Source organism: Apium graveolens, unplaced genomic scaffold (genome assembly GCF_009905375.1).
Source record: "Apium graveolens cultivar Ventura unplaced genomic scaffold, ASM990537v1 ctg7107, whole genome shotgun sequence".
Classification (NCBI taxonomy): domain Eukaryota; kingdom Viridiplantae; phylum Streptophyta; class Magnoliopsida; order Apiales; family Apiaceae; genus Apium; species Apium graveolens.
Window position 1 is genome coordinate 55,522 of NW_027420045.1, and position 71,805 is coordinate 127,326.

Consider the following 71,805-nt stretch of genomic DNA (forward strand, 5'->3'; position numbering starts at 1 on the left):
CCTTCCAAGGAGATACTTTTAAGAACACCTTTTCACCAACCTGATACTTCATTTCTCGTCTGTGTTGATCAACATAACTCTTTTGACGATCCTGAACTGCCTTCAATATTTCCTTCACGATGTTAACCTTATCAAGCGTATTTTGAACAATGTCAGGTCCCTCTAAGATTGTCGTACCTTCTTTATCCCAATACAATGGACTTCTGCACTTTCTTCCGTATAATGCTTCATAAGGTTGCATGCCAATACTACTATGAAACTGATTATTGTATGCAAACTCCATTAAAGCGATATATTCATCCCAAAAACCTCTAAATTCAAGTACACAGCTCTCAACATACCTTTTAAAGTTTGGATTGTCCTTTCTGATTGACCATCAGTTTGAGGATGAAACGATGTACTAAAATTTAATCTTGTACCTAAGGCATCTTGAAATTTTTTCCAAAATCGTGATGTAAATCTAGGATCCCTGTCAGAAATAATAGATATAGGTACCTTGTATAGTCTCACAATCTCATTGACATACCTCTTTGCTAGATGATCAAGTGTACAACCCCAACGAATAGGTAGAAAATGAGCAAACTTTGTGAAACGATCAACAATAACCCATATAGCATCATTTTCCTTCTGAGTCTTAGGTAAAACACATGCACCTTGTAGTTGGTCAAACAAATCATCTGCTCTTGGTAGTGGGTATTTGTTCTTTACTGTAACCTGATTCAGCTTGCGGTAGTCTATGCATAATCTCATGGTACCATCTTTCTTTTTAACAAACAATACTGGTGCACCCCAAGGTGAAACACTTGGACGAATATAACCTTTCTCCAGTAGCTCTATCAATTATTTCTTTAATTCTCTCAATTCTACTGGTGCCATTCGATATGGAGAATTGAAAATTGGTGTTATACCTGGAAGAAGCTCAAAAGAAAATTATGTATCTCTATCTGGTGGCATTCCTGGAAATTCTTCTGGAAATACCTCAGAAAATTCCTTAACCACGGGAATATCTTCAAGTTTACTTATAGTGGCATTAGTATCAACTACATGTGCTAAATAAGCATCACAACCATTCCTAATCATCTTAAAAGCTTTCAAAGCAGAAACTAAACAACTTGGTATCATTTGATGATCACCACAAAATAATACTCTATTCTGACCAAGAGAATCAATCATAACTTCCTTGGTATAACAATCTACATTTGCACGATGTCTAGATAACCAATCCATACCAAATATTATATCAAACTCACGGAATGATAAAACTATTAAATCTGCATATAACTTTGCCTCACTTATCTGAATAAAACCATCTTTATATATTTTATCTACAACTACTACCTCACCCAGTGGAGTGTAAACATTCACTTTAGAATCCAACGTGTCAGGATTCTTGTGCATATATAATGTCATTTTAGATGATATGAATGAATGTGTAGATCCAGGATCAATAAGAACACAAACTTCTATATTATTGAAAAGAACTTTATCGATGATTACTTCAGGTGCTACCACGGCTTCGTCTTTGGTTAACGCAAAAACTTGTGCATGTGTAGGTGCCCTAGAGCTCTGTGCGTCAGACTGACCAATACCACCACCGGCACTAGTAACTTTTCCTCGACCTCTACCAAAAGATGTTCTAGTTCCCCTGTTCTGAACAGTTGTCTCTAATGCAGCTTGCCCACTATTTACTCTTGTGGGACACTCTCTCACAAAATATCCTTGTTCACCATAAAAATAGCACCCTCCAAAAACTCCTCGACATTCCCCAAGATGTTGTCTACCACAGTGTGGACATGTGGTTTTTGTTTGCATTGTTGCTGGTTGATTTCTGTTAGCATTCCCAAAAAAATAGGACCTCCCACCCCTAGATACGAAAGTACTTCCTCTTGTAAATGATTGTGCGGGTAAACTAAAATTCTGACATTTTCTTGGTCTTCCACCAAATCCACCTGAAAATCCGGATCCTTCTCTTTTGGGCCTTTGAAAGAAAGTTGGTTTTTCCTTGATTAAACGTTCAGCCCTAATGGCTGCAACTCGCAAGTCAGTGTAACTACGAAGATCTCTAGGAGTAATCTTGCTTCGAATATCATATTTGAGACCTTCTTCAAAATGCCTACATCGATCCCTTTCAGTTGAGACAATAACCATTACATAATGAGATAACTGTGTAAACTTTACCTCATATTCAGCTACGCTCATAATCCCTTGTTTCAAAGTCAAAAACTCCCTTTGCTTTTCATCCTTATATATCTCAGGCATATACTTGTCTCTGAACTCACGTAGAAAATCATCCCAAGTTAATATTGGTGGTTGTACAGTTGAGTCCGGAACGGTCTCCCACCAATCATATGCATCTTCTTGCAGCAATGACACTGCATAATCAAACTTCTCCTCTGGAACACAACGTATCATAATGAATACTCTTTCAGTTCTTTTCAACCATTTTTCTGCTTCAGTAGGATCTACAATGCCAGAGAAGTCAATTGCCCCTAACTTCCTGAGTTCTTTATAGTCACGTTTTACATGTTCATCTTTAGGAACAATCCTAGGTCCTTCCATTTCTTGTTCTATATCTACATTGTGTGCATGTAAGTGTACTTGTGGAGCATGTGATCCACTTCTAGACTGTTGGCCAGCTACTCCTCCACTCCCTTGTACAATAGGGACGTGAATATCTTGATTCATATCCATTAACCTATAAATATATGCATATAGGTTAAAACTATATAATTATAACTTATTATATGCACATGAATATATATATGTCCTAAGAATCATATCCCTGCTTTGATACCAACTAAATGTGACACCCTTATACCTTAGTTTATTTATAAACTTTAATCTAATTGAACATATACTCATAAAAACTAAATAGGTTCAAGCGCTCAAATTTTAAATTCACAAAAACATATATATTAATATTACAAACCCACATTCTGCCTTAAGTTATACAAACGGAGTTTGACGCAACACATTAAAAATAACTTCCCAAAAGACTTAGCTACATATGGCTATATATACGAGTGCGGAAGAGTGGGGAGTCTGGAGCATTAGCTGGCCGACCTGTGACTTAAGCATGTATTTACTACTCCAAACTTGATATCACGCAAAGGTCTAGTTTTTAGGATAACCTGAAAGGTATTTGCATTTGATATGAGTTGCAACTCAATGAGCATAAATCATTATAACTTTTACTCCAACGGATTTAACAATATAAAATAACAATAAAATACTTGTGCCATGTACATGAATACATATGCGCTAATATTCCCTTGACTTTTATTATTGTGACCAATCAATCTTTTAGTATTATTCCAGAATTCACATTTGTTTCACGTTATTTGCCTCAAAGGCTCATAATTCACATTGATAGCCAAAAAGGCTAGAAATTCACATTGATAGCCACAAAGGCTACTGATTCACGTTAAAGGCTAGCTAGGTCTATCTTTGATACTAAAATATTGATGGTCACAATGCCTTTAATTAATCCAAGTGCTTATTCATCTTTATAGTATGTTAAAAAGAATTCAAGTAGCAGGTTATACGATTATAACTACTTTACAGCGAGCACAACACAGTAAGTATACAATCACATAATGTAAATAGGTCCCAACATTCACAGGTAATAAAAAAATGTATTTAACTTATATTATCATGGTCAAGTAATTAAAATGAACTTGTAAAGATAATTATACTAGAACAAGGTTCCGATTTATACTCACCTTATACTATTTAAATGGTGATTATTTTACTCAGTTTGTCTGTGATATCACCCCTATAATCGATGTACTTTATTCACCAGACGGCCGCTATGAAGGAAAGAGATGAATAAATTCTTCTAATATATTCTTTATTTGTTGCTGGCTTCCTGTCTCGCTTCTTGTCGCTCAAGCAGTACTCTCTTCTCTTTTTTTAAAGTTTTGCTATCTCCTTTTTTTAAAATGAGTGATGTGCTAAGTTTTTACATCAATAGCACTGTGGTCTGTGTCTCTTCCTTTTTTTATTTGGACACTAATCCATCTGCAGGGTACTCCACGTGGATGTCTATCTTTATTAATTTATATTTTTTTTTATGAAACAAGCTCTCCCATTTGTTTTTTAAGTAATAATTCTACATTAGCTGCTTGGTGATATTTCTCTTGGTTAATAACAATTAAATTATATTACAAACATAGCTAAACAAATGTTTATTCACCTAACGTGGTTGACTTGAAATGGTGTAAATTCTTTTTCTTTCTTTTTCCTTTTTTATACCCATACTTCCAACTATTTAAATAAAGAAAATTATATAACCATTTTGTCATACACTAAATCCAATATATTTAGCTAATATTGTACTAAAATAAAATATGGCTAGTCAACTATCCAACAAATTTGTATTTCGTTAGTCACTGACTGTGAGGTGGTTACTCTTTACTAAAAGCAAAAACTAAGTCTTGTCATCTGACATGGTTTGAATGTGGTGTCTTTTGGCACGTTTGTTTTAGTATTTCATCTTATTATGTTTAGATCTGTCATTCAGTCGCTTGTTTTCTTTCTTTTCAAAGCATTGTCATGGACTCGTTGAGGGAAATGGAGGAGAAGTTCGCCACTATCACTCTGGAGGAGGAAGATCAGGGGAAAATTTCTTATGAAGGAGATACAGGGGAGTTGTCAGACATAGATACCAGATGGTGCTTAGTGGGTCAGTTCTTAAAGGACTCTTCAATTGATTTTCAAGCTATGCAACATAAAATGTCGTCCCTTTGGCGGCCAGGGAGGGGTTTGTATGTGAAGGATCTAGGAGGAGGACGCTACTTATTTCAGTTTTACCACGAACTTGATATCAAACGGGTTTTGGAGGGAATTCCATGGACCTTTGGGAGGTTCCATTTTATATTGGAGAGATTGAGAGAAGGAGGAAATCCACGAGAATTGGAGTTAAATAAAATCATGTTATGGGTTCAAATTTATGGTATGGCTACAGGCTTTATATTGGAAAGAGTAGTGAGAGATATTGGGAATTACATAGGCACTTTTGTAGAATCTGATGCAAATAAATTTGTGGGAGTGTGGAGAGATTATCTTCGCATTCGGGTGAAGATACCGATACAGCTTCCCTTGAAAAGAAGGATAAAGTTCAAGCAAAATGAAATTGTTTGGTGTTGGGCCAATTTTAAATATGAAGCAGTCCCCACCTTCTGTTTTATCTGTGGTTTGATCAGGCATGGAGAGAAATTCCGTGAGAGGTTATTTGACACACCAGAGGAGGTAATAGAGAAACCATAGGGGGCATGGATGAAAGCATATCTCCGACGTAAATCACTCTCACAGGGCTCTAAATGGTTACGCCAAGGTGGAGGAGGAGTACCAGTTCAGGCACCGGAATTTCCAGTTGGAGGGGCCAGAGATGATGTGCACAGGAAAGATCCTGCTGGGGATAGCAACAACGTGATTACAGGAGAGAAAGGGGGTAAGGATGGGCGTATTATTAGGGATATAGTTATGAAAGAGAAAGGAAATATCAACATTAATGGGCGGGAGAATCAGGATAACATAATTCAAAATAATAGAGATAATCAGGAGGAGATTTTTCAGGAGGGTAATATAACTGAAGATATGCAGATTATTGACCCAAAAAGGCGCCATACAAGTGACCCCAATGGAGAGAAGCCCAAAGCCCATATAACCAATGACGACCAAATGGAGTGTGCACATAAGGAACTGGGCCAAAAAAACTTGGAGGAGGCGGGTCTTGCTTTGCAGGCCTGCCAAGCATTATGAGTGTTTTGAGCTGGAACTGCCGGGGTGTTTGGCTACCTTGGAATTTTCAGTTCCTTACGGACGTGATCCGTAATAAAAAGCCCACGTTTATTTTCTTATGTAAAACAATTAGTAGTAAAAATAAGATGGAGTGGATTAGTCGAAAGCTGGGTATGAGGGTTTATTTGTGGTGGAGCCTATTGGGCGCAATGGTGGCTTAGCTTTGTTGTGGAAGGAGAAGGACCAGGCGAAACTGCATAGCTATTCTAAGAATCATATCGATATTCAGGTTTGTTTTGAGGGTATGAATGAGTGGAGATTAACGTATTTTTATGGCGAACCAAATAGGGCTCACAAAAAACAAACTTGGGAGTTGCTTCATAATCTGTCAAGAGATGCCAATCTACCTTGGTGTGTCATTGTTGATCTGAATAATGTAGTCGCACATGAAGATAAAAAGGGAGGTGCAGCGTACCCTAACTGGTTGATTGACGGCTTTAATCAAGTTTTACAAGACACGAGGCTGAACGATCTAGAGTTAACGGGTCATCAGTATACGTGGGAGAGAGGTCGTGGTACAGCCAATTGGATAGAGGTTCGCATTGATAGAGCCATGGTATCACAAAGGTGGTTAGATAGTTTTAGGATGGCAAAACTATACAACATGGAGGATTCAACTACTTCGTTGGACCACAACCCCATTTTCTTATAATCAGAGCCTGTAATGTATACGAGGAGGAAACTGTCTTTTCGCTTTGAAAACGCATGGTTTTCAGAACCGATGTGTGCACAGATTATCAAGGACAGTTGGGAAGGCTATTGTGATATGAATATCCGGGAGAAGATTCAGATTTACGGAGTTAAGCTTGGGGAATGGGGAAAAGAAATCACAGGAAAGTTTGGTAGACGCATAAATGGAACGTTTCAAGGACATCAGAAAGCAGTTGTTTAAAATTTTTAGCAGCAAGAAATCTTCTGGCGTCAACGCTAGAAATAGCTTTGGCTCAAGGCTGGAGATCGTAATAGTAAGTTCTTCCATACTATGTCTAGTGCACGGAAGAGAACGAACCATATTCAAAGACTTCAAGATGATAATGGTGAATGGGTAGAATGGAATAAGGGTTTGGAAGAGTTAATCTTGAATTACTATCAGCAGGTATACACTTTAGATGGTCCTAAGTGGAGTGATGTTATTGAGAATATTCCTACTACTATTTCTGAAGTCCAGAACAAGGAGCTAGTGAAGGATGTATCGAAAGAAGAGGTTAGGAAGGTGCTTTTCCAGATGCACCCAAATAAAGCACTGGGGCCTGACGGAATGACTCCCGCGTTCTTTCAGAAACACTGGACTATGGTGGGGAATGATGTGTTTGAGGTGGTTAGAGAATTTTTCAGGGAAGGTACTGGTTTGCAGGAGCTAAATTGCACTAATGTGGTCCTGATTCCAAAGAAAAAAGATCTGATAAAGGTAACTAATATGCGGCCGATTTCTCTTTGTAATGTGCTAAGTAAGGTGGTTACAAAAGTTATGGCCAACAGGTTGAAGAATGTATTGGGTAATGTTATTAGTGATACCCAAAGCGCTTTTATACCGGGGTGACTCATTACGGATAATATTATGGTATCCTATGAGGTGATGCACGACTTAAAAAGGAAAAGGCGTGGGAAAGAGGGTTTCATGGCGCTAAAGCTCGATATGAGCAAGGCCTATGATAGAGTGGAATGGGGGTATTTGAGGGAGATTATGTGTAGAATGGGTTTTAATTCATGGTGGGTTGAGCTTATGATGAGGTGTGTGAATCAGTAACATACGACATAAATCATGGAGGTTTCGATATGGAGACGATTTTGCCTGGTCGGGGCCTTTGACAAGGGGACCCTTTGTCCTCACATTTGTTCATAATGTATGTTGAAGGCTTGTCTGCTTTAATTCAGAAATATGAAGATAACAAATGGATTCATGGGGTTAGTGTGGGTCGTAGGGCTCCTAATATTACCCATATGTTATTTGCAGATGATAGCTATATCTATGTTAAAGCAAACCTGGGGGAAACGGAGAGAGTTCTGGAGTTGCTGGGAATATTTGAGAGAGCCTCGGGTCAGAAAGTAAATTTGTTGAAGTCCACAGTGTTTTTTAGTTCGAACATGATCACGTATAACCGAGAGGGGATATGTGGTATTTTGCAGATGAGTGAAGCTACGGGAAAGAGTACTTATCTTGGTCTTCCGAATATTGTTGGTCGGAACAAGTCATCTGTATTGGGTTTTATTAAAGGAAAGGTGCGTCAGAGTATTCAAAGTTGGAATGGTTTAATGTTGTCAAGGGGAGGGAAGGAAGTCTTGCTGAAAACAGTGGTACAGGCTATCCCATCTTTTGCTATGAGTATTTTTTATTCCCTGAGGGACTTATAAAAGAGTTAGAGAGTCTGATGAATCGCTTCTGGTGGCAGGCCTCAAATAAACAGAAGAAAGGAATTCATTGGATGGAGTGGAAACGTTTAGCTGTGCACAAGTCGGTCGGAGGCTTAGGTTTTAAAGATATACGGGATTTTAATCTGAGTATGATGGGGAAACAAGGGTGGCGTCTTATGCGAAACCAATCTAGTTTGGCGAGCCGGGTGTTTAAAGCTAGATATTTCCCGAAGTGTGATTTTTTAAATGCTCCGCTTGGAAACAATCCCAGCTTTATGTGGAGAAGTATTTGGAAAGCGAAGGACTTGCTTAAAGTAGGGGCTAGATGGAGCGTGGGCACAGGTAGGAATATTGATGTTTTAAATCAACCTTGGTTAGTTGATGACAATAACCCGGATGTCACGAGCAGGTTACCAGTTCTGGCTGAGGCCACAGTAGATGCTATTATACAAGAGGACAAAAGGCAGTGGGATGAAGATATAGTAACGGATTTATTCAATGATAGAGACATAGTTTGTATTCTGCAGGTGCCTCTAAATGAAGGTAATAATGAGGATCAGTTATATTGGAAGGAGGAGATTAGTGGAGAATATTCAGTCCGGTCAGCGTATAAAGCTCTGCAGGTTCGGAAGGGTAATTGGTGTACAGCAGATCAAACGGGTATGTGGAGTAAGTTTTGGAAGATCAAGGTGTCGTCCAAGGTTGCCCATGTCACTTGGAGGGCTATTACAGGTTGTTTACCCACCTTGGTCCAGTTATACTCTCGTTATATTCCTGTCCAGATTACCTGTCCAGTATGCAACTTTGGGGAAGAAACTCATGCACTGGTTTCGTGTGGCTTTGCGCAGTCATGTTGGCAACAAATGCTAGGTACTAATTTTTTTGCACACCTGTCGAACTTTAAGGAATGGTTTGAGTGTATGATTTCGACATTCAGCAGGGATAGATGGGCTGAGATTCTTATGTTGTGCTGGGCGATCTGGAATACTCGTAATGAGTTGGTTTGGCAGCAGAAGCGTCCTCGTTTTGATAATGTAGTTAAGTCAGCTAGCAGTTACTTTGTACAATGGAAAAATGCCCAATCAGTTAGTTACATTGCTTTGTTCCCAGATGGTGATGAAAGGGACGGAGTGACGCGTTGGGTTAAGCCTCCAAGTGATATAATCAAAGTATCAGTTGACGCAGCCATATTTTCAGAGCATGGGGCGTTTGGTATCGGTATGATTGCCAGGAATTCAGATGGTGTTCTGGTGCATGCTCAGACTTGGCGAGTGTGGAGCTCCAGGATGGCGGATTTTGCAGAGGCGATGGCTATAAAGGAAGCGTTGAGCTGGTGTAAGGCACGAGGGGATCAGAAATTTGAGATTGAGTCTGATTGTTTGGTGGTGATCAAGGCAATCGGAAGCAGAGTGCCAATGGTGTCACCGGTTGGCAGAATCATCGAGGAGTGCCGGGAGTTACTTCTTGCTCTAAACAATGTTAGTTTGTTTTTTGTTAAACGATCAGCTAATATGGTTGCCCATAGCTTGGCTAGGGCGTCGTATTCTTTTCCGGATCGCACCTATGAGGAGTGTTGTTCCTGTGGAGGTTAAGAATTATATTTCATATGATTTAAGTATCAATTGAATCTTTGATTTTGAGTCAAAAAAAATCTAATATATTTATTATTCTAATTATACATTCTCTACAATCTCACATTCTAATATTTCACCATCTCAATTGTCTATTTAATATATTAATCTTGTTATTGATGTAACTAATCACCCTTTTTAATTTAAATATTATACTTGATCTTAAATTCTATTATTATTATTATTATTATTATTATTATTATTATTATTATTATTATTTCAACTAAAACTCTAAATTTAATTTAAATTAAAATTTATTCTATCTAGAATAAATTCTTGAATGCAAAGTTTTACATTTTCTACAATCCATCTCATTTTTTTATTATTATTTTTTTTCCAAATATCCCCTCTAATAACAAAATTTTATATAAATTTAATTTCTTATTTAAATGCATTCTAATCAAATACTATTAATCAGTGAACCATGCATATCATACACAAATGATTCAAGTGACCTTAAACTTGGTCACTAGCTCACACTATACTCATAATCTTTTATTATTATTATTTTACTATTATTAAATATAACTAATTAACAAGACTACGGGTGAATGGATATGGAAACATAAATACTGTGATGCTTTCTCATTCATGGCCACCTTTTGTCTAGTTTCATTATTATTATTATAAAATAACTACTTTACACATCTATTCTTTACTTTCTCTTCATTTCAATCAACTTAAAATCTCAAGAATTGCTCTAGTAGTTATTTTAACAATTAACTCACAATTCAGTAACTCAGATTTTATCTATAAATTAAATAATGAAAAAAACTATTTTTATGAAATAAAATATAATAATTACTTTCTTGATAATATTAAGCTATCACATAAACGTCTAATCACTAAATGCATACATTTTGTGATATATAAATATTTTGCAAATTTAATACTAAATTCCATCTACTCATTATTAACAATAACAAGTAACACAATTAAAATTTTTAATAAAATATAAATGACTTATTATTAAATAATAAATGCATGCTCGTGTGTACTTCTCAGACAGAGATGTGATAGTAAGAAGTCACAACATGAGGTTTTATCCAGCAAAATGCTCATTCGCTCTTTGTAGAGGTCGATTCCTAGGGTATCTCTTAACTCAAAGAGGTATTGAAGCTGATCCCAACCAGATATCAGCCATTCAAAACATGACAGCTCCAAAATACATCAAAGAACTCCAAGTCCTCGCAGGCTCCATTGCAGCTCTAAGACGTTTCATACCTCAGTCATCAAAGAAATGCCTCCCAATGTGCGAAGCCATTAAGCAGGCATAAAAAAGCAATCCCTTCAAATGGACGAAAGAATGTGAGGAAAGCCTACAACAAATAAAACAATTCCTCACCTCACCACCCATAATGGCAAAACCAAATCCATGTGAACCCCTGAAACTATACCTATCTGCGGCCGATTCAACAGTAGCAGCAGTATCATCAAGGAGGAAAATTCTAATCAAAAACCTGTATATTATGTAAGCCACACACTAAAATAAGCAGAAACTCGTTATTCAAATATCGAGAAACTTGCGTATGCACTTATAATTGCGAGTAGGAAATTAAGGCAATACTTCCAAGGACGGCTGATAATAGTCATGACAAATGAACCATTACGAAGAATTTTGCATAAGCCATATATGACAGGAAGATTAACATCATGGACGGTTGAGCTAAGTCAATTCCACCTCGAATTCCAACCAAAAACATCTATGAGATCTCAGGCCTTAGTTGACTTCATCACGGAGTGTAGCTTCTCAAATCTTGAACCAGGAAAAGTAATTCCCACATCTGAAAACAATGCATGGATACTCTTCACAGACGGGTCATCCACCTCACAAGTAGGAGGTGCATGAATGGTCCTCACTAGCCCAAAAGGTTTTGTGGCCAAGCAGGCTGTGAAGTTCAAATTCCCTGTCACCAACAACGAAGCTGAATACGAAGGTCTAATAGCTGGTCTCAAACTAGCCCTCAAGCTAGAAGCAGGCGTAATCGACATATTCAGTGATTCACAATTGGTAGTCAAACAAGTCCTAGGGGAGTTCAAAGCAATTAATGACAGGATGTCCACATACATGCAACTCACTCTTAAACTCCTACAAAAGTTCACCTCATGGACCATCAGCAACATTGGTAGGTCAACAAACCAGTGGGAAGACACCCTCTCTAAAATGGCTACTTCAAACATCCATCAGGTCACGGACCCCACATATTTCACAGAGTTGTCACACCCGTCAATTGAAGTTCGCGAAGTCAACTGCATATCAAATGAAGAAGATTGGAGAACTCCAATAATCAAGTTCATTCAAGGAAATATCACAAAAAGTAACAGACAACAACTGAGGAAAATAGAAATGAAAGCCAAGCTATTCAGACGAGCTTTGGTCGAACCATTGCTTAGATGTGTTAACAAAGATGAGTCACAAATTGTAATAGAAGAAATATATTCGGGCATATGTGGAGACCACCTTGCAGGAAAAAACGTGGCCCTAAAGATTATAAGACATGGCATTTTTTGGCCCACCATATGTCAAGACTGTGAAAAGTACATGAAACAGTGCAAACCCTGTCAGCTGTATAGCTCGAAGAACCACAAGCCCTCTGTGCCCTTCAATCCTACCACCTCACCTTGCCCATTCTACATGTGGGGCATAGACCTAGTGGGACTGCTTCCAAAGAGCTCCAAGCAGTGTCAATACATCATTGTAGCGGTAGATTACTTCACCAAATGGATGGAAGCATAACCCCTCGCCCGAATCAGAGAAATGGATGTAATTCATTTCTTATGAAAAACATAGTATTCCAATTCGGAGTACCCATAATCATCATTACAGATAATGGCACCCAGTTCACAGGCGAGAGTTGGAAGATTGCTCTCGAAGAGCTCGAGGTCCAGCATCTCAAAGCCTCAGTGGCATATCCACAGGCCAATGGCCAGGTTGAAATCACTAACAAAGCATTTCTACAAGGCCTCAAGAAGAGACTGATGGATGCCAATAGAAACTGGGTAGATGAGCTTCCAGATGTACTGTAGAGTCTACGAACTACCCCAAAGGCCGCAACAGGTCAAACACCCTTCAGGATGGCATATGGGACTGAAGCCATATTACCAATGGAAATTGGGTCTAAATCCTTGCGCATCAAAAAATTCAATCCCGAAACTTCAGAAGAGGGACTACGACTAAATAATGATCTTTTAGAAGAAGTCAGAGAGTCCGCACAGTTCAAAATCTCTAAATACCAAGAAAAGGTCGCAGAGCTGTACAATACAAAAATCAAGCACAGGGGCTTCAAAGTCAATGATTTGGTGTTAAGAGAAGTGGCAACCTCAATGCCCTTAAAAATGAATAAAATGTCTCCACCATGGGAAGGCCTATACAGGGTAATCAAAGTCACCAACTCAGGTTCATATCACCTCGCACAGCTCAATGGAACTCCAATACCAAATGCATGGAACACCGTACACCTCAAGAAGTTCTACCCCTAAGAAAAGAAGAAATCGAAGAAAAATCTCTTAAGTTTAAATTATTAAGTTATTTAAGGTAAATCTCCAAAACAAAGTCAAGTTGTGTTCGAAAGCCATGATGTAAGATAATATATGCTTGATGATGTTTATCTGAAAAAGTTTTATAAAATATTCATCTTTCAACTTAATTTTGCATTCATATCTTTACCTCAGCACATACACACACGATTTTAAATCTTCACCCAAGCTTTTTTATTCAAGTCTTAACCTCCACTCAACGAGAAACAAATGACTTACAGTAAGTACTTACTGTTGCAACACAAACAACAAAAATAAAGATAACTCCAAAGGAGAAAAGAGAGGGAAAAACAAGATGCATGGCAAAATTCTCCATAATTACGAGCAATCAATGCTCAAAATACAAGTTGAAATGCCAACACAACCAGAAGATCAGATTCGAAGTTCAAAAAGCCCCGTAGGGTCCAACAAAGTTCAATACCAAAACAAGACAAGAAAATAACGTAAGTCAAATTACATAAACCTCTCGGGGCATCCCCCAGGTACAGAATATAAAGTTAAGCTCCACCGGGAAGAGTAGACGAGCCAGCTTTACCATCTTCAGCTTTCCCTTTGAGACAAGCAAGGTAACACTCAAAGCTGTGTCCGCTAACTTCAAGCCCAGCCTCAACAAGACGCTTCACGCACTCACCATAGCCCTCTTCGAAAGAGCAAGAGCCTCAGTTTCACAACGCGCTAGCTGGGCCGCCATACCATCTAACTTGCTGATCAGTTCGGATTTATCAATAACCCACTGGTTCTCCTTCTCAATAAGCCCGTATTTAGAAGCACTAAGAGCGGCCTCAAGTCCACGAACCTCATTCTCCAAGTCAGCTACCTTCAAACTTGATGAACCACACTTAGTAATCAGTTCAGACTTTTCAGTCAAAAGGGAAAACACCCTATCAGCAGAGGCATTGTTATCCTTAGTCAAAGCATCAGATTTCTTTTCAAGGGCCAAATTCTCATATCTCAAAGACCGAATCTCCTCACGAAGCTTATTCACTTTAGCAGCATCAGCAACCTCACCCAGAGTCAGCAACTTACCAAGGTCTGTCGCCACCTAACAAACGAAAACAGGAGAGGCATGAGAAAAGAAAAGAAAAAAAGAGATAAACAAAGGGATATGTTACACACAAAAAAGAGAGAAAAAAAAAGACTAGAAGTACCTTTTCGGTATAAGCCTTGCACCTATGCAAGCCATTCTTTAGGGAATCCACAGAACCACCAACCGAAGAGGCATCACAAACCACGAAACCTGGACCATCTTGACCAACAGAGGCCGCAACAGACGCCCTACAGGCCACATAATCCTTTAGTTCTTGGAGTGGTGACTTCGGGAAGAATGTCCTTCACGATGACATTTCTTATCCTTGTCTTTCAAAAGAACAGCTATAGGCATGGGGTCAGACGCATTATCAAGCTCAGCCACAGGAACAGCCTTCGAGTCAACTTCAGGTCCCCTCTCCTCAGGAGCCACAACAACAACAGAAGCTCCAGACGCCTTGCTTTTTACAAGTCGAGCAAGACACTCCTCAGTAGGCATCTTAACAAACCAGTCAAACAACCGACGGAGGCTCCATCTAACAACTGAAATAAAAAAAGGCAAAGTCAGAAAATAGCAATTATAAGAATGTACAAATCAAGTATGATCAAGCAAAGGCAACAAATCTTACAACAGTGACTAGTCAAAAAATTAGGATCAATAAACTCATCAGGATGGTACCTAACAGAAGAACCAAGAAAATGGGACAAGTCTTTAGGCGTCTTCGACCCCAAACGGTTCAAGGACCTTACACGGGCCAGACACAAGGACTGCCAGGGTCCTACACGACTCAATCCGGGTCTCTCATACCAGGACCATTTATCAAGCCAACCAGAATTAGATCCAGGGGCCTCAGCAAGCTTTTTACAACCCTCTTTCTTATCAAAATAAAGCTGAACCCCAATACTTTTCACACGAAAGATAAAAAATAACAAATCGAGAGTAGGAAAATACCCAACCTCATGACAACGAGCTATAACCCCATTAATCTGAAGAACATTATTGGGTACTAACTGACCTAGACCACAACCGAGAGCCTCAAAAATAAAAAAATAAAAAGGATGTGGGGGAGGTTTAAACCCAAACTCAAAATACAAGTCAGGTATGGCATGACGTCCAAGGATTGAAGAAGTCCACATACACTCACGAGGCAGGGGTAAAAAAGCAATATAGCCTTCAGAAAAAGAATAATGCCTGAACAACCTATAAAAGTCCAAAGGGGACTTAGAATGCAAACTAGGGAGATTAAAGGACTTATTAGACTCAAACTTAGCACCATGGCGAGGCTCCGACACCTCATACACAGAAGGAGTATGCGAAGAAGAACCAACATTCAAAGTGTCTTTCCCGATAGACAAACCACCTCCCTTAACAGGTGAAGAAGAAACACTCTTATAAACACCGACATTACGATGAGAAATACAGTCCAAAACAGGAGTCTTGTAGGAGACAGTATCTCCAAACTCATCCACACTCTCCCCGGTACTATCACTCACAGTACCGAAAGAAGTCCGACGAGAAAGATCCATGACCCACGAATAAATACAACGAGAAGAATAGAAGATAAAAAAAAGAAAACAAAAACAACAAAAGAAGTACCTAAACCAGAAGGAGAAGCAAGACAGCCAAGGAAAAGACAAGAAGAAAAAAAGAAAGGAAGAAGAGATTATAAACATTGGAAACTAAAAACTGTACCTTTTGAAGTCCCAACTGCTCAAATTCCAAGAAAGAAGCCCAAGCAACCAACCAATGAATGAAGAAGTGACCCTTCACCTCTCTGCCATGACCGGAAGAAAAAATATGAAAATAATTTGCATGCAAAATTTTTTCTCTTTCATTCTTGTTACCCCAATGTAAAACCCATAATTAAAAGATCTAAAAGATCTTTTTGGAATAAATGGGGGACTGAATGTTGGGCCGCAGCCCACATAGTAAAGAGCCCACTAAAAAGGCCCACCTAGATAGTATAAAAGGACTTATAAACATACATGAAAAGGGATTTGATATTACACTTTAACAGGAAGCATTCACAATTGCACTTTGAGAGCTTGCAACAGAAAAGCAAAGACTCTGCATCACTGCGTTAACTTCCGAAACTGGTGGGATGATGTCTACCTCTTCCATGGACAAAGGAAGCAGAAGGGATTCAAGGGCGTCTTGAAAAAAATCCAGTACAAAATTATTCTCATTAAATTCTGAAAGCGAGGAAGGAGATCCTCGGGGGGAAAGGTTAAGGATTTCTCTCTGTTGCTGGTCTGGGATGAGAGGAGCTAGCCCTTGGCCAAAAAGAGGGAAAGGAAGCAAGACACCCATATCAGAATCAAGGAACTTTTGTAGGTTCCCGAAGTTACCTGGGATCTTTGTGAAGACGTTGAGGTTCTCCAACCCATATGATGATATATATTGAGCAGTTCAGTTCATACTCAAAGGTACACGAGAAACTAACCTTTGAGTTTCATCCTCCACGAAGTGATTGGTATGGAAAAAGTTGATTTGAGAAACAACCTGAATAAGGTTATCTGGAATATGGGCAAATTCATGAAATCTGAGCACATTGAAAGCCCCCTCATTATCTAGCTCTACATGGGTGCGATCAAACCCTAGTCGATGTGCTTGTATCATGCTAGCGTGGGCAGGCTAAAGAGTGGCCTCATCAGCTTTCATGCGATGCATAGGTCCGTCTGCACTCCAAAGATTAACACCAATAGAGTTCCTGATGATTGCTCCTACGACATTCGATTTACCGTTGGGTAATGGCAGTTCAATAACAATGAAGTAAATATTAATCTTTGCGAAATCCTCCCCAGAAACTACCCATCCTTCCCCCATTGATGGTGAAGAGCAAACGAGATTAGAGAAGAAGAGAAGGAGTAAGCCAAGATAGAGATGAGAAGGGTTTACTGGGGAGCACACTTCATATATAGATGAGTCTGAATGGGAACTGATGATAATTGTTCGTCTTCCCAGACAAAATACGGCTGATGGACAGTAGCATGCATGCTTTTCTATAAACCCAAGGATCATCTCGGGACTAAACGATAAATTGGGGAATAAAAGAGAAGCCCAAGAAAGGATTTTGTAATAATTAAGCTAAAACTCCCCTGCGATACGAAGCATTAAGAGAAATATTAAAGGGAGAAATGAAATAAATTACATCAATATATTTATATAAAGTAAGATCCCAGCTGGCTGACGTGGCGTGCTTAAACTTCTTCTAACTCAGTTTCTCTCATTTTCAGCTTTCTTATATTTTGGACAATTTTGTTTATTTTAAAGTACATTGATACATTAAAGTCGATCGATTGTAGGACTTTTCATCTGTCAAATCCAATCATCCAATTTTTGGCTTTCTATCTTCCATATCCAATCAGTTTTAGGCTTCCTCATATCAATCAAATTCTATCAATCAGTTTTATATGTTTATCTTTTCATTTATAGTCGTGCAACTATAGAAGCTATGTTAGAAGAGAGAGGGAAGTTACCGGAATTTTTCATCTAATCAAGTTTGTTTCTACGCAATTTCGATTTATAATTTAGTTATTACCTTTGAATTTGATCGCATGCCTAAAAACTACATAATGGGGTATATACTGCAACACAATATATTTTACATAAATCAGAATTTTAGTTATAAGTCTTGCCAAAAGCTGCACTAACGGCCTCTTCCAAAGCATTAGTGCCTCCTACCAAGGGTGCTTCAGGAGTGAATGGTGACTCAAGTGGCGAAGGTAGTTTGAGTTGTTCAATGAAATTTATGCCTTATAATAATATTTGACTTAGTATTTGCTCCTAATACCTTTCATTGTATATGAAGCGCCCACGAGGATTCATATCAAAGATTTGGCTTCTGATGTCACACAAGATTCCCTATTGAGAGTGGTCCAGAAAATGATATTGTCAAACCAAGGAGTGTCCAAATCAGTGACTATCCAGAGGTATGATGGGTTCACGTTACATGTTAATAAATATGATTATAGGATTAAAGGATTGGTTAGTTTTGTAGTATATTTAGTGGTCGTAATCTTCTTGACTATGTACTACTACTACCAGGATATTAAAGTAGGCAGATTATCTTGTACCCTTCCCATGTCCACATTATTATCATTCTTCCACTATTTTTATAAAAGATATATACTTCTATATAGCGAAACAATTGTATGTGAGCCTTTTAAATGAAAACTAGCATAATAAATTAGCAGCCTTTTAACTGTAATTTTTAACTTTTTGTTAAGCCTTAATGTTCTTAAAATTGGGTGTACATTGTCTGTGAGCCTTCTGAATAAAAAATAGCAGGATACATGATGCTACATTGTACATTCCCTGACTTTTAGTTTTGGTTCCTTCTAATTTTGGTGGTTGTTACTTGAATTTTAGAGTCCCGAGAATATAACCAGTAGTCTTTTATACACTCTCTAAATGGGTAAAATTCTGTAGTATAAGAGAAGATTCGCTTGGTTCTTTTTATAAGTACGGATAGTTACATTGTTTTGTGTACCAATGTCGAGGTTTCATTGCACTATGCAGGTTGCCTTTAAAATAGGTGACTATAAACAAGTGATATTTATTTTGACTATTGAGTATGTTAAATGTTGATTGTTCAATTTATATTCTTCCTAGATGATTTAAACCTTTACTTTCTAGCACAATATATATTTTCAAGTAACTGCTTTCTCCTTAGAAATGGTCAGATATCATTTGAACACTTCATTTTGGTAAAGCAGCTACAAAAACTATATGTTGAAAGGAGAAAGAATCGGCGATACCGGGGAAAATTACATTCAATCTGGTACCATTCAATCAGGTTTGTCTTGGCTCATCTTTCTCAATTTTTTTTTATTTTTAAAGTTATATATATACATATATATATATATATTCATCTGGAATACAATGATTCGAGATTGTTACTTTGTTGTTAAAGATTCAATTTGATTGGGAGTTATTTCATGTGATAATTAGTGAAAGATTATGTGGACTTTACAGTAGTTTGAAGCCTTCTTAGTTTGAAGTTTTGCTTCCTTCCTGTTTACTACTTTTTCCCTCTTTTAACCTACCATTTTTATATTGTTTTCCTCTTGATAAAAAAATAAATAATATATTAAAAATCACTGCAAGATATTTTATTTGGATGACGGAGTTAGATTTTGGATTCCGATGTTGCTTAGCTACATTCTCATAGTAATGGTGAAAAAATGGAGCACACAATAGTTTATACTCATACAAATATCTTAAATTTGGCAACCTCTTTTTAGCAGGACTAGGCTTGTCACGGTTTCTAACGGGTTCTTACAGTTGGTTAATTTTTCCCTATAAAGTAGGCGATTGCATTTTCCCTATGCACTCAAACAACGAAGACTGGTGCACAATTATCTTGAGGTTGAGGGAACTATTTGCATAGACTAGACTCAAACTGATATCTTCTACAAACCATATGTAAACTTCTTAATTAGTGTGATTCACGGAACCATAAATTTTCTTATTTAGTTATATTTTTTGTATTTACTTTGCTAATAGTGGCAGACATGGCACATCCCGAATGTGTGTAAAATATTTCTTCTAAATTTTCAAGCCCCATCATTTTCCCTGTTTCCCCTCATCATCTCTTGGTAACTCTTTGTAATTGCACTACAATTGATGCAAAGAATCAACAAACAATCCCTAATGTACAAAAATAACTAGCAGGGACATCAATAGCCAATCCAGATGATTCAGTTTGGACTCATTATATCCCTCAATTATGGCCGAGCATGTCTATATAAGGAGGGTCGAGCACCTCCTTTATCCTTCAAGGTTTTTACTTCTCCTCACCAGATTACAGGCAAATATTTCAGGTATCCATGGTGAACATATTATTTTATTCTATTTTTCTGATTTAATTTGTAAATTTTCCATTTTTCTAATGCTAATTATATTTTTAGCATCTAATGTTTAATTTGTTGTCATTTGGTCTTAAGAGTCCTATGCTTATTGACGTCCCAAACCAACTAAGTCCTTCAAATAGACGGGGGTTTCAGGGACATTGATATATGATTTATAATTTTGAGGTCACAGTATAGCCACAAATTCAAGTTCTTAGTTTAGACTTTGTTCAATATTTTATCTCGCCTTTACACTTGCATGATAAGGTTTGCCATTTTGTGTTTAATTGGTCTGTTAATATAGTGCTACGCATTGCATTATTATAACATTATTATTCAAATCGTGCTCCATATATGAGCCTTATTGAGTATATATGTAAATAATAGGTTTACCAGGTCTTAGAATTCCTAATTTTTAAATGATAAAGTTCTTTATAAACATCTTTTCGATAATTTACTTCCCTTATCTAATCCAATTCAAATTGGTGCTCTTCACCAGTACAAATTTCAAATGAGTAACGAGAAGGTTGGATCTGGTCGGATGATTCCCCTGCCAACAAGCTTAGGACACCCGGCTACTGAACGTATTATTTTACGTGTGGCTACAGTAAGTGTGCTCTAAGTCAAGGTTTGCAATCTTGCGCATGTATTGTAGAAAAAGAAAAGTGTGAAAAATAAATGGAAAATAATATTTTCTCCAGCTGTTAGGATATAATTATATGAATGTATTTATTATGTACCTCCTATTTGGTTTTGTTAGTATTTTTAAATAATATTTGTTTATCTTGAATTTCATTCTCTAATCTATCAAAGCAAGTATCTAATAGATTAATACTAAAATGCTAGATATAATTGTAAGATGTGATCAAATATTACTTTGGATTATAATGTTTTTTATACTATATGTTGGCGACGTGGTGTTCTTGATATCATAGGAGTTTTGTATTTTTCTTAGCCCATATGAGGATGGAACAGAGATTCATTCACTGCCTTGCAACCATTAATTTGTGAAGTGGCTCAAAATGAATACCACTTTTCAGCTCTGCAAGTATCCGCAAGAGTGATGAGCCGGTTTAAACTTTGAAGCATGCGAATGGCTAAGAAACATGTAGATTCAGGTTTTTAAATCTAAATACAAATTGTGAATGTACATCGGAGGTGAAGGTCAGATAATATCCTAGAAATTCACCAATTAGGTTATTCAAACCATTTTGTTTAGCGTTTCTATAATAACTTGACCTCTTTGAGATGTTATATTATCGTCAGACTTATGCTGACATACATCTAATCTGTTATTAATTTTGTATATTCACTATTCATACGATTGTTCTTCGGTTTTTGGTAGTAATATGTATATGAATTATGTGTATAATTTTACATGTTTGTCGATCCATTTTTGCATCATGGACTTTAGCAGATGAATTTTTCCAATTGGCTTTGAAACCGGATGTAAAAGAATTATTTACCAAGTTGGCTTTGAATTATGTGAATGTACAAAAAATTATGAATGATCTTGAGAATGGATCAAAGTTTTTTATTAACTACGGTCCCGTTAGGCTATGTCATTTCTAACTTGCAAGTAAATTTTATAGCAAATGTCTGCAATTAGTATACGGTCATAATTCCTATTAAAGTCAACGAAACAAATATGAGAAAATCTGATATTAAAGCTCAATCTGGAGCCATTAGAGATCAACAATGGCTAATTATCAATAAGCTAGTATAGATATAGATTGTATGTATGTATATCTACAACAATTGTATTGATTAGAAAGAAGAAGATTGGATGTTCTTTTTACATCTGTTTCTTATATACAGGCTGAGAGAAATGTAAAGTCTCTAACAAACTTTCCCGCCTAAACCTAACTAAGCATTTCTATTTTTAATTTAAATACTGGAATATGCCAATACCCCCCTTCAAGCTGGACTTTATAGAGGTTCAAATAGAAGACCAAGCTTGAGAGATAGTTCTTTGTATTGACCAGCGACAAAGGTTTTGTCATGATATCTGCAAGTTGCAGAAAAGTTCTAATATGAAAGATCTTGATGAAGCCAGAATTAACAAAATCTCGAACGAAATGGCAATCCTTACGAAAATGTTTAGTGCGTTCTTGAAAGATCTGATGCTCAGCAATATATTTAGCAGCAATGTTGTCACAATAGAGATTAATAGGTGTTGGAATATAAATCTAAAGATCAATGAAAAGGCCTTCTAACCAAACAAGTTCACTAGTAGTATAACTCATATTACGGTATTCCGCTTCAGCAGTACTCTTAGAAACTGTCTTTTGCTTCTTAATTTTCCAAGAAATCAAAGAGGAACCAAGAAAAATAGCATAACCAGATAGTGACCGAGCAGAAAAGGGACAAGTACCCCAATCAACATCACAGTATGCTATTAATTCTAGAGAAATGTTTGCCTTGTAAATCAAACCAACATTTAAAGTGCCTTTCAGATAGCGTAACACATGTTGTGCAGCATTCAAATGAGATTGTGTAGGTGCAGACAGAAACTGAGATAATTGTTGAACAGCATAGAAGATATCAGGTCTGGTGAGATTCAAGTAAAGTAACTTGCCAACTAACCTTCTGTAAATTTTAAGATCAGAAAGTGTTGGAGTATCATCAATGCTTAACTGCAAACCTTTTTGATAAAGGAAACACAGCAGGAGTACAATTGAGCATATTAGTATCCTTAAGTAAATCAAGGATGTATTTGCGTTGATTAAGTCTGATGCCAGAAGCAGCCCTAGAAACTTCAACCCCAAAAAAATATTTAAGATCACCTAAATCCTTGATAGTAAAAGCCTTATGTAAATCAGATTTGATACTCTGAATTGCATCAAAATCATTTCCAGTAAGAAGTAAATCATCCACATAACAAATAATGGTTGTAAAAGAAGTGTCTTGTTGTTTGACAAATAAAGAATAATCTTGAGTAGATTGACTGTAACCCATGTCAATTAAGAATTTAGTCAGCTCAATATTCCATTGCCTGGAAGCCTGTCTTAAGCCATAAATGGATCTTTTTAATTTACAAACGAAGTCTGGAGGAACATCATAGCCAGGAGGAGGTGCCATGAAGATATGCTCGTCAATAAAACCATGAAGAAACGCATTGTTTATATCTAATTATTGAAGGTGCCAATTATTTGCAGCAGCTAATGCAATTAAACATCTAACAGTTGTAAACTTGGCCATAAGACTAAAAGTATGCTTGAAATCATTTCCCTTAATCTGTTTATCCCCTCTTGCCACTAATCTAGCTTTACATCTTTCCACAGAACCATCAGGGTTAAACTTAGTTTTTAAAAACCCATTTTGAACCAATAACATGACCACCAGGAGGTAAAGGTGTCAGATCCCAAGTCTCATTTGCCTCAAGAGCGGCTATCTCTTTTTGCATAGCTTCAACCCATCTAGGGTCCTCTTTGGCTTGCTTATAAGATGTAGCTTCAGAGGTATTTAAAAAAGAATTAAGACTTGTCAAATTGTGATGGTCAAGATGAGACAGTGATGGTTCAGAAAACACATTAAAAATGTCTGATGTAACAGGAGAAGCAAGAGAAGTAGACTTGCCATTGGGAAGAACAAAATCATCAAACTTCTTAGGTAACTGAGAAACTCTAGAAGTTCTTCTAAGTGTGTTAGGAATATGTGTATTAGTTTGATGATAAGTTAAACAAAATACTTAAGTAGAAATCTAGTATTTGTAGCCTCAACGGATAAGACCATCTTGGCTATCCGTTGAAGGAGTAGCTTTACTTAAAAATAAGTTTAGTATCGTAGCACATTTCATTCTCTGGATTCAAGTTGTAACTCTTAGATGTTGTAGGAAATTATCAGTCATGTTGACTACTAGTGGATATGCAAATAGGAGGGCTAATTGTAAATATTTCATGCCTTGTAATTTTGTATAAGTGAAGAAGTATCAACTGATATTGAAGACCTTCAACGGATAAGAAACAAAGCTTCAACGGATAATATCCATCAACGGATAAGTGCTTCAACGGATAAGACTTCAACTGCTAATGCATCAACGGATAAAGCTTCAACGGATAAAGCCTCAACGGATAAGGCATCAATGGATGAAAGCTTCAATGGATGCTTAGTTCAATAGCAGTTGATAGTGATAATTCATAAGCTGTCAGAGGCACATGGGTTGACAGAGACAAACTGGAATGTGGCAGCCTCTAGGAGGAATCAAGAAAATGCAGTATTTCCATTCTGGTGCAAATAAGGGAGTATTCAAAGATCAACAGCTAAACCCAAATTGCATTGGATAGAGAAATGAAGAAGAAACATGTGAAGAGCCTCTTTAATTGTATTTTACAATTTTGTCTTCACTTGTAAACTTGGTGATATATAAACCAAGTAGCAGCTAGTAATTAGGTGTGAATTTTCAAGAGCTGTTTAGAAAAATCCAGAGAGAAAATCATCTAGTTTGTACTAGGAAGCAGCTGTGATTTAATTCTTTGAATCACAGATTTTCTGAAATAACACATCTCTGGTGGAACAACAAATCCACCAGAAAAGTTTTTAAGTTCTTTGTGTTCTTTACATTTATGTTTAAATATATATCTGTATGTATCAGCTTCAAGCCATTCACACACATTTGCTCATTAAAACACTTAGCCTTAGAAACTACTCAAAATTTGAAAAAGTTTTGAGATTTACATTTAACCCCCCTTCTGTAAATCTCATTTTTAGTCCACTGGGAATAACAATTGGTATCAGAGCAAGCTCTTAACATACAAAGAGTTTAAAGATCTATTTTGCTAACATCATGAGTGCACAGAAGAATCCTCCTGCTAGGAAGGATATTGGAATAAAGATTCCAGTCCTGGAAAAAGATAACTATCATCACTGGAAAGTGAAGATGCATTTACATCTTCTTTCTCAAGATGAAAGCTACATCAACTGTATTGAAAATGGTCCTCACATCCCTCACAAAGTGGCCACAGCTGCTACTGCAACAGTTGCTGTTGGACAGTCCATCCCAAGCCAAAAGCAGAATGGACTATTGAAGACATAGAAGAAATCCGCAAGGACAAGAAAGCCATGAACATTTTGTTTAATGGCTTAGATCAAGATATGTTTGACAATGTCATCAATAGTCAAACTGTAAAGGAAGTTTGGGATACTGTACAAATCATCTGTGAAGGTACTGAGCAGGTTAGAGAGAACAAGATGCAGCTTCTTATTCAACAGTATGAATATTTTCACTTTGAAGAAGGAGAATCATTAAATGATACCTTCAACAGATTTCAGAAACTGTTAAATGGATTGAAGCTGTATGGTAGAGTGTACCAAGTCAAGGATTCCAACTTAAAATTTCTGAGGTTGCTACCAAAGGAATGGAAGCCTATGACTGTAACACCCCCAAATCCGGGGTCGGGGATCCGGGTTGTCACGAGTTTCATTTCCCTTAATAACACCCACTCTTAATAAATAATCAACTACTCTGTACTGTGACCCCACAATAAACACACACACCACAAGTTATAGTCTCAGAGATGAATATCCAAAAATAATCACAAGTCGTTTTATTCCACAATTATATGCCAATACACCTTAAACAGGTTTCTGAATAAATTTACATTTCTTTGTCATTATTACAATTCATAAATATACATAATCTGATACATCAAAAGTTGAAAGCCTAGCCTATTGGTAGTTCCTACCTCAGCTACAGCGACATCAACGCCTATAGGAAGCTGCGGAATATTTCCTATCCGCTCGCGAATTGGGAGCTTGGTCCTGTTCATCTTGTCTATCTGATGTTGTGTGATGAAAGAAGAAAGCAAGGGTGAGCAGCAAGCCCACCAAAATAATATGTATAATGATTAACAATATATGAGCCTTCTCATAGTACTCATGAAGGTCTTGGTCAAAAGAAATGAACCAAGATGATATCTTAATGCGATGAAGTCGCAAAATATTCAGTATATATATACATATATACTTTTCAAAATATTGGAAGTCCTCTTCCATGCATAATACACACAGAGTTCCAGTGTATAACTGTATAAAAATATCGTTGCAAGGTGATCTCATATATCTAACCTTGTCTCAACATTTTTCTGAAAATCTTTGTCATGCATAAGATAATCATTTACTAGATATAAGTTTAAAAGATGAAGTTACAAGATACTCCAATATACTTATATCTTTTCCAAATACTACTTGAACTACCACCATTCAAGTTATAATTAGTTTCCAAAGTTCATCACATAGATGAGACTACAAGACCAGATTTGAATAGATTAAATCTTTAAAATATCATCAAAATAAAATGAAGTTACGAGATACTTCATTTGATGCAAACATCATTTTGAAAACTTGACCCTGCCAACACTCAACAATCGCCCAACCGTAGCCTTTCTATCGAAGTGCTCTGGGTAGTGTTGCAGAAATATCCAATTGGATGACGAACTCATTACGGGAGTTTGCCGCACCAGGAAGACCACTTACGATGATCAGTCGTAGTAGTGCAACCCCACCATTTTCTACATGTAGAGGAGAACCTGTCGGATTTACTTGTCAACCGAACACTGAACTCCTAAGGAATGGACCGCCTTAGCGGAACTTCCAGGCCATTTGGGCCAATATAATAAGGCTGGGCCGGCGCTACTCGACCACTTACGCCACTCCTAGTTCAGATGAAATCCATGACTCTGAAACGTAAAGCTCGTCCCCACTTTCCCCAAGTAGAAACTTGTTGATACGGCTCCACCAAGAAGTCATATCTAGTTGGAAAGGAAAACTCACCGATATTTCCCAGGCGATGCCTGTTAATGGATTAACTTGTTCCACGAATTTTACTTCCCGAGTATTGGGTAAGTAATCAAAAACTCTTTTATCAAAACAGCAACCTTGTTGCGAATATAAAACACACCACAGAGCCGGATCCCTCAGGTTTTGAGCGAGTATTTAAATCCCCTTCGAAAGGAGGATCTTAAATATAAAAAAATGAGTTTTGGGATCCGCTCTAACTTTTAAAATCATTTTGAAGACTCGCAAAATATTTTTAAGAATGTTTGGAGTGATGCTGATTTAACAAAATAAATCAGTCTCAATATATTAGAAAATATCTGAATATTATTATTTAAATAATATTCTCATAAAGAATAATCTTTATAAAAATAATTGAAGTAGAAGTTTTAAAACTTATACTTGAAATGAATATTAAATAACCAAAGATATACCTATATGAAAGTACTATCTTTATTTGAATAATCAAAAGTGAGTTTGATTATCGACACCTTATTCTTTAATAAAATAAAGAATATATCTCAGCAAATAATCGGAGTCATAGATCCTCAAATGAATATTCAAATAATATTCAATAAATAAAATAATTTGAGTCATAAGCCCTCGAATGAATATTCGAAATAATATTCAATAAATAAATAAGCTGAGTCATAAGCCCTCGAATGAATATTCGAAATAATATTCAATAAATAAATAAGCTGAGTCATAAGCCCTCGAATGAATATTATAAATAATATTCATTAAATAAAATCAAGTTATCGAATAAACCTTATTCGATTAATAGTTTTGAAAACTATAAACATATATATATATAAATATATATATATATATAAAATCTACTCGGGATCCTCGACTCCCGGTTTTAGAAAATGTTTTCACCTTTGGGTCCCTATACTAAGGGTATATGCAAATTACTGCTATTCTCTAGCATAGGTATTATCAACTGAACCAACAGATATATTTGGCAAGAATACGAAACAGGCATGCATATATATACCATATCAGCATGCTTCAATATATCGCAACATTTGCTAATTAACCAACATGCATCTATCGCAAGATAATGCATATACATATATACATCACAACAACAGTATAACGGATAGAAAACTTGCCTGAGCGACTTGGGGTGAAAAAAAGCTCGGAACGAGTCTGGTAACCTATAAACAACAAGTAAGTTGGAATTAAACCAAAGTCACTTGTAAATCTATACTTTAACTAACTTAGACTCTAACGCTTGTTTTGCGCTTACTGATTTGCTTAAGTCACTCGGGTACCCTCGGCTCCACCATTTTTAATAATTTAACCTTTACGAGTTTTAAGGCGATTCCTTCGCGAGTGTCTTACCAACTGCCTAACACACTTACCATAAATGTTTCATACATTAATTAACCCTTTTTGGTCTTTAACCTATGTTTCAAAGTAAAGCGAGGGGAAAAGTTTCGTTCACGAAACGCCGTTACTTGAAACGGTCGTTTCTCCTAAACCGTACATCGGAATCAAACGAACTACATATCAAAACGAAGCTCGTAACATGAACTATCTAAACATGGCAATGGTCAAAATCTATCAGGGTGTTCTCGGGTCCAAATATTATGAACAAAAGCAGTCTAAAGTAAATCGGACATTACGACGGCTATGTTTACGCGATTACCAATGTTTAAACTACTCCAATTAACCACCAACCAACTCATAACCATCAATACAACAAAACTTTACCTAAACCATACCACATCAGTCCATAATCTCCAAGGTTTTCAACTCAAACAACCACAATCAAGACCTATGAACTATAATCAAGCTTCAATTACCAAAACACTTCCAAATCAAACCAAACTACTAATAATCACAATCCATGCTTCTCATTTCATAAAACCAACCATTAAGCTTACTAACAAATAAAGTAAAGGCTAGGGTTTGAAGTTTATACCTTCCTTGGGAGGTGTTAAGTTGCTAGAAAGCCTTAGGGAGCCTCCTACAAGCTTGATCTTTCCAAAGAAATCAAGAACACAAAGTTAGGCTTTGAAGTTTCTAAAAGTCCGATTTAAAGAACTGTAAAAATGAGGGTCTTACCATGATTATTTGGACGAGACTTGTGAACAAGAGTTGTAGGCCATCTCAATACCTTTCCAATGAGCTATAGAACACAATATTTGAGTGAGAAATGAAGGAGATACAGCAGTTTTAGTGTGCTGGTTCTGTTTTGACCGAGAGCATGAAGAACAATGCCTTGGTTTCTTTTTGATTTTGATGAAAAATGATTTGCTTGGCTTGGTTGGTTTGATTTTTGTGTTGTTTTTAGTTAATTACCTTGTTGCCCTTGATTTTGTGTGGTTCTCATTCAACCACACCTCCTTCCTTCCCATGTCATGCCTATGTCATGTTGTGATGTCATCTTTCCCTCCTTGTCCTCCTCTCATTGGTTGGGTGATATCACTCCCTCTAATTCCTTTGCTTAACTTCCTAATCGTTTGCCTAATGACCGCTGATCTGTTATACGGTTCGCTTAACTTTCGTTCTCGTTTATCGTTTGAAGGATCATACCCGGGATCTTATTACTTAGGTTCCCTTAACCTTTCTCAGTACATTATATTCCTTTTTATGATCCTCTATTATAATCCTTTAATTTAAATCCTTTTTATCCTGTTACCTTATACTCAATTCTTTCCGCATCTAGGGTATTTCCGGGAAAAACCAAAGTGTTCGGAATTGGATTCTGACGATCTTTACATACACTTATATACTACATAGAGTACTAATAATATCCCAGAATATCCATATCAGAACCCCTACATAGTGTGGCGTGAAAAGTTTTTCTCATTTAGCAAAAACACTATTCATAAGGGTTTCAAAATTTCCCAAAAATTGGGGTTATTACAGTCTCCCCTCCTTAAAAGGATTCCGTCCCGGAATCAAATAGAAAATGAATAGGGATACTCTCTTAGCATTGCACTTTCTAACTCTCGAGTAAATTTTCCCACATTGTGGTTCTACCATCAAACTCTGACTAGTTTGATAACCCTTTTCCTAAGCAATTGTTCATTTTTCAATCTATAACCCTTCCTGGTTGCTCCATATAGGTTACATCGGGTTGCATGTCTATGCGCTCATATGCCCTTATTTATCTGGCATCCGAATTACACTTTCTTAACATTGATACGTGGAACACGTTATGAACTTGCTACATGTTCGGGGGTAGGGCTAGCTCATATGCTAACTTCCCAAAACGTCTTAATATATCCAAGGGTCCAACAAATTGTAGACTTAGCTTCCCTTTCTTTCCGAACCTCATCCTTCCTTTCCAAGGGAATACCTATAACAATACTAGGTCCCCCACTTCCTATTCCTTGTCCTTTCATGTCAAATCAACATACTTCATGTTCCCATCTTGGGCTACTACCAGCCGTCCTCTGATTAAAATCTATTATATCCTTGATCCTTTGGACTACTGCGGGTCCGAACATCTTGCGCTCTACAACTTCATCCTAACATAAGGGAGATCGACATTGTCTTCCCTCAAGGATCTCATAAGGCGATATCTCAATACGGACATGTGATCTATTATCGTAAGAAAACTCAATCCGTGTTAAGTGATCATTCCAAATTCTTTCAAGTCTATCGCATGGAATTTTATCACAGCTTCTAGCACTATAGCTTTGGCGTCTCAATACCCATTCTTTTCCAGTTCGTAATCGCTACTACCTTCCGTTCCTAATATTATACTGGTTATACTTTTGCTCGTTAGCGTTCTATAACCTTTTAATAACCACGTCAACCTTAGTATCACGAATGTATTTCCATTCCGAATATTACCACAACTTTATTACTCCTTTTTCAGCTGTTTCTATTTCCCAAAGTTTGATCAATCATATAGAAGTAAATGAATTTGTTGAGAGATCAATATGATCATGAACACTTGTTATATCGCTTAGTTAGTACAGAAGGTGGCCAGCCTTTAGTACTTGACAAGCAATTTAAACAATAGATGGTATCCTACTAGGCTTCTATCACACAGATAGATAGTCATTCGGCAATACCTCCCCTTTCTGGAAGGGTTGTTCTTCTCAGCTTACATGAAATGAAAAGAAGAGAAAAGAACGAATTGAAGAGAATTGTATATATGAAAAATATACTGCCACAAAATATCTGGCTTGGAACCTACCTCTGAACTATAGAGGTTTGTCATAGGAGAACAAAACATATATGTATTTATATCAGCATCAAGTATTATAGCATCGTATTTCCCATGCCTAAATATTTCTATTCCGTCCATCATTCTATGGACCCATGCTCTTCCTCGAGCTTATACACAATCACCTTTGAAACTCCCTCGATATCGAAAATCAAATCTGGGATCTCATTCTAGACATCATCGTTACTAGAATTCTATGCTTGCACCGTAACCTTCCTCGTATAATAATATGACTCTCTATTGATAAGAAAGAATAAATATTCAATAGGTAGATACTCTACTTAATTAGTCTATCAATGATAACTTATACACTACCACGACCCGATTAGTGGTACTCAATCTCAACACCCATTCCAATACAACTCTCATGGTTGTAATCAGCTCATTACTCGCAGAATCATTGTTGCCTTACTATGGTCCACCACTGACCTACTGTAGTCATTCATTTTCCATGAAGTCTTAATAGCTAACCATACGGAGTCCATACATCTCGTATCTAATTCTTCTAAGGAGGTAACATGATCACCGTTCATGATTCATGAAGAACACTCCTGAACTTGACGTACTTTCATGACATGAAGTAGATAAAATTGCAGAAGAGTTTCAGTCAAAGCAACGATAGCAGGTTAATACAATTCTTAATCGTATGCCTTCAATTGAAGACTTAACTCAAAGGTTCGTCTAGTCCTTTTTGAAACATGGTCCTGGCTTATCTCAAGATAGGACCTTCTAAGATAGATAGCCCGTTCATGGCGATTACACGAATTAAACCTTTACCAACTACTATTACGGTTGGGTATTGCACAGTCGTCAGGAGGAATGTCAATCTTCCAAACCATAATACAACCTTCACAGTTTTAACCATCATCACTGTATTCTTTTGGCACAAGCGCCTATAATTATCCTCTTACCTTTAAAGTGTCGGCCACCTCTTTAGCCTTTCCTGATAGTAAAATTTCCTTACAGTCAATGTCATTTTAACCACCTCCAAATAAATTTTCTACCTTATTTCAATCACAGCTTATGTGAAAATGCTTTCCTTAAAATCTGATGAGTAAAAAAAAAATCACCATTTTTTTTCCATAAGTTATTGCCTCAGTCTTTAGAGGTTAATCACTGTCATGACTGACTCTCAATCATAATTAGAACATCTTTTATCTAAAGTCCTAATTGCCCTGAACAATTTCGACCATTACTGGTTCGATCCATACTTTCTCGTGGTTTAACACGTGCCCCACTTGGCAACATTATAATTATGTCATATTTCCTTTATCAACATTTTTATTCTTGAGAATTTCGAATATTTCCTTTCTCCTTGTAAAACCTCTAAGGTTATCCTTTAATCGTTCCTCCTGTATTCCCTATATACAGGGCATATCAAAATACCACTTACTAATACTAGAACCATTGTCTATATACTTCTGAAGAATTTCTCCACTGATCCTTAAAGGTTATTATTACCTTAATCCTTTCCAATTCATACTGTCAAAACTCATACTATCCCTATTAAGGGTGAAATTCCAACCTTTATGCATTCCCCGAGGATTCATTTTAAGTTACCGATGTTCTATCCTTAATTCCACCTTTAAAAGGTACATGTATCCTTCCATGGATAAATCAAGTCATATATCCCTGATAAGGGTATCTTATTCAATCATTCCCACCTCGATAGTATATGCCTAATTTTCACAATAACATCTGTATTCAAAATGAGGTCAATCAATATGGCCTCCAAAAGATAACAACGGTTATCCGCTTTTCTTCCCTAATTTGGTAACGATAACAAGGATGTTCTGGAAGATATTGGTCGTGTTCAACGTGAACTTCTTTTTAATAATTCCTTATTTACTTTTGTTGTTTATCTCAACAGTCATCTCAATGTTGGGATATCTTTCATACCTGGCGTCTCCCTTTCTGGGTATCATGCCCCTGGTCTTACACTTCACATTCTTGAAGGTCACTTCCTTCATCCAATTTTCCTAATTTCTTACTTCCTTGTCTCCTCAGTCTATCTGCGTCTCATTATTTATCCTTCGAACTATCTCAAGGTTTCCTCGAATCCTCCCAACTTACAGGGGATAAAATATATGTATCTCTTATACCTTCAACCATCAATTTAACTCATGGTGAATCACCCTCATCCTGACGATTACATACTTTTCTATTTCTATTACTACGAGTCTTTAGGGTTTCCTCATACCCAATTCCTTTATCATTCCTCAAACTCTATTGCCTTTACATTCCTTTCCACTTCAGTTTCTTTTTATTTCCCTTTCTCTTATCATTATTTCATGAACCAACACAACATAAGCATTGATTTCAAACATCCCGTCATTCTGGATTCGTGTCCTTAGAACGAATCTTGACAACTTTTACATTTTAGATTCATAATTCATCATACTCGTCTGCCTTTGTTCTGGCTCTAAAGCTTTTACACTATCTCCTTATCTTTGGGAATTACTTTCCCGAAAACAATTGACTGAACTTAAATCAGTTTATTATAATCTCTTGCTCCGTGCCTTCCTTGGTCTTTCACCAGCGGGTGGTCTCTCTCTTAGGAGGGTAAGTGACAAAAACAGTCTTTTGTGGTTCGTCAATCATTCAGAATCTCAAATGATTCCTCTATTTCCTTTAGCCAGGCTTTTGCCTCGACTAGGTCAACCTGTTCCTTGGAACTCTGAGAGCTTAGAGACTTAAAGGTCCTGAAAGAATTTCCTATCGCATTGTTTCCTCAAGGTGGTGGTTGGGGATAATAGTCTAAGTTCTGTCTAGACAGGTCCATGAATTGCCGTATAGGAGTACCGTCTCGGGTCTCCTTTCCTTACTCGACTTTCTGTTTCCTTTGTATGAAATGTTTCATCCTACTCCCCATAATTGGGGTCATTTTTTTTCCTCATTTTCCACTCCATTATGTCATGGGTTCCTTCTATCTTGATGGCGACCTCCCTGACTATCACGTTCAGGGTTTGCTCTAAATCTTATTCCTCCAACTATGGCTCTCATCTAAGTTCTCATCCTTACGCTCTTGAACTTTTCGGAACCCAAATTCTATAGGAATACCTCATTATTCCCTTATCATCTTTCTCGGTATTAATCTCATATTTATTTGTTGGCTCTCTGCCTTCATTCATCACCTTTCTCTGGCACCGTATGCTCTTTTCCAATAATTCGGTCTCTATTGCAATCTCAAACAGCTTTTCGGTACCGGCTCCGGTTACCTTCACTACTATTTCCAAAATCTCTTATAAACTCTCCCAAAGACATTATCATCTTGAGTCTCTCCTTTTTTACTAAGGGCATCAGCCACCACATTGGCTTTCCCCGAATGATAAAGAATCTCATAATCGTAATCCTTGATTAGCTCTAACCACCTCATTTGGCACATGTTGAGCTCTCTCTACGGGAAAATGTACTAGAGTACTTATGGCTTAGGTAAATCTCGCACTTCTCTCCATACAAGTAGTGCCTCCAATCTTTAGGGCAAAACTATTGCCACGAGCCCAAGCTGATGGGTGGGGATATCGAATTTCATATTACCTTAATTGTCTTGACATGTACGCGATTACCTTACCATGCTGCATAAGCACGCACCCTAAGCCCTTGTGCGAAGCGTCACTACACTTCACAAAATCTCCTTTTCCATCCGGCAACGCCAGCATAGGGGCCGTCACCAACCTTTGCTTCAGTTCTTGAAAGCTGTTCTCGCATTTCTCAGTCCATTCGAACTTCTCAGTCTTACGAGTAAGCCGCGTTAAAGGGGCTACTATCTTTACAAACTTGAACGAACCTCCGGTAGTGACCGGCCAATCCTACCTCTGGTAGTCGACCAAACCATGGTCATCAATTCATCAGTGGTCCTTTATCCAATCCTGTCAGGATCCTCCATGGGATCCTCCTCAACAACTATCCCTTCTAGGACAACATCCTCAACCGCTACATCCTCAATACCAACATCATCCGGTCCTACATTCAACCCCCCTTCTGTAAATCTCATTGTTAGTCCACTGGGAATAACAAAGTGAAATAATATCAGATGTAGTATGTGGAATGAATATATCAGAAGAAGTAGATGTAGGAGAGTCTGCAGAAGTATTATCAATGACAGGTGGAAGATTAGAAGAAATAGGTGTTATCATTTCGGAATCAAATTCAGAAACAACTGGATTGACCTGAGGTAGAGTAGGGACAATAGGAGAAGAAACAGAAGTTTTGAATGGAAAATAATCTTCCTTAAAAACAACATCTCTACTAAGAAAAACTTGATGAGTTGCAAGATCATATAATTTGTATCCTTTCTGAGCATAAGGATAGCCAAGTAAAATGCATCTTCTAGCTCTAGGAGCTAATTTATCTGTTGTTTTGATAGCAGCAAAACATAAGCAACCTATGGTTCTTAGATTCTCATAAGAAACAGATTTCTTCATTAAAACCTCATAAGGTATTTTTCAGCCTAAAACAGAACTAGGCATCAAATTAATAAGGTAAGTAGCACCCAAAATACAATCACCCTAGAATTTCGTTGGAAGATTAGCATGAATCCTTATGGCTCTAGCTATATCCAATAAATGCCTATATTTTCTCTCTACCCTACCATTCGGTTGAGGATTCCCAACAATACCACTATCCCTATGGAAGCAAAAAGATTGGCACAATTCTGTTGTACAATTTCTGTTCCATTATCAGACCTAACAAACTTAACAGAAGTTTGATTATGATTATCAATATAAACTAAGAAGGCCTGAATAATACTAAAAACTTGATCCTTGGTTGTAAGTAAATGAGTCCAAGTGACTCTCGAAAAATCATCCAAGATAGTCAGAAAATATCGACCTCCAGTCAAATTTGGAGTCTGATATGGGCCCCACAAATCTATATGCAATAAATGAAATGATGCAGGAGCAATAAACGGTGAATCATTGAATGGTAATTTGTGATGTTTAGCAAGAATACAAGAATCACAACTGAATTTATCATGAAATTTGTTACAAGAAAACAGATTGGACAAGTGTTTCATTTTCCCTATAGAAGCATGTCCTAATCTTGCATGAAACACATCCAAAGCAGGAATAACATTGGCATTCAAATATTGTTGAGAAATGAGATTACAAGATTGAATTTCAGGAGAAAGAAACTTGTAAAGGTCATTTGATCTTGTACCAACAGCGTTGACAGTATTAGTTGAAAGGTCCTGAAATAGACAGGAATCTTTATCAAATTTAGTAATTAAATTGTTGTTATCCAACAACTTGCCAGCTGATAAAAGATTATGATGAAAATCTGGAACATACAAAACATTGGTAAGTCGAATGTGAGAAAACAAAGATACTGTTCCAGATTGAGAAACTAGTTTACAAGAACCATATGGTAAAGCATTTTAATAGGTTCTTGAAGAATTTGTAAATCATCAAATAAAGACAAGGAAAAAACCATACGATCACTAGCTCCTGTATCAATTATTCATAATGCAAAATTTGCAGAAGAACTAACAGTGGATGCAGAGACAATACCTGTAAAGTTGACAGAACTGGAATCATGTTCAGAAATAGACAATCCTGCATTTTGTTGCATCATCTTCATGATTTCTTTGTAGACATGTGAAACCAGCTGATGATCCATAGATTGAGCAGCGAGAGAAAGATGTGAATCAAATGATATATCCAGAGGAGATGCTCCAAGAAGACCAGAAGTATCAGCAACATTAGCTGCAAATTTGGTAGAAACACCAGAATTCTTTCCTTTAAGATTCATATACCATTCTGGAACTCCAGTCAGTTTGAAACATTGATCCACAGTATGTCCTTTTTTCTTGCAATGATCACATGTCAAATCAAACTTAGACCTCTTAAAATCATTCTTATTCTGAAAAGACCTTGGAACAGAAAATGAAGGCTTATTGTTATAAAATGCACTAACATCAGGAACCTTAGACATGTTAATAGTCATACTCTGTTGTTTCTCAATCTGTTGTAAGATATAGTATGCCTTCAAAACAGTTGGTAATGGTTCCATGCTCAACAGATTAGTCTTAACATTATCATAGTTCTTATTAAGACCACAAATTAATTGAATAAGCTTCTTAGTCTCTGCTGCTTCATTAGCTTTCTTCAACAAGTCACAAGTACATTTTGCTAAAGCACCACAATTACAATTAAATTGTCCTTCAAGTACTTGTAACTTGTCCCACACATTCTTAAGTTTTCCATAATATTCAGCAATCGACAGATTATTTTCTTCAATCTTAGACAGACTAGTCTGAAGTTCATACAGCAATGGAGCATTTGATTTACCAAAACGCTCAGAAACATCAAGCCAAACATCACGAGCAGTAGAAGCAAAGATAAAGCTGTCAGATATTACCTGTTCCATAGAAAACGTAAGCCATGACATCACCATATAATCATTTCTAGTCCATTTGTTGAAATCTGATGATGTAGAATCAGGCATCGATAATGTTCCATCAATAAAACCGAGTTTATTTTTCGCACCAAGTGCCAATTTCACTCCACGACTCCAGTTTATGAAGTTATCACCATTAAGCAACAAATTCCCCAATTGTTGTCTCGGATTATCACCGGAAGAAAGAAAATATGGATCGTTATAGTTGATTGCAGCATTTTGCAAATTAGTGTTTGTATTCTGATTTTCGGTTTCAGTCATATCTATTTCGTAATCAAGAATGAAATAGAGATTAGAATCAGGAGAATAATCGAATTCAGAGAGAGATCCGAGAGAAAGAGAGATAAGGAGAGAGATTCAAGAGAGATAAGAGAGATCGTAATTGCTAATCGAAGAAATTAGGGTTTCGATTGATTCGATATCAAAATCAATCAAGAACTCCACAAATCATCAGAGGATAGCTCTGGTACCATGAGAGAATCTGATATTAAAGCTCAATATGGAGCCATTAGAGATCAACAATGGCTAATTATCAATAAGCAAGTATAGAGATAGATTGTATGTATGTATATCTACAACAATTGTATTGATTAGAAAGAAGAAGATTGGATGTTCTTTTTACATATGTTTCTTATATACAGACTGGGAGAAATGTAAAGTCTCTAACAAACTTTCCCGCCTAAACCTAACTAAGCATTTCTATTTTTAATTTAAATACTGGAATATGTCAATAAAATAGCTTACAAATTTTTGTACTATTAACAAGTGTTTGTGTTGGCAATTATATAGTATAGTTTTTATCTATCAAATATAACAAGATGCAATTCTGTAAACTAAAATCTCTATGAACATGCAAATTTGACATTAAAAGGTGGATAGTTTTATTTGGCCATTAAATTTGATGCAATACTAATATCCATTCAATATAATGTAAGATAATTTTATTTGGCTAATAAATTTTAAGTTCCAGATTACCAAAAAATTAACTTTAAAACATTATTCCCATTTTACAAAATATATCTGTATTACCCATTTTCTTGAACCGCGCGAAGTGCGGTTTTACTACCTTTTTTTTGACAAATATGGCTTATAACCTTATAAATGAGTATCTGTTCTCAGAAATCTCGGGTTAAGCGAGGATCGAACCCAGTACCTGGGACGACAGAGGGTAAACTCTTAAGACTTTACTACCTAGTTAAAATAATAAAACTGAAGGGAAAATGGAAGATAAGAATATTGCAAAATATCTTGAGCATATTTGTATTATGATATCTATATTTGATATTGAATCTCTAATATGAACAACAAATATCACAATAAATAAAGATGAATTTTGTTGGTTATACAATATAGTTTTATTTTAAGGCCTTTTTTTTTAACAAAATAGGACATTATTACATACAAATCGTATAAGTAAATTAATGAAAATTAAAATGAAAGGAAAATGTTAAGTTTTTGATGAATTATCATTATTATTGTATTCTAATATTTAGGATAGATTAATAATAGTATTCAAATTTTTATGATTTCGTTATGTAATCACCTTTAATATAAAGTTTTTTAAAGAAAAAGATTAACGATAAATTATATATTTTGAATTAAAAAAAAAACAAATTAATAATTTTCAAATATTTCCTAATTTTTTGCAATAAAAATATATATTTATCTTTCGAAATTTTTCGGTATTTTATATTTAAAATATGTAGTATCACTACATGACTCCTACTTTATTTTATTTTATTACTTTTTTTAATTTTGATAATTATTAGTGGAAAGATAAAATACAACATATTTATATATTCTCTTTGGTAAGTAATACATATTTTCAGTAGTAGTCTGTACTTCAAACCGAATGCTAAAGCAATATTATGTAATTTTGCAAAATTATAAAGAATTGTTATGGAGCTGTGTTGACAAAAAATATGTTTTATTTTATAATGTTTAAACAACTAGACGTCAACCTAAGACGGAGCCGAGTAATATTAAAATAGATTTTTCTCTAAGTTGAATAATTGACTGTTGTTTCAATACTTTATTTTTATATTTTGCAGATTTTATATATTAAGGTGTAACATTGTAATTTTCAATTAACAGATTTTAAAATAACTTATGTTGAGAATTTATATTTTTAACTTTTTGAAAGTTTAACATGTGTCGCCATGACGCCGAGTAATATTGAGTTCAAGTTCATATGTATAATGTGTTAAATATATTATTGCAATATATGTAAAAAACACATAAAAAAGGTTTATAAACTGAAAAAATCACGTAAATAATATTATCAACAAATAAACAATACAACATGGAACACAAAGAAAATATCAATACCTTGCATAATTTTAAAAATTAAAATTTTATTGAGCGCGGCATTAATATAGGAAAGAATGCCCAAAATACCACTTTCCAGCTTCAAGTGCCCAAAATACTCACCGGCGGGAAAACTGCCCAAAATAACCACTGAATACGTATTTTAAAGATGCGTATTCTATTTTTAAAAAAAATACAAAGAATACGCATGTGAGACATGTAAATACGCATGTCTCACATGCGTATTCTTTGTATTCTTTAAAAAAAATAGAATACGCATGATGGTAATGCATATTCCGTGGGTATTTTGGGCGGTTTTTCCGCCGGTGGGTATTTTGGGCAAATCTCCCCAAATGGTGGGTATTTTGGTTTTTCACCTGTGAGTTTAGGGGTCTATTTATTTTAATTTATTTTTAGGGATCTATCTTTTGCCTTAATTTATTTTTTTGGGTCTGTAATTATATAAAAATGGACAGAATTATATTTGTGTGATGGTCTCCGGCCAAAATAAAATAATATATATTATTTATGTGGAAAAAATATTATATTTAACATAAAATATTCAGAATAATAGATTAATATTCAAAATATAATACTATATTATAATATACGAAATATTAAAAATTTGATTGGTATTGTTCTTATTTAGTTTACATAATTAACCCTGCTAAATGATTACATTATTTTACTTAATTACTCATTCTTAATTTAATTTGTATATAAATCAATTAAAATAAAATACGTTAACTACTTTATTTTCTCCAACTAAAATTAACTCTTTTCCAAAAATATAACGGGCAATCGAACTACGCAACCTTTTCTTAAAATAACTATACTCAATATATTTAGTTGGATTTATTGCATCGAGCCAAAACAAAATAACAAATTGTGCGGTTAAAAAAAAAAAATTAAACCGGACTAAAACAAAATTAGAATTGGAATACAATTCGTTTGTCGATAACTTATGTTAACAAACTAACGTTACTACTCATTCGGATTAAAATAAAATAATATTCAACACCAACTAAAATAAAATAAAAAATAAATTAAATATAATTATTTGAATTTTATTAATATAGCGGGAATATATTATTATGGATTTCTTCTATATTTAATAATATATACATTATTTAAAATAAAATAAAATTTATTTAAAACAATTGTGCATCGCACGGGTTATAGGATAGTATTATATTATAATTGATGAAACATTAAAAGATTGGTTTGTACGGTCTTTCATTAAATTACTTAGTTATCCTTAATTATTTTAATTATAAATGAAATTTAATTTCTTTAATAATTCTAATTATATCCTTTATATATAATATGTCTCACGAATTTCTAATTCAAAACTTTAGTCATGTATCTCCAAAATAATATCAATCGTTGATCTCATATAATCAAAAATGAACAAATAAGATTATATTTTATTAGAATAAGTTTGATATTAATATAAATATAAATTGAAAATAATTATATTATTCTATTATTATTATTCAATTACCAATTGTGATATAATATTTTAATATAATCATAGATATAATATGATTAAAGATTTAAAAAATCATAAATATAAATATATATTACATTGTTCTACATTTTTACTGCTATTCAAACACAAAATATGATAAAATGATATAAATATGATTAAATATTCTATTATATACGGTTGTAATAATTTAATTTTGTATCCATATATTACTCAATATTATACATTCGTTGAAATAATATTATAACAAGTATCAAAATAAAAATAACATTGAAACATTATCATAAATAACAATACATATACATTAAATAATTATATAAATAAATTTTAAAAATTTAAAATTTAAAAAATTAAATTAAAAAAAACCCGTATAACAATCAAATAAACAAGCCAGTATGATCGAAATACATGTGCAGCTCCTAAATTATCTTGTTCATCTGCAGATCCAAATTGACTGATTCAAAAATACAAACAATGAGTTCCAAAACAAGATCAGTGAGGCTAAGAAGATTATTATCACTCCCCATACTATCAGTTTTTGTGTTAGTGGGTTTCATATATTACATAACTATATTCATATTTCTTGAAGATTGGTTGAGTTTACATTCTTCAGCTGGTTCTTTAAACACTCTAATCTTCTCTGTTTTGTCTTCTTTCACTCTCTTTTCTTTCTTGGTTTGTGCTACTACTGATCCGGGTCGGGTCCCTTCTGAGTATGTGCCTGATATTGAACATAGTGATGCTTCTGATCAAGAATCTAAGAAGAATGTGAGTCTTTTGTTGTTTGGCTTAAAGGAATGATTTTTATTTGACCCTTTTGTTTGTTTTGTTATATCTGATGGTTGAGTGTTTGATTGTGTGATTTTTGGTTTGATTTTGAGTTTAAATTTTGATATTGAGTTTTTAATTGTTTCTAAAAAGAATGTGATTTTTTTTGTTGTTGTTTGGCTTAAAGGAACGATTTTTATCTGACCCTTTTGTTTTTTTTGTTATATGTGATGTTGGTTTGATATTGGGATTAAATTGTGTGATTTCTTTTAATTTTTGTGGACTATTTGGTAATGTAGGAGGTTGTGTAAGTAAATGGAATTTTATGTTGGTTGAGGTGAAACCGTTGCTTAATTATGTTGTCCTAATAGTGATGCTTCTGATCAAGAATCTAAAAAGAATGCGAGTTTTGTGTCTTTGGCTTAAAGGAATGATTTTTTATGTGACCCTTTTGTTTGTTTTGTTGTATGTGATGTTGGTTTGATATTGGGATTAAATTATGTGATTTCTTGAATTTTTTCTATATGGACTAGTTGTTAAAGTGGGATGTTGTGTAAGTGAATGGAATTTATGTTGGTTGAGATGAAATTATTGCGTAATAATGTTGTCCTAATAGTTTTCTATATTTGCTTTTGTTAATTGTGAGGAACAACCAAAAACCACCTTATAATTTTGAAAAATTGAGGTGTTTATTGTTTGTGTGAAGGTTTTTTTGTCAGTATTCACTTAGGATGTATGGGATGTTTGTAAGGATTCAGATGCTGTTTGACTAGTAGTGGACGAGAGTCAGTTCTGATTCTATATGTGTATTACGTAAAGGATTAGCCTTTCATCTATTAATAGGGAATATGTTACTACCGTATTTAGTGTTAATATATCTACACAGCTCCCTGCGTACCTCAGACTAGTATTGGATGGAGACATGGAGGTTGTGAAAGTTAGAAGAAGTGATAACTGATAAGAGATGTTAGATGACTCATTTTACTTCATTCTCTATTTGAATCATTTTAATACATTCTTTTCTTGAATCATCTTGTCCTGTAGATAACTTGAACATTTTTTTAACTGTAATATGTCGAAGGGTCAGACTCGGCAACATTATTAAAATTTTACTTTTTTTGGCCTAAAGTAACTGCCTGAGGTTAGAGTGTCTGCCATCGGCAATTAAGGAAAAATAAAGACTCGGAGTAACAATCACAACAGCTCTCCTTTTCATCGATGCTCAGTACGAGTTATCTTTCCATATAATATATCTGGGTTTTGATCTTTGTCATCTCAGACATGAGCTCAGTACGAGTTTCTAGATGTTGATGGAACATATGTGGTGATTAAGGATCAACGGGCTAAGGTTAGTGGTGGGTGTCTTCTGTTGGTTTCTCGTTACGAGGGATTATAATATTTCAATGACTTCCTAGAGCAAATCTTTCTTTCTTCCATTCCCCTTCTACAACAAATGTTGGTAAACTGGTATTTTTGGATATGATTATTCTCAACCCTTAAAAATTGAAAGAAAGTAGGCCGTAGGTGGTAGTCTCTGAAGGAAGATTTAAGTAAGATGCCAGTGAAAATAGTGATGCATTACAGTAGTAATCAACTAATTTCCTATATTACCTAGGCAAAGTATAAGGGTGAACGGCCTCCATATAAAGTAAATATTTAAATCTTCTTATTCGTTCTTTCCAAAAAAATTGCTGGGTAGAGTTTTTTAAGTTAGAGTTTCATTTATTCTTGTAAATGGTGATGCATATAAAAATTTCAATGTATGAGGAAGGATTTCACTTTTAAACTGTTTTCGTTATTTCATTGTCTATACTTTTTTGTTTCTAATAATCTGTTACTTCTTACTATCTTCAAAAGTTTTTTTAGGTTTGATCAGTCTTGCAAACTAGTATTGTTGAATTCTATAATTCTGAGCATGTGAAACATCTTCTATCTTGGTATATGTATTTTTATAAAAATATTCAAGCTTGTCCAGGATGTACAATTGAGGCGATGTGACAAGTGCTCTGCATTTAAGCCTCCTAGAGCCCATCATTGCCGTGTCTGCAAAAGGTGTGTCTTACGAATGGTAGGTCACTATTCATTTTCATATTCTTTTATGAACCAAGTATTTGAAGGTCATCAAAATTAAATGCTAATTGTTAAACTTGTAATGCAGGATCACCACTGCTTGTGGATTAATAATTGTGTTGGACACAGGAACTATAAAGCCTATGTTATTCTTGTTTTTTATTCAACAGTGACAAACATTCATTCTTCGGTATGCATATTGTATGGCATCTCTTCAAATTAACGTGCTAAACAGCATGAGTGACTGATTGTTGTGTCATGCGTAGGTTATTATCGTTTGCTCTGCGATTCTGAAGGACTGGGCTTTTAGTGGAACAATTTCCCTCAAGATATTTTATGTGAGTTTCTGAATATGGTTAATTCGTTACAAGGATAACTTATCTGTTGACCGAGTAGCTTAGTGGTGTATTATAAAGAAAGATCCCTGTAAGTAATTATGCTTTTGTCTTTTCTTGCACGTTAGGTTTTGCATTTATGGGTAAAGGGTTGTCCTGACACTATTTAGACAGGCCGTTGCCAACTTTCTGCTTTAAACTTTGTATTATATTACACTGGAGTGGAAAAAACTTGCTAAGCTATTTGGTCAAGAAAAATTAAAAAAAAAACCATAATTTTCTTATGGGTAATGCGGGACTTCAGTCTCAAAAAAATTTTTGAAATAAAATTAAAAGGATCATTGACCTTTTATTTCTTCTGTAAACTTTTTAAAAACTTCCAAATTTCTTTTTTGAATGGGTGTAATATATATCTAAGAGCTATTGAGGTATCATGTAGGTATATAAAGGACAAAATAATTTTTATCATACAGCTTGCTCAGATTTAGTGGATGATTTTGTTTTTGCCATAAATAGACTCAGCAGACATTGTTTAAGGAACTTTGGGCGAGGATTGTGTCTTAGGGACTGTGTAATTCTTACCTATTACCCTTGGAAGCTGATCCATGTGTATTGTTAGCTTTTCTATAGTTGGATTTGACCAGGCTTGTCTCTTTTCTTTCAATATAGGAAATAAACCCACTTAAAGTAAGAGTTTTCCCTGTTCTAATGATTTGAAAGTCTAGATGAATGAAGTTTATTTATTCTTGGGGTAAAAGAGCTGCATGTATTTAGCAAAAAAGAAGACAAATGGAATGAGCTGAAAGTCCAATTGAGTTGGCACTTAATTTGTGGATCTTCTATAAGATGCTGCTCGAGATGGGTAGCTGCATTCACCACTTTAACACTCCCCCCCTCCCAATAACCTCGTAGATTCTGTATTTTTGACACTTTTTCTATATATCATCTCGGTTCGACTCAGGAAAAGCTAACAGAACTTTGTCTTCAGATTTGCAGTGCAATTATGACAATGGGATTTAGCTTTACACTAGGCACTCTCTTGGGCTGGCATTTATATCTCATCACCCGGAATAAGACAACTATAGAGGTACAGTGTCTATATTACAATCTGATGTGCCAAGTTCATATATTATTGTTATTTTGGATTACGCTCATAACTTTGGATTCTTTCCAGTATTACGAATCAGTACGAGCAGAATGGTTGGCCAGGAAATCTGGGCAGAGCTATCATCATCCTTTCGATGTTGGTTTTTACAAGAATATTACCCTGGTCTATTCTCTCGCTCCCTTTCCTCTCCCTCTCTATTTAGTCGTAGATATTTAATCCCTTCCTATTCAGCATTAAATTATATATAGTCTATACCCTATTTAAATTATATAGTCTATACCCTATACTCACCATCATGACACGTCATATTCATGTTTGTCAGATATTGGGACCAAACATGTTGAATTGGTTATTCCCAACTGCAGTGAGTCATTTAAAAGATGGTATCCAGTTTCCTACTGCCCGAGATAGCTTATAGCATTCTCAAGCATTATCAATGCAAATTTCAAGGTTTCTCATGTGAGATACAAGTACAGTTCATTCGTGCTGCTTAATGTTAGTGTGATAAGCGACGAGGTTATAGGCGTACATTACGTGAACGAGATTATTTTGCTTCCCTGTCAAAGGATCTCTATTGTAAATGAGATAGTTTTTTGTAATGATGGATCACCTTTGATGCTTGTAAAGTAATCTATCCTTTGATACATATACTTCACCGTTATTAAGCAATTTGTATTAGCAATTAGCACCACATTTATTGATTTATCGACAAAATTATGTGCTCGGCAGGATTATAAGTTATTAAAGGCGGGCTTGTTTGGCAATTCCGATAAGCCAACTTATTGGCTTATAAGCCCGTAACAGCTTATTGATGAGTGTTTGTCGATTCAACTTATAAATTGAATTTATAACTTATAAGTTGATAAGTTGAATGTTAGTAATGATGTACTTTTTCTCAACTTATTTTTTATTTTTCATTTTTTTATCAAATTTAGTTTAAAAATATACTTTTAAAATGTTAATGACACTTTAATTTATATAAATTAAGATAATTATATTTAAAAATTATTTATTTTAGTTCATTTAAATAAAAAAAATTGTGACTTATAACTTAAATTATCCAAACGCATATATAACTTATAAGCATTTATTAACTTATCACTTATCAGTCACTTATTCGATTTTTCGATTTAAGTTATAAGTTACTTATTTTAAAATTTTCCAAACGGACACTTAGTATTTTGTACTGTGAATATGTATTTCATGGTAGCTTTTCAATTTAAAGTATAATGTATGAGAACTCTTGGTTTTTTAACCACAAGATCACGACACAGCCTATGTTTCTGCACAGATCAGCTGTTATATGGCGATTTTATGTCTACTTTTTCAAAATTTGACCGCATAAAAAAACAGTTTTCTAGCCAAAGCAAGTTGATATACATAATTTGTGATCTAAAGTAGACATCACAGCCTTAAAAAGTCTCAAGATCAAAAGTTTGGCCTGAGACGTAACAGTTAGATGATAACGAGGTCAAAAAAGTATCATGATTACTTAGTTTGATTGTTAATTTGCATCAAAATCAAGATTAAATGAATAAGCCTTTATGGAAATTCATGTACCAAGTAATAAGTCGAGTAGAAGATATGTACAGGCAGAGAAGCGGATCCTCTAAGGGGCAAGGGCAAGGGGTCATCAGACCTCCTTAAATTCTTAATTTAGTTAAATATGTATAATCAAATTATATAAAAACTAAAAATGACTCCCTTAACTTTTTGTAAAAGAAAGATTGCCCCTTATTTCAAGTTTTTTGATGTAAAAAATCTTTTTATCGGGGCAACATTTATAAGTGAATAGTTATACATTTTTTGTTTTAAAAAATTATGAGTTCCAAAAGAAAGTTGAAGCTAGGATTAAATGACAAAAAATGATAGCAATAGATATTAAACGAGCATTTATAGTTAAACCATTTTAACACCATTAATTTTGATTTTGATAGAATTATAATGAAATTAATATGAAGTTGATATTTTGTCTATCATACATCAATCCACATAATTTTTTATCAGCTTTTCATTAAAATTCTATCGTTCAGAATTTGATCAAATACGTCTTCTAATCACTTGTAAATCGGCTTTTTAACTATATAGTTGATACAAGAACCAAAGTTGATTTTTAAAATTTGAATTGTATTTTTGACCTCGTTCAAAAGATGGTTGAAAAACACAAAGATAAGGGTGTAATTCGGTCTGGGCTAGCCGGGTATAATTCGAGCCAGATTTAATTGAGTCGAGTCGGCTCATTTACTTAAACTAGCCTAAACCTCTGTCCGAACCCGACTCGTTAATTTTCACGAGTTAAGTCGAACTGGCTCATTTAGCTAAACGGGTCGGTTTAACGAGCCGGGTAAGTCGGCTCGATCAATTTTACAGTAAATCGAGCCTAAAATGTTATCCGAATTCGTTATCCGAATTCGGCTCATTTAATTTCACGAGTCGAGTTGAGCCGACTCGTTTAACTAAACGAACCGAAATCTCTACCCTAACTCGAGCTCGTTTACGAAATGAGCCGAGCCGAGCCTAGTAAAACGAGTTCGAACCGGGCGAACTCGCGAGCTGCTTAGATCGTATTACAGCCTTACACAAAAATATTGAATATCCTTGAATTTATATATTGGGTTTATATTTTTTTTGAGCCGAGCTCGAACTTATTTTAAGTCGAACTCGAGCAGAACATGTCAAATGCTCGGCTCGAACTCGTTAAAAAAAAATTCCGACCCCCTTATATTGGAAGCTGGATCCGCCACTGTGTACCGGGATACTTTAATTTGTACGAAACAAAAGATCGCAATGCAATGAGCTTGATGAGATAACTCCAGGGTTTAAGAGCTTATTTCTTGTCATCCTACATGATTATCGGTATGTAGTCGCTGTTAATGGTATAGGTGAAACTAGTTTCGGTAAGAACTACAGCGAACAACTGCATAATGAAGAAAGTATGTCTGAAACCCCGTATGGACAGAAGTTCTAGCTTCTGCATAGACTCTCCCTCTTGCCATCTTTGAGTACGCCTGGTTTTAGTAGTTCTCATCTTACTCCAGTTTTAAATGAATCATATGAAGCCATTGGATCTCTCAATCAGTCTACGTCTTATTCTCCCAAGAAATCCTGACAATGAGATAGATATGGTGAGATGCAGAAGTGTGGAAATCTCGGCTCATGGTATTACTGAAAAAACCAAGGCTTGCGTTACTGGTCGATTTCTTCCTGAAAAACCCAGAACTGATTTTACTTTTCCACAATTAGCTGTGGATTTAAAGAGTTGTAATCATCCCAGTGAACATTTTGAGGTGCATTCTCATATCCGCACTCCCAGCAGCAGCGGTCTAGCAACCAGGCAATCATATAAGTTCTCCTTTGGCATCTAATGGGCCAACAAGGTCTCATCCTGTGCTGTTACATGCATTTTCTGATTCCTTTCTGCCGGAACATGGAGGAAGCTCTGCATTCTATTTCGAAAAAGGAACAAGTAAATCATCCTCGTTAAAAGTTGCAACCCCACTGCTGCCTTCAGAAGGAGTTTATGCTGCTTTGGCCAAAAAGCCTGCACGGATACAGGATAATGGTAATCTCATTGCTTCAGAAGTTCAAATCAAGTTACTGTTCTAATGACTGTAACTATCATAGAATATCTCTTTTTAAAACGTCATGGGGATACAGCATTCGGGAAAGACCAACATATCAAGCACCCAAGAGCCAAGCAATTGCCTGAGAAGTAACAAAGAGAAGTAGTATTAAGTATTAACTACTTTCCTGTGAAGAAATAGAGGAGCAGAATCACAAGGATATAAGTTTCAGAGGGATAAAGCACTTTACATAGCTGAGAAGAAGTATGTAAGTGTTTATCTGCCCCAGGCAACCTTTACGAATGCCCTCAACTGTTTAAGAAGAGTGTCATTTTTAGGAGTGTGATTAATTACTGTGAACAGCAGGCTATTGGGAAATATAACAAAATGATAGCACTAACAGAGCTCAAGATATATAAATGATTACTGATGTCTTAAAGCAGAAATTATTTTTCAGAGGCATTTAGCTTAAAGAGTGTTGCTCTCAACCACAAATTAATTAATCTCCTATGGAAAAATACAACAAAATTACGAGGGTGGATATTAATCAGTAGACCAAACTAATATTATTAGAAGTTTGACGTTGTATGATTTAAGAGATGTACAGGTAAAATAAATACCCATATGCAGTCATAAGAAGCCCTGAACCACTGCTAAATAAATAGTATACCCCATTTGAAAATGGCTGCCATAATTGTCAAAAAATTCCAATGCACCAGAAAATTGTTATACATGTCAGTTTCAACCAAATAGTTATATTTTTTGACATTTTTTCTTTTAGTACTGTCAGTGGTTTGGTTTAATAATATTTTCAAGCTAAATATTGGCTTTTGAGGAGAAATCAATATTTTCTACTTGATCAAAAATGAGTATATGAAGAAGAATTATAACTTCTCATGAAAGCTACCTCTGAAAAAGCAAAAATCTATTCAAGCTAAGCCTTATTCCGAAACTCAATCTGCATCTGCATAAAAAATGCAGGGTCGGTCAACAATAACTAACATGAATGGGAAGTAGTACTTGAAGTCATGTGGCTTCGAGTAGCATTGGAATGGAAATATCTTTTAAATTATTTCAAGAGAGTCAAAGAGAAAATTAACCTTCTGAAACTAAAGCTTTGACCCAAAATCAGCAGACTCCAAGAACAGAAAATTCAGAAGAATTTGATTAATTTAAATAGAACAAATGACTTCCATCAAACAAAGCACTTTCCTTTTCAGCCATTCCGCGAGAGTCGTTGTCACTTCCTAAAATCTGAAGCCTTTTATACAGAACTCAGAAGGGCAGCTTCATTCATGTTCTACAGTAGATCAACCTGCATTTGCTGTTAATCGAATTCTGGGTCACCGTCTCTGTTAGAAATTAATATGGTACTACTACCATATGTGAAACTACTTGTAAAATTATTTTTTTATTCATTCAGGGCGCTCGGCCGGTGCTCCTTTCTCAAACCAGAATATGAGAAGTTACAACAACTGCTATTTTATTAATTGAAGAAGACTTATTTATAGAAATCTATTATGAAAGTACAATAATGATTATCAATAAGTTAGTAATTTTCAAAATTTTCTTATAAAAAAGACTCAATTTTTAGTCTTGCTTTACGCCTTTGAGAGATCTAGAGCTACTGCTAGTGTTAAACTGTTAATTATTTCATTCAAATATTATTGGTCAATTAGCAATTACTACTGTGTATTTTTAACTCAGAACATGTTATCAAAAAATATCTATAATAAAAGAGAAAATCATAACAGTTGGATTACTTGAGATTAACCAACCTGTTCTGTGCAGCGTATGTTTTGAGCATTGAGTTGCAACCTCCCAAATAAAGTGTTCTAATAGAAGTGAGCTCCTTCAGTCCTCGAAGCTCGGTTAAAAGACTACAATCTGCAAGGTCTAATATCTCCAACTGTGTCAAGTTGGATAAATCTGGTAATCTTTCCATATCCGTACAACCAGCAATGCATACCCATTGTAAATTAGGAGGAAGTTCCGGAATGGACAACAGGTAACAACAATTCTTAAGTTCAAGATTTTTCAGTGCTGTCAAGTTGCAAATAGTGTCCGGGAGAGTCTCGAGGTCATAGTTATAACTCAATTTCAGCTCAACAAGCTTACAGAGACATCCTAATGAATGTGGTAATATTGGGACAGTTAGATACTCCACAATAAGCTCTTTCAGGGATTCAAGATTTCCCAATTCCATAGGCAATTCTTCCAGGTTAATGCAACTGTAAATGTCCAGAACTTCCAATTCCCTTAAGTTACAAATGGTGTCTGGAAGAATTTCAAGGTTTCTATTACCTCTTAATCTCAGTGTGACAAGGTTAGTAAGACGTCCGATTGAATCTGGTAATGTTGGAACACGCAGTCCCACTGCACTGAGCTCCTTCAGGGATTCAAGGTTTCCCAATTCTGCAGGCAATGTTTGTAGACTGCTGCAATGACTGATATTTAGAGTTTTCAACGCTCTCAAGTTGCAAATGGTGGATGGAAGAGATGTGAGGCTATAATTATCATTTAATTTAAGTTCAACAAGCTTACTAAGACTTCCAATTGTATTTGGTAACCTTGAAACTCCTGTATTACCTGCCTTGAGCTCTTTTAGGGATATGATGTTCCCTAGTTCTACTGGAAATGCTCTCAAACTAATGCAATTCTCAATATCCAGAACTTCCAGTGCCCTTAAGTTGCAAATGGTCTCGGGAATAGTTACAAGCTTTTTGTTAGAACCTAATTTCAGCACAACAAGCTTACTAAGACGTCCAACTGATTCTGGTAATTCTGAAATAGCTAGACATATCACTTCCAGTTCTTTTAGGGATTCAATGTACCCTAGTTCTGTAGGCAATGCTTCCAAACTCACGCAAGAAATAATACTTAACACTTCCAATGCTCTCAAGTTGCAAATTGTATCTGGAAGCTTTAGAAGGTTTGTGTTATGACTTAGTTTTAGTACAACAAGCTTACTAAGACATCCAATAGAATCAGGTAATTTTAAAACCTGTAGAAACTTCCCATTGAGCTCTTCTAGGGATTCCATGTCCCCCAGTTCCGTGGGCAATGCTTTCAGACTTGTGCAAAAGCTAATATTTAGACTTTTTAGTGCTCTCAAGTTGCAAATGGTGTTGGGAAGAGTTTCAACTTCGTAGTTGCAAGATAAGTCCAACTTGTTAAGCTTATTTAAACATCCCACTGAATCTGGTAACTGCAAAACAGTTAGTTCTTCCCCATCGAGTACTTTTAGGGATTTAATGTTCCCCAATTCTCTAGGCAATGCTTCCAGCCCACTACATTTACTAATAATTAGGACTTCCAATGCTCTCAACTTACAAATGCTGTCAGGAAGACTTTTTAGATTGCTACAAAACTTCAAATTTAAGGAAATAAGCCTTTCTAAACTTCCAATTGATCTGTGGACCTTCTCCAACTTTTTACAGCACTCAAAATTTAAAGTCTCGAGAAAAGGGAACTTAGTGAAGTCTGGACTTGTGGTTAAATCTAGAGAATAGGACATGTTTATAGTCTTTAAATTTTGGAAAACATGTGAAACCTGTAAAATTTGTGCAACGGACTAAATCAGGAATTGATACACAAATTGTCACATACACAAAAGTAACATACTCACAGTACCTAATACCTACCATGTTTAGCTCCCACATTGTCCTCAATTTGCTATGAGTCAGCTCAAGGATAACAAGCTTTTGCGGGTAAAATTCAGAAGGCAAACAAATTAAAGGGCACCGATCCCAACAGAGCCATCTCAAATCTTCAAGTGTCTGTTTAAAGCTTCCCGTGAGATTTACACCTTTGAGGTAAAGAAATCGTAATTTACTCATTCTTCTGAATGTTTCAGTGGTGAATGATACTCCTTTGAATGGATCCTCATACTCAAAGTAGTAATAGATGATACCTTCAATCACTTCTGTTCCCTAACAGATACATATTAAGAAGAAAAGTTAATAACTAGTATTAATCTAAGGGAGTAAGAGATATAAAAAGGAGGAGAGAGTTACCGTGTGGTTGTTCAACACATCGCATATATCTTTTGCTATCCACAATCTACTATGCTTTGCAGGTTCACCCGGAGAGGTGTTATGTGCAATTTCCCTTCCCATATCCCGAAACAGGTCATGCATCCTTAACTCAGCCCTATCATTGACCATCAGTAAACATCTTTTCTGTAGAATATTGATAGAATGTTCTGCGTACGAATAGTAGGTTTCCAGTATTTCTACCACCTTCGCTTTCTTCTTTCCAATAAAAAAACAAGCAATGTCAATAAACATGTTTTTAAGCATAGGGTCCTCCAATTCTAAGGCGCTCAAGCTAATCATAAGTTTATGCTGAATACTGCTATCTGGATCTCGCTGCAGCTTCTTGATGTAAGATTTCCATCCTACTTCAGATTGCGTAGACAGATATGATCCAAAAACCTGCAGGGCTAAGGGTAGTCCACCAGCAAGACGTAGAATGTCTTCGGACAATGCCATTAAACTGTTGTCTGGTTTAGCATCTTCAAATGCATATTGGTTAAATAGTTCCTGTGACTTTGCATCATCACTCCTTTAAAAGGTATCGATATCTAGGCTCAACTTTAATTTTTTACAGTGTCTCTTCATCCCTTGTAGTTACAATAACTACACTCCCGGGAGCAAATGCTCCTACCAAAGAGTCATATTGTTTACAGTCGTATATATCATCAATAAGAACCAGAACTTTTACTGAACAAATCCTCTCTCTTATATACTTAGTTCCTTCTTCAACATTGTCAACCTCAATTTTTTTCTTACTTTTAAGAACATCATTGATAAGTTTTTGTTGTAAAGATTCTAGGCCCTTGAACGTCCCCGTAACCTCCCTAACATTTGCTAGGAAGCAGCTGCCCTTAAAGCTTCCTCCTATCAGAAGTTGATTATAAAGAGCTTTGGCAAGAGTTGTTTTGCCTACTCCACCCATACCATATATACCAAACCTAATGACACAATCGGTGCCATTGCTCAACAATGCTCGTATGTCTTTTACACGAGAATCTAACCCTACTGGATATTTTGCAACATCCAAAGCCTTGGGATTTATGTTGAGTAGAATTTCATTTACAATTTCATTGATGATATATGCTTCACTCCTGCAATGCAATTAAATAGAGACATACATGGATTAGTTATATCTACTTATCACTAACATTACTATTTATTTAAGTGATCATCTAAATTCTGTTTTTTACTGGAGTTCTCTATCTAGAGTTCTGACCTAAATGGAAGAACTAAGCAAAACATTCAAGGATATGCTATATTGTTGAATTACCTTTTTGAAGATATTTCTTTTCCGGAAAAGCCAGCAACACTTGTAAGTGCAAGGCGCCACTTGTTCATTTTCTCCATTTTAGCTGCAGAACGAATTCTATATTTTTTCGAAGCTTTTGTGAAACAGCCAGTTTTTGAACGAGATTTATGTTTTTTAAAAGCTTTTTTATAACTCCCGGTTTGGTATCGTACAACGGATGGTTCGATGTTGTAAAACACAGCAATAACTGATCTCTGCATTGTTTGGTAACAACTATAGATCTCCACAAGCTCATCAAGGCACCAACTAGAAGAAGCATAATTTTTCGATAGGACAACAACATAAACCTTTGATTTCTGAATAGCTTGAAGCAATGCGTCTGAGATTGTTTCTCCCATTCGTAGCTCAGGATCATCCATAAATGTTCGAATTCCAAGACTATCAAGGGCATTGTAAAGATGATCAGTAAATGTATATCGTGTATCTATGCCCCTGAAGCTTAAAAAAACGTCCCAGCAAGTAGGTATAGCTGAAGCAGAAGAATACGGAGTTTGAGAAGTTGAAGACATTGAATATGAAACAGAAGAGGATGGAGTTTGAGAGCTTGCAGAAGCCATTATTTAGATTGACAGATGCAACAACTTTTTACAATAAGAAGATTTGAAACAATTGGTAAGATGAGGGGAGACTTTTCAAGTAAGAGGTAAATGACTAAATATCTAGATGTAAGAACTAAACCAAAATTGCAGGGAACTTTCTTGATAAGTTTGATGTGCAAGTGCAGGAGTAAGTGGACTTCATATTCCAAAGACTTTATTTTAGATTACTATGTAATCTAGGTTCACAAGGGACAAATATAAGCCTGAAAAGTCCACTAGTCTGGACCATTTTGGTGGGGTTTGGTTTATTTGTAGGAATCTGTAGTGATTGATTCAAGTGAACTTCTCAGCAACTTGAATGTCTTGCTTAGTTGCTTGTTTGTTGACAATATTTATGTCTAAACTTGGAAGTAAACTACATATGACACACGATAATACTTTAACAAATAAAGGGCATTACATTCTTATTGTTTGCAGATCAGAAGTTACATGTAAAATAAATTTGTACAAAAACAAATCTTTGTTTTAATTTAAATAACTAAATTGAGTTGACATATTAAGTTAAGTTATTTATTTTAGTTGATTGGTCATATGCAAATCAATATTATGAAGAAAAAAATGACTATCCAGCTGAGAGGATAGACAAAGAGTAAGTTGTCGATCTTAAAATTCGGTGCCATGATCTCTTGAAGAAAATGGAACGAGGAAGATATGTAAGAGTAAAAGTTTGTGAACAAAATTTAGGGAGGAAGAAATGATGTCCACGAAAATGATGAACAATTATGAGGAAGTAAAAAGATTAACGAAGTTTACATGACTAATGAAGAAGAAAGAAATGAATCATTCCTTGCAAAATTATTGAGTTAGAGTTTTGGTTTAAATTGTTACTCAGAAAAGAACGGAAGAAGTATAAAGTAGAAATATATAAACATACAGATAAACGCTTTACATCACTGAGACGTATGGGTTGCATTTACAATATTTATCAGTACACCTGGGAAACTTTAAATCCTCTGCAAAACACTAGTACAAGATGGAAGATGTAAAAGCTCAGAAATGCCACCCTTTATTACGCCAATGTTTTCTTGCATTCTCACTTTGCCGAGCAACCTTAATCTTCAGAAAGAGCTTATACGCAGTCTCTACTTTGTTCGAAGTCAATAATTTGTTATTCAGTCTGCTGCAAACAAGTCTGCTTGGACAAAAACCTTTACGCAAACATTCCTCCATGACTAGAATGGCATTTTCTAGCTGCCCATTATTGCAAAGCCCAATTATAATAAGCTGGTAAACTTCCACGTCGGAAGAGTATCTGTTTTCTTGTATCTCATCCCATATATCCAACATCATACCACATTTGCCAAATTTAGCAAGTCGAGTCAGTAACAACTTGTAAGCACTCAATGATATGCTACAACCAGCTTTTCTAGCTTTCTTATAAATCATCATCATGGCATGAGGAGGGCCATAGCTAGAAAGAAGTTTAATAAACGAAGTTACGGTCCCTGTGGCGGGTGTTATTCCACGAACAACCATCTCATCAAACATATCAATAGCATCCGATACTCTTCGAGCCTTAAGAAAGCCATAAATTATTCTAACATATGTATCCATATTTCGATCACATTTCATACTCAACATCCGCTCATAATACCTCAAACATCCATCACAATCCCCAATCTGCATAAAAGTAGAAATCATTGCATTATATACACAAACATCAGCAACACAACCATCCTTCTCCAAATTCTCAAATATCTCAACAGCATCATTCACCCGACCAGCCCTCCCCAAACACTCAATCAAATAACTATGTGTACAACTATCTGGCTCAAGACCATCACCAACCATAGCTTCCAAACACTTCTCAAACTCACCAACATTCCCACATCTCGACCATCCACTCATCAAAATATTATACGTCGTCTCATTAAACTCCACCTTTCCCTTCATCTTCTTAACCAACAAACTCGCACTACTCAAAAACGACCTCTTACACAAACATTCTAAAACCACATTCAACGCCACCGTATCACATTCCCATCCAAACTCATCCAAACATAAAAACATCTTAATCGCTCTCGCCACTTGCTTCCCTTTCACAAAACTATTCATAACAATAAACAACGTCTCATAATTCAAAACCACGCCTCTCACTCTCATCTCACTCAACATCTCCAACATTAAATCAAAATACTTCCGTCTCCCTAACGCTTTAACAATCACATTATAAACATCAATCCTCTTTTCTATCTCGTCTCGTTTTATCGCCCACTCGAAAAACCTAACCATAGCCTCACCGCCTAAACAACCTCGATTTACGACTTTCGCAACTAACTCATTACTTAATTCCACATCAACATTATCTAACGCCCGTTCAATTGCAGCTTTACCTCTAAGTTTCTGTAAAAACACGCCTCTTAATTTCTCTTCAGGTAACAAAAAATCATCTACTGACCTAGAACTCACAGTAACTTCTGTATCTACAGTAACATTTGATTGAATTTGATTGTTTTTGTGACGGATTGGTAATAAACTTGATAATTCGTTTAATATTTGCGTTTCGTTTGTGTTGATTTGGTTTTTATCGGAGACTTCTCCGGCGGCGTGATTTAACGGTGAAATTAGGGTTGAAAAGTGAGATTGGTGAAGAGTGTACCTGGAAATGTGGAGGCGCGTGAGAAGTGTGGAGGCGCGTGTGTAAGTCGCCATTGACGAGCATCGAGCTTCAGAGTGGGCTTAAACTTTCGATAGAATGTAAAGTTTAGTAATCTGGGCCTTGGGGTTCATTGGGCCAAGGTCGGTTAAAACGGAGATAGCACTTTCAGTCTTTTCAGTTGTTCAAGCGGGCGATTCATAATTTTCATAAACATCTGGTTAGCATAAGTATCTAACTGACTGGTCAGAAATCTATACTAATACTAAACTATTATAACCGAACGGGTATAATTTTGTAGTTTGGTTAACCTGTTTTTGGTTATCCCTTTCGATCACGACCGTCAGATCTCTTAACTAAATAATTATAACTGTTAGATCTGAATACTGAAAAAAATACACCAACCAAGCTTATCCCACCAACAACAAACATTTTTATTATTATTTATAAAATTACAAATAAATTTCTAGATTCGAATCTTGCCAACAACAAACATTTATATTAATATTTATAAATAAATACACTAACCAAGTTCACAGATTCGAACCCCGCTAACATCAAATATTTAATTATTATTTATAAATAAGGTTAATGGTTCAAATCTCATCAACCATATACTACTTTATACTATACTATTTGATTTAACTTAAAGTTATACACAATCAAATTATAATTATATTGTTATTAATTAACGTATTTATTTTTATGTTAGAATTTCAATAAAATCATATAAAATATAAATAAAAAAATATAAATATTAACAGAACCCGTGCATCGCACGGGTTTTAAGCTAGCATTATTAATCCGTCGTCACAAGTTTTTGGATTCGACTCTTACTCGACTCGAGATTATATTAAAACATGTACTAGGTATTTATACGTAAGGCTATATAAGCCACACTTTATATTTATATTTTGGTAAATAAGCTCATTCGTTACTGTATAATACCAAAACTTTTATTTGGTTTATCAACAAAAAAAATTCCATTCACATTATTGAAATACATATAACTTTCAATCACATTGTTGAACTCCATTTTTTTTGCGACCGTTAAAATATGTTAATTATGAACGAATATCCGTTAAGTAATGCCACGTTAATTGCATCTTAAAATGTGAGCAGCCACGTTAGAATTTAATATACAGATGTTCATAAATAAATACTAAACACGTAAACTTTCAAATGGGGAAAAAATAATTAAATTAAGATTTTATATTTCATGAAGCCATAATTTTTTTTAAAAAAATAGGTATTTATTTTATTAATTAATTTGAATTATAATCATATAAAAAAACTTGATTTTATAAATAAATTTAATATGTAAATTTCATATTAATTTTTTCTTAAATAATAATCACTTAAAAAAATTCGTAAAAAAATTATGGTTTAATCGTAATTTGTTGATCTTAGACTTTTTGGGAAGATTTTCTTGTTCTTATTAAGTTTCGTACTTTAAGTTTGTCAACAATACATCATTTAAAAGGTTAAAAAAATAAAACAGATGTAAGCCTTTTCTAAAAATAAGTATGTACAATTTTAACGTGTAATTCTAAGAAAAAATTAAATATTCAAAAAATTTATCCTTCCAATAAGATTAATCGATGTTGAAAAAAATATGTTATTTAATAAATTTAGATTCGTGAAAATATTATACGAAATTTTTTTCCAAAGAAAAGGATAGTGACTTTTATGTTTTATTAAGTTGTAAACATTTTAAAGAAACTAACATGAATACCCGTGTAATGCACTGGGCACATTTTTATTCATATAATTATGAATAATTCAATTTTTTTATAGTAGTTAATTTTATTAGTAAATAACTAAAGTTGAGCAATTGATTTTCATTCAATTATACAACGGTGAATATCTTATTTTCATTTGATATATATTGTGTAATTTAAATAATTACAAGAAATAATGTAATGTAGTTATAAACATGGTAACATAGGTGATTTCTAAAAAACTGAGAACTAATAATATTTTCAAATTCTCTGAAGTAGAATGTACTTAACCATGCATGAAATTGATACACGTCTAACATATATAAAATGTCTAACATAAATATATAATATTTTATATTAAACGTAATAATTGATTCTGCTATATGGAAATCTAATCATCCCTTATTTTAAAAAAAACGAAAATATATTTTTAATAGTTATTCAAAAATTGCTGTTAAAAAATCTTAAAATTAGTTATATAGCCACAGTAACCCATTAAAAAATGAGACGATTTTATCATGGTCAGGAACCGCCTTATTAAAATGATACTTCAACCTATTACCAATCACCTGCATGTATATTTAAACTCGATTGAGATCACTTTTTGATCCTCTCATTACCTTATATATCCACCTCTACCTTTATTCATATTAAACATATAACAATAATCTTTCCAGGATCATTTATTTTCCATTTTCTATAACTAATTTGCTCATCTTTCCTCTAGTCGACCAAATCTAATTTATCTTTTTCAATCCCTCATCAAATTGTATTAATAAATCTCTCTTTAATTAAAGATTTTCGTAAAATGATAATGATTATGATGGTGAGTGTGGATATAATGACAAATGTAATTATGTATTTTATGTAATTATATAATTTAAAAATAAATTTAGAGTTGAATAGAATTTATTTCCAAGTTCTTTAAATATATATTTTATTTTATTTACATATTTTGATTTGCAAATCAAAATAGTTGATATAATGTATACATAAATAATATAAGCTTTTTATTTAATATACATTTTAGAATGTAAACAATTACAAGAAATAGTGTATGTTAAGTGGCATTTATATCCACTTAGAACGTCCTATAAAGGCTTGAATTGGTGTGTTGTACTTAAGTTATTTGTGTTTTTGATGTGTTTTTGTAGTGTTTTACATTTCAGGCATTATAACAGTGATCGAGGTGATTTAGCATTGCTTTGATGCTAAAATGGTGTTAGGAAGGTGTCATGAAGATTGCTCGTGCAAAGCCGTCAAGAACCAGCTGAATAAAATAAGCAGAAGAATTTTTTTCCCAGAAGGTCGGCGCGCCCGCGGTGTGCTAATACGCGGCCGCGCCAGAGAAGCAGAATGACAGCACTCCCATGCTGGTGAAGCGCGCGGTCGCGCCAGGTCGGGATTCCAGATTCCTGTTTCAATTAGAAGACTGTTTTTCTGGGCTTCTGGATTAATTGGCCTGTTGTTTAAAGACAACTTAAAGACGTTTTCAACAACAGAGCTTAAAGAGAAGACATCAAGAAGACTGAGGAGCACAAATACAACCAAGGCGAAGATGATCTAGTTTATTCTTGTGATTCTTTGTTTTAAGTTGTAATCTTGGATGCTACTTTTCTTGTTTTGTTGAACCTATTACTCTTGATTACATACTTTATTTATTATTCAATTTTATAAAGACCTAGTTTATTATACCATGCTTTTATCGGAACCCACGGTGATGATGAGTTCGGTTATGGGCTAATCGTTATCGTGGGGTTCTAACGGATTTACTTATGGATTTTTTTAGTTAATTTATTTCGATACCTTAGTGTGTGGTGATTGTATGATATCCTAGTATTGGTTGTGCTTATTCTTCTTATGAGCGTCGCGAACTTATAAGATAGCGTGTTAATCTCTATTGAAACGAAAGTGAATATAGTGATTTAGAACTTGCCATGCTAGCATAGGTTCATGTTTGTGATATGTATGATTCGTAGGTAATTTTAACCATCTTACTTGCCCAATGTAATCATGATAGATAACTTTTGCATTAAACCGTTATGTTGTCAAATTCTATAAACATATAGGGTCTCAATATAATTGGTGTCTATTCAGCTTCCATCTCTTTTGTGGATGTCTGGTAGTAGGGTATTCATACAATGAAAGTTGGCGTTTACTAGTTTCGTGTTATCTGTTTAGTGTCATCACCATTGCATGCTAAGGTTAAGAACAAAAATGCTATTGAATGAAGTATTTAATGAAGTTAGAATCCCATGTTTGTGTTATATAAGTAAATCAACCTTAATTCTCTTAGTTAATATTAGTTAGTATAATCTCGTAGTTATAAACAATCTCAAATTATTATCATCTTAGCATTGAATAATAACCATACCATTGTTGCATAAGTGCATAAATTGAAGATTAACTTAAAAGAGTCTCTGTGGGAACGAACTAGAATTAATTCTATATTACTTGCGAGCGCGTATACTTGCGTGTAATAGTAGCGCGTGTTAACGTCCTAATAAGTTTTTGGCGCCGCTGCAGGGAACTCGTGGTTATTCTTAGTTTATGTGCTTGACATCAGTGGTCGTTAAAGTTCAGAGACTCGGATATTTTACTTACCTGTTTGTTGTTGCTTTTTCAGGTACTCTAGAGAGCGTGTATGCTAACGCGTTCTCAACTTCGAAAGAGAAAACTGGAAAAGGCAGAGGAGAAAGTTGAAGAAAAAATCTTGGTTGAGAAAGAAGAAGAAGTTCTTGTTGCAATGGGTGAACCAGAAGCGAATACAAAGGTTTTGATGGACTATTCTCAGCCAAAGATCAATGATATTCAGTCTAGCATTGTCAGACCAGCCATCGCGGTTAACACTTTTGAAATCAAGGCTAGCATGATTCATATGGTGCAGAACTCTGTTCAGTTTGGGGGTTCTCCGATAGAAGACCCCTAACATGCATATTAGAGATTTCATCGAGATCTGCGACACTTTCAAATTCAACAATGTGTCTGAAGATACTATAAAGCTAAGGCTTTTCCCATTTTCTCTGCGAGATAAAGCTAAGTGTTGGTTGCATTCTCTACCGCCAGGCTCTATTACTAAGTGGGAAGATCTTGCTCAAAAGTTTCTTACTAAGTTCTTTCCTATGGCGAAGACTGCTGCAATCAGAAATGCTCTTACTCAATTTGCACAGTAGTCTGGAGAGTCTTTGTGTGAGGCTTGGGAGCGATATAAGGAGATGCTACGAAAGCGTCCTCACCATGGGATGCCTGACTGGATGATCATTAACTGTTTCTACAACGGGTTGGGTGCAACTTTTAGACTCATGCTTGATGCAGCATCAGGTAGGGCCTTATGGGCTAAGAGCTACGATGAAGCTTATGAGTTGATTGAACTGATGGCTGATAATGAATACCAGAACCCAACCCAGAGACTACCTCAGGGAAAGGTAGCAGGAATTCTGGAAGTAGATGCAGCTACTGCTATAGCTGCTCAGCTTAAGGCTTTGACGATGAAGGTGGATTCTTTGGCTAATTATGGAGGTAATCAGATTACTAGTGTATGTGAGTTTTGTGCTGGTGCGCATGAGACGGAGCAGTGTACTATTTCTAGTGAATCAGCTCAGTTCGTGAGCAACTTTCAGAGGTCGCAGCAACCGGTTCCAGCCTCATATCATCCCAACAACCGCAATCATCCTAACTTCAGCTGGAGCAATACTCAGAATGCGGTACAACAACCTTATCAGCAATATGTTGCAAAGTAATACAACCCCCTGGTTTTCAGCAACCGCAATATTTACCAAGACAACAACTCCAGTTGCAGCAATCTAATGAAAAATCTGAATTAGAGGAGTTGAGACTCATGTGCAAGAGCCAAGCGGTGTCTATAAAGACCTTTGGAGAATCTAATTGGTCAGATTACCAATGCCTTGCTGAATCGTCAACCTGGTTCACTACCTAGTGACACGGAAGTTCCAGGCAAGAAGGAAGCAAAAGAGCAGGTTAAGGCAATTATATTGAGGTTTGGGAAGGTTGCATATCCCGAAAAATCTCAAGCTTCGTTAGATGAAGCTGTGGCTGAGGAAGAAGTGCAGAAGGAAGCAGAAGTGGAACCAAGGAAGACTACTGTGGAACACACTCCTCTTGAGGGTAATACAGAGGAGAAACATATCTATTCTCCATCTTCTTTTCCTAAGAGGCTGCAGAAGAAAAAGTTGGATAAGCAGTTTGAGAAGTTTCTGGAGGTGTTGAAGAAACTTCATATCAACATACCTTTCGCGGAAGCTCTTGAACGGATGCCTAGTTATGCGAAGTTTATGAAAGGTATTCTCTCTCGGAAAGTGAAGTTTGATGAAATAGAGACAGTTGCTCTCACGGAGGAATGCAGTATTGTGCTGCAATAGAAGTTGCCTCCGAAGCTTAAAGATCCTGGAAGCTTCACTATTCCTTGTACTATTGGAAAAATGTCATTCGACAAGTGTTTATGTGATTTGGGGGCTAGCATAAATTTGATGCCATTTTCTATCTTCAAGAAGTTGGACGTACATGATCCAAAGCCTACCTATATGACTTTGCAGTTGGTTGATCGCTCTATTACATATCCACGAGACATTGTGGAGGATGTCTTGGTCAAGGTGGACAAACTCATCTTTCCTGCATACTTTGTAATTCTTGATTTCGAGGAGGATAAAAAGATTCCCATAATCTTGGGAAGACCATTCTTGGCTACGGGCCGAACCTTGATTGATGTGTAGAAAGGTGAGCTCACTATGCGAGTACTGGATCAGGATGTGACTTTTAATGTGTTCAATGCCATGAAATTCCCTACTGATAATGAGGAGTGCTTAAGAGTGAAGTTGGTCGATTCTGTGGTTACTTCAGAACTTGATCAATTGCTAAGGTCTGATGCCTTAGAGAAAGCCTTGTTGGGAAATTCAGATAGTGAAGATGACGAAGGTGATGAGCAATTGTAATATTTGAACGCTTCTTCGTGGAAGCGAAGGATAGATATGCCTTTCGAATCTCTTGGATTGGAGGAGTTGAACAAATCTCCAAAGCGCCTCAAGCCATCTATTGAGGAAGCTCCTACACTCGAGCTTAAACCATTGCTTGAACACTTAAGGTATGCTTTTTTAGGTGATGCATCTACTTTGCCTGTTATTATCGCATCTGACCTTTCAGGTAGTGATGAGGAAAAGCTCTTCAGAATTCTTAGAGAATTCAAATCAGCAATTGGTTGGACTATAGCAGATATCAAGGGAATCAACCCTTCTTATTGCATGCATAAAATTCTGCTAGAGGAAGGAAGTAAGCCAACTGTTGAGCAATAGAGAAGGCTTAATCTAATCATGAAAGAGGTTATGAAGAAGGAAATTCTCAAGTGGCTAGATGCAGGGATCATTTATCCCATTTCTGACAGTTCTTGGGTGAGTCCGGTTCAGTGTGTGCCGAAGAAAGGAGGCATCACAGTTGTTGCTAATGAGAAGAATGAGCTCATTCCTACTCGAATAGTCACGGGGTGGAGAGTTTGCATGTATTACAGGAAGCTGAACAAAGCCACTAGGAAGGATCACTTCCCTCTTCCTTTTATTGATCTGATGCTTGATAGGTTGGTTGGTCACGAGTACTATTGTCTTCTAGATGGCTATTCGGGTTATAATCAGATTTGCATCGCTCCAGAGGATCAGAAAAAGACTACATTCACTTGTCCGTTTGGTACTTTTGCCTTCGGAAGAGTTTCTTTTGGGTTGTGTGGTGCACCTGCCACGTTTCAGAGATGTATGATGTCCATTTTCTATGACATGATTGGTCAGAATGTGGAGGTATTTATGGATGATTTCTCTGTGTTCGGTGATTCTTTTGACGAGTGCTTGCAAAATCTTGGGGCCATTCTTAAAAGGTATGTTGAGACTAATTTGGTTCTCAACTGGGAGAAATGTCATTTTATGGTGCAACAGGGCATCATTCTTGGGCACAAGGTCTCTAGTAAGGGTCTTGAGGTGGACAAAGCCAAGGTGGGGGTGATTGAAAACCTTCCTCCGCCAATTTTTGTTAAGGGAGTCCGCAGCTTTCTTGGTCATGCGGGTTTCTATAGGCCTTTCATTAAAGACTTCTCTAAAATCTCTAAATCCTTGTGCAATCTTCTAGAGAAAGATATTCCGTTCAAGTTTGATGACAAGTACCTAGCTGCTTTTGAGATCTTAAAGAAGAGTTTAGTCACGGCCCCTGTCATAACTGCACCTGATTGGAATGAACCTTTTGAGATGATGTGCGATGCAAGTGATTATGCATTTGGAGAGAGGGGACAGCTGTTCATACTGCCACGGGGGATACAAATGGGTTCCGCTCTTCACACCTTAGCTATGTGAGTGCGCGGTACAAAGGCCTACATTTGAGAGACATCGCCTATAGCACCTGACTTGATAGCGCAGGCTTATGCCTGCAGTTCTTGGATAGAGAAAGAACAACATATTTCATGTGGTCTACTATGCTAGTAAGACCCTAAATGGTGCTCAACTGAACTATACTACTACTGAAAAAGAACTCTTAGCCATTGTCTACAATTTTGAGAAGTTTCGATCTTATCTTCTTGGGACGAAGGTGACAGTTTTCACTGGTCACGCTGCAATTCTCTATCTCATCTCGAAGAAGGAATTGAAGCCTAGATTGATTCGATGGGTTCTTTTACTTCAGAAATTTGAGTTAGAGATCAAGGACAGGAAATGTACTGAAAATCAAGTCGCTGATCATCTCTCTCGTTTGGAAGATCCTAGTATGACTTCACAGGATAAAATATTGATAAATGAGTCTTTTCCCGATGAGCAATTGTTTGGAGTGCACGACGAAGAACCATGGTTCGCAGACATTGTGAACTATCTTGTGAGCAACATTATGCCTCCAGACTTGTCTTCTGCTCAAAGGAAGAAGTTTCTTCATGAGGTGAAGTGGTACATGTGGGATGAGTCATTTCTGTTTAGGCAAGGAGCTGACCAAATCATCAGGAGATGTATTCCGTACAGCGAAATGGGGGGGATCTTGCGAGACTGTCATTCGATTGTTTATGGAGGCCACTATGGTGGAGAGAAGACAACAGCTCGTATCCTTCAAGCGGGATTCTTCTGGCCTACATTGTTTAAGAATGCGCATCAATTTATTTTAAAGTGTGATTGCTACCAGCGTGTTGGTAATATGTCCAAGGGGGATGAGATGCCTCTTAATGTGTTTCTCGAGGTTGAGGTCTTCGATGTTTGGGGAATCGACTTCATGGGGCCATTTGTCTCATCTTGCAATAATCAGTATATCTTGTTGGCATTTGATTATGTCTCGAAATGGGTTGAAGTCAAGGCTTTACCGACAAATGATGCAAAGGTAGTGCTTAATTTTCTTCATAAGCAGATATTCACAAGATTTGGGACTTCAAGAGTCATAATCAGTGACGAGGGATCGCATTTCTGCAATCGCAAGTTCACTTCCATGATGCAAAGATATAATGTGAATCATCACATTACTACAGCCTACCATCCTCAGACTAATGGTCAAGCTGAGGTATCTAACAGAGAGATCAAGCGTATTCTAGAGAAAGTTGTGTGTCCATCAAGGAAGGATTGGTCTTTAAAGCTAGATAAAGCTGTTTGGGCATATAGAACAACATACAAGACTCCGCTTGGCATATCGCCTTTCAGTTGGTTTATGGTAAGGGTTGTCATTTGCCTGTGGAGATCGAGTATAAAGCATATTAGGCTTTGAAGAAGTTGAACCTTGATATGGATGCAGCTGGAAAGAAAAGGATGCTTCAATTGAATGAACTCGATGAGTTTCAGCTTCAAGCATATGAGAACAACAAAATGTATAAGGCGAAAGTCAAGAGGTGGCATGATAGGGGTCTAGTGCTCAAATCATTTGTGTTGGGGCAACAAGTTCTTTTGTTTAACTCTCGTCTCCGTCTTTTTCCTGAAAAGTTGAAGTCGAGGTGGTCAAGGCCGTTTGTTATCAAAACAGTGTTTCCACATGGAGCGGTGGAGATTTTTGAGAACGATCCGGCCAAGCGTTCAACGTAAATGGACAGAAGTTGAAGCATTAATATGGGAATATGACAAACTGTGAGGTGGTTAGTGCCGTTTTATTGTCAACTTGAGCTCGAGTTTCTACGTCAAGCTAACGACGTAAACCAAGCGCTTCTTGGGAGGCAACCCAAGTTTGTTGTACATTAGTAGATAGAGGAAGAAGAAAACAAGGAGAAAATCACAAAAAAATAAGAAAAAGAAAAAAATTCAGTGCCAACTACAGTAGCACGGCGCGCCCGCGTTGAGAAGCGGGGTGGCCGCGCTGGAACTCCAGTAGCACGGCGCGCCCGCGCTGGTATGCGGGGCGGCCGCGCTGGTTTTCTAGAAGCACGGCGCGCCCGCGCTGCCAGGCAGGGTGGCCGCGCTAGCTTCCTGGACCTGAAAAAAAAGAAGTCAGAAAAACGAGAATTTAAACACCAAATCAATTCCCAACCGAATTTTACTCTCCCACTTCCATATTTCCCTCTCCAAATCAATCTCAATCAACCCCATTATTCCCATAATCAATTCCCACTTCTTTTCCTAAACTAATTCTATTCTCAAAATCATATATATACACACACTTATACACAAATTTCTCCACCACTTCTCAAATTCTCAAACATAAATCTCTCTTATACACATCTCTTATTCTCTCTTATTCAGTTTCAATGGCACCCAAAAGATAAAGAACCCAAGTTAGCAGCAACACTACCGATTCTTCAAGTGTTGCAGGTGTGAGGCCTAGGTTTTCAACTCCGGAGGCTGAGGCGGAGTATACGAGGCTACTTTCGAAGCCCATAGCCAAGGAGCGAGGTTTTCTGCCATAGGGGATGGATGGTAAGTTACTGGAGATGATTGTGGAGATGGGTTGGATTGCTTTTTGTGAGGCACCGGTTGTAGTACCTATGAGTGTGGTTCACGAGTTTTACGCGAAGACCAAGGCGGAAAAGAATGGTTTTACTGTGGTGAGGGGGTTGACGGTGGACTACAGTGCTGAGGCTATTCGTAGGGTGATCGATCAGCCCGAGAGGAGGCCGGAGCAGGAGGATTGGAATGCTAAGATGGGGGATAATTTTAACTTGGATTTGATTGTTGCTATATTGTGTGTGCCTGAGACTCACCGGAAGTTCAAGAGGGGCACGAATGAGTATGCCACTTTCCTTGCCTCGTGCATGAACAGGTTTGCACGTGCATGGAATTCTTTTATTTGTGCCAACATCATGCCATCTTCTCACATATATGATGTTACTGTGGAGCGTGCACAGTTGTTGTGGGGGATTCTTCTGGGAGATTATGTGGATCTCGGGATGTTGATTTATCAAGGTATTTTGAGGTTTTTGCGAGGCAGCACTACGGGTGTTATTCCGTATACGTCGATTGTGACGAAGTTGTGTGTAGCAGTTGGGGTTCATTGGCCAGCACATGAGCAGCTGCAGATGCCTAGTGCCCCGATTGATAGTTCGACTATAGCTATGATGCAGGAGTGGTACGGTGGAAAAGCGGATGAAAAGGGGCTCGGTTATTCATATGAGCATTTGTCGGGTGGACGGCCAACGGATCAGACTTATGCTGGTGGTTCTGCTCAGGCTAGTAGATCAGCTTGGAGAACGCAGAGGGGTGAGCCTAGTTTTTCACAGCAGCAACAGTAGGAAGTAGAGGGCGGTGCTGGTTTGAGTTCAGCGCAGTATAGGCGCTTGATGAGAATGATGGATGCGATGCATGACATCCATAGTCGGTTTGCACAGGACCTTACCCAGGCGTTGGGGACTGCATTCAGAGCCACAAGAGTTGACATCCAGTGGCCAGTATTCGGTGAGGAATCTGTGTACCCGCCTCCTGACACTCCTGACACTCCACCCGTTGAGGGTGATGATCCTGATTCTGAGTAGGTATGCTTGATTCCTTACTATTACCTTCATTGAGGACAGTGAATATTTTAAGTTTGGGGGTGATAGTTAAGGAATGTATGTTGTGTTTGTGTCTCGTATAGTTTGCATATTTGTTAGGAATGTATGTGCATTAGTTTGATGATATGTTTAACAAAATACTTAAGTAGAAATTTAGTGTCTGTAGCCTCAACGGATAAGACCACTTTGGCTATCCGTTGATGGTGTAGCTTTACTTAGAAATAAGTCTAGTGTTGTAGCATATTTCAGTCTCTGTATTTAAAATGTAATTCTTAGAAGTTGAGAGAAACTATGAGTCATGTTGACTACTAGATGATATACAGATAGGAAGGCCAATTGTAAATACTTCATGCCTTGTAATTTTGTATAAGTGAAGTGGTATCAACGGATGACTTAAAGACCTTCAACGGATGAGAAGCTAAGCTTCAACGGATGTCTCTAAAGCTTCAACGGATAAAGTCATCAACGGATAACATCCTTCAACGGATGAGTGCATCAACGGATGAAAGCTTCAACGGATGTTCTGATGATTAGCCGTTGATAAGTGGTAGTTGTACCTACAAACAGAGGCACATGGGTTGATAGAGACAACTGAGATGTGGTAGCCGAATTTCAGGAACAACAGAAAAAGCAGCCGTTCTTCTTCAGTACAAAGATGCAATAGTCAACAAAGTACTGGAGTGAACAGGAAAAGAAGCAAGTGAAGAACTTATTTTATTACCGTATTTTTATATTGTTTTTCACTTGTACACTTGGTAATATATAAACCAAGTAGAAGCTAGTAATTTGATGAGAGATTTTCCAGAGCTGTTTAGAAAAATATTGAGAGAAAATTCATCTAGTTTGTACTAGGATGCAGCTGTGATCAACATTGTTTAATCACAGATTTTCTAAAAATACCATCTCTGGTGGAACAACAAATCCACCAGAAAAGTTTTTAAGGTCAGTTGTGTTCTTTACATTTGTGCTTGAATATATATCTGTCTGTATTAGCTTAAAGCAATTCACACACTTGTTCTTCTTGAACACACAACTTTATAAACTGCTCAAAACTTGAAAAAGTTTTGAGATTTACATTCAACCCCCCTTCTGTAAATCTCATTGTTAGTCCACTAGGAATAACAATTGGTATCAGAGCAGGCTCTTGACATACAAAGAGTTTAAAGATCTTGGAATCTAACAAAGATGAGTAAGAAGGATATTGGAGTAAAGATCCCAGTTCTTGACAAAGACAATTATCACCATTGGAAGGTGAAAATGCACCTTCATCTACTCTCCCAAGATGAAGGTTATGTAAACTGCATTGAGAATGGTCCTCACATTCCCCACAAAGTAGCAACAGTTGCTACAGCCACAGTTGATGTTGGTCAATCCATTCCAAAACCTAGAGCAGAATGGACAATGGAAGACACAGAAGAAGTCCACAAGGATAAGAAGGCTATGAACATTTTGTTTAATGGTCTTAACATGGATATGTTTGATAATGTGATAAATTGCACAACTGCCAAAGAGGTTTGGGACACAGTTCAACTACTGTGTGAAGGTACAGAACAAGTGAAAGAAAACAAAATGCAGCTTCTCATTCAACAGTATGAATACTTTCATTTTGAAGAAAATGAATCTTTAAATGAAACATTCAATAGGTTTCAAAAGCTGTTGAATGGACTGAAGCTGTATGGAAGAGTGTACCAAGTGAAGGATTCAAATCTTAAATTTTTAAGATCCTTGCCAAAGGAATGGAAACCCATGACTGTCTCCTTAAGAAACTCTCAAGATTATAAGGACTTCACTCTTGAAAGATTGTATGGAATCTTGAAGACTTATGAACTAGAGCTGGAACAGGATGAGGTATTGGAGAAGGGGAGAAAGAAAGGAAGTTCAGTTGCATTGGTAGCTGAAAATGAGAGGAAATGCAGACAAGAAACTGCGAGATCTACATCAAACTCCAAAGATGGTATAAGAAGTCAGGAATCAAGCAAGGGGAAAGAGCAAGTTGCTGAAAATGAAGACAACTCCAGCCAAGATGACTCAGATGGTATTGATGAGCATCTTGCATTTCTGTCCAGAAGATTTGCAAAGATGAAATTCAAGAAAAACACTAGAGCCACTAAACCTCACAAAAACACTGTGGACAAATCCAAGTTCAAGTGTTTCAATTGTGGTATAAGTGGACACTTTGCAGGTGAGTGCAGAAAGCCAACTTCTGAAAAGAAGAAATTTGAACAAGTAGATTACAAAAAGAAATATTTTGATCTGCTCAAGCAAAAGGAGAGGGCTTTCATTACTCAAGAAAAGGACTGGGCAGCTAATGGAGATGAAGAGGATGAAGATGTGGAGTATGTCAACCTTGCTCTCATGGCTGATTCTGAAGAAAATGAAGTTAGTTCATCAAGCAATCAGGTAATCACTACT

The 71,805-nt window shown here is 36.0% G+C and overlaps 7 protein-coding genes and 1 non-coding gene across 9 annotated transcripts; 3 read left to right on the forward strand and 5 right to left on the reverse strand.

Annotated features, from left to right (window-relative positions):
* Positions 1–930: 930 nt before the first annotated feature.
* LOC141703797 (uncharacterized) lies at positions 931–2,691 on the reverse strand. Its single transcript, XM_074507234.1, has one exon. The coding sequence runs from the start codon at positions 2,689–2,691 to the stop codon at positions 931–933; it is 1,761 nt and encodes a 586-aa protein (XP_074363335.1).
* An 8,943-nt stretch (positions 2,692–11,634) lies between these two features.
* On the forward strand, positions 11,635–12,812 carry LOC141703798 (uncharacterized). Its single transcript, XM_074507235.1, has 2 exons — positions 11,635–12,469; positions 12,613–12,812. The coding sequence occupies exons 1-2, from the start codon at positions 11,635–11,637 to the stop codon at positions 12,810–12,812; spliced, it is 1,035 nt and encodes a 344-aa protein (XP_074363336.1).
* A 48-nt stretch (positions 12,813–12,860) lies between these two features.
* Positions 12,861–13,265, forward strand: LOC141703799 (uncharacterized). Its single transcript, XM_074507236.1, has one exon. It carries the CDS (start codon positions 12,861–12,863, stop codon positions 13,263–13,265), a length of 405 nt encoding a protein of 134 aa, XP_074363337.1.
* Positions 13,266–22,390: 9,125 nt separating this feature from the next.
* LOC141703800 (uncharacterized) lies at positions 22,391–37,824 on the reverse strand. The gene is made up of 7 exons (XM_074507237.1): positions 36,675–37,824; positions 36,520–36,611; positions 35,786–36,355; positions 35,183–35,336; positions 23,529–23,654; positions 22,846–23,329; positions 22,391–22,790 (listed from the first exon to the last, which is right to left on the reverse strand). Exons 1-7 carry the CDS (start codon positions 37,822–37,824, stop codon positions 22,391–22,393), a joined length of 2,976 nt encoding a protein of 991 aa, XP_074363338.1.
* Positions 37,825–41,758: 3,934 nt separating this feature from the next.
* LOC141703796 (putative protein S-acyltransferase 15) lies at positions 41,759–46,286 on the forward strand. Its single transcript, XM_074507233.1, has 7 exons — positions 41,759–42,127; positions 44,103–44,195; positions 44,286–44,387; positions 44,464–44,535; positions 45,521–45,619; positions 45,707–45,802; positions 45,963–46,286. The coding sequence occupies exons 1-7, from the start codon at positions 41,834–41,836 to the stop codon at positions 46,056–46,058; spliced, it is 852 nt and encodes a 283-aa protein (XP_074363334.1). The 5' UTR covers positions 41,759–41,833; the 3' UTR covers positions 46,059–46,286.
* Positions 46,287–47,761: 1,475 nt separating this feature from the next.
* LOC141703801 (TMV resistance protein N-like) lies at positions 47,762–55,860 on the reverse strand. Its single transcript, XM_074507238.1, has 9 exons — positions 54,511–55,860; positions 53,813–54,331; positions 53,220–53,769; positions 52,848–53,135; positions 50,982–52,756; positions 50,304–50,527; positions 50,111–50,167; positions 49,454–49,515; positions 47,762–49,345 (listed from the first exon to the last, which is right to left on the reverse strand). The coding sequence occupies exons 1-6, from the start codon at positions 55,104–55,106 to the stop codon at positions 50,497–50,499; spliced, it is 3,759 nt and encodes a 1,252-aa protein (XP_074363339.1). The 5' UTR covers positions 55,107–55,860; the 3' UTR covers positions 47,762–49,345; positions 49,454–49,515; positions 50,111–50,167; positions 50,304–50,496.
* Positions 55,861–55,993: 133 nt separating this feature from the next.
* On the reverse strand, positions 55,994–57,946 carry LOC141703794 (pentatricopeptide repeat-containing protein At5g15010, mitochondrial). 2 transcript variants are annotated; one of them, XM_074507231.1, is made up of 2 exons: positions 57,748–57,946; positions 55,994–57,491 (listed from the first exon to the last, which is right to left on the reverse strand). In XM_074507231.1, exons 1-2 carry the CDS (start codon positions 57,808–57,810, stop codon positions 56,139–56,141), a joined length of 1,416 nt encoding a protein of 471 aa, XP_074363332.1. In that variant the 5' UTR covers positions 57,811–57,946; the 3' UTR covers positions 55,994–56,138. The 2 variants fall into 2 exon arrangements, with proteins under 2 accessions (XP_074363332.1, XP_074363331.1); XM_074507230.1 differs by having other exon boundaries at positions 55,994–57,935.
* Positions 57,947–62,602: 4,656 nt separating this feature from the next.
* LOC141703802 (small nucleolar RNA R71) lies at positions 62,603–62,709 on the reverse strand. The gene has a single exon (XR_012567692.1). It is a non-coding gene; the product is annotated as a small nucleolar RNA R71 (small nucleolar RNA).
* Positions 62,710–71,805: the final 9,096 nt, after the last annotated feature.

Excerpts from the sequence above, each read along its gene's own strand:
- LOC141703800 (XM_074507237.1), bottom strand. The coding sequence starts at position 37,824 with ATGACTGAAACCGAAAATCAGAATACAAACACTAATTTGCAAAATGCT. Across the intron at positions 36,356-36,519 it reads TGCTTTACCATATGGTTCTT|GACCTTTCAACTAATACTGT; the intron begins GTAAACTAGTTT and ends TGTCTATTTCAG. Across the intron at positions 23,330-23,528 it reads TCCTGGTGGTCATGTTATTG|ATATAAACAATGCGTTTCTT; the intron begins GTTCAAAATGGG and ends TTCAATAATTAG.
- LOC141703794 (XM_074507230.1), bottom strand. The coding sequence starts at position 57,800 with ATGGCGACTTACACACGCGCCTCCACACTTCTCACGCGCCTCCACATT.
- LOC141703801 (XM_074507238.1), bottom strand. The coding sequence starts at position 55,106 with ATGGCTTCTGCAAGCTCTCAAACTCCATCCTCTTCTGTTTCATATTCA. Across the intron at positions 53,136-53,219 it reads ATGTGTTGAACAACCACACG|GGAACAGAAGTGATTGAAGG; the intron begins GTAACTCTCTCC and ends TGTATCTGTTAG. Across the intron at positions 50,528-50,981 it reads ACATACGCTGCACAGAACAG|CAAATGCAGGTTGATCTACT; the intron begins GTTGGTTAATCT and ends TTCGATTAACAG.
- LOC141703797 (XM_074507234.1), bottom strand. The coding sequence starts at position 2,691 with ATGGATATGAATCAAGATATTCACGTCCCTATTGTACAAGGGAGTGGA.
- LOC141703799 (XM_074507236.1), top strand. The coding sequence starts at position 12,861 with ATGGCATATGGGACTGAAGCCATATTACCAATGGAAATTGGGTCTAAA.
- LOC141703798 (XM_074507235.1), top strand. The coding sequence starts at position 11,635 with ATGGTCCTCACTAGCCCAAAAGGTTTTGTGGCCAAGCAGGCTGTGAAG. Across the intron at positions 12,470-12,612 it reads TCCAAAGAGCTCCAAGCAGT|ATAATGGCACCCAGTTCACA; the intron begins GTCAATACATCA and ends TCATCATTACAG.
- LOC141703796 (XM_074507233.1), top strand. The coding sequence starts at position 41,834 with ATGAGTTCCAAAACAAGATCAGTGAGGCTAAGAAGATTATTATCACTC. Across the intron at positions 42,128-44,102 it reads ATCAAGAATCTAAGAAGAAT|GATGTACAATTGAGGCGATG; the intron begins GTGAGTCTTTTG and ends AAGCTTGTCCAG. Across the intron at positions 45,620-45,706 it reads GGAATAAGACAACTATAGAG|TATTACGAATCAGTACGAGC; the intron begins GTACAGTGTCTA and ends GATTCTTTCCAG.